Source organism: Pseudophryne corroboree, chromosome 6, assembly GCF_028390025.1.
Source record: "Pseudophryne corroboree isolate aPseCor3 chromosome 6, aPseCor3.hap2, whole genome shotgun sequence".
NCBI classification, from domain to species: domain Eukaryota; kingdom Metazoa; phylum Chordata; class Amphibia; order Anura; family Myobatrachidae; genus Pseudophryne; species Pseudophryne corroboree.
In genome coordinates this window covers 14,276,063-14,348,151 of record NC_086449.1, presented here as the reverse complement: position 1 = coordinate 14,348,151, position 72,089 = coordinate 14,276,063, and the positions used below count along the sequence as shown (strand labels likewise).

General features: G+C 43.0%; 1 protein-coding gene across 1 annotated transcript; it reads right to left on the bottom strand.

The window, feature by feature from the left end:
• Positions 1–26,768: 26,768 nt before the first annotated feature.
• On the bottom strand, positions 26,769–70,486 carry LOC134933996 (olfactory receptor 2A7-like). The gene is made up of 3 exons (XM_063929522.1): positions 70,384–70,486; positions 67,591–67,805; positions 26,769–27,707 (listed from the first exon to the last, which is right to left on the bottom strand). The coding sequence occupies exons 1-3, from the start codon at positions 70,484–70,486 to the stop codon at positions 26,769–26,771; spliced, it is 1,257 nt and encodes a 418-aa protein (XP_063785592.1).
• Positions 70,487–72,089: the final 1,603 nt, after the last annotated feature.

Here is a 72,089-nt window from a genome sequence, read left to right as displayed (position 1 = left end):
GTGAAGAACATCATGACAGGCAGGCGGATCCCCTACGGGAGTGGACCAATCGGCTAACCAATGCTCGTTGACAGGGCGGGAGGTGCCAGACTCGCGTCACGGTCATGTGGCGTGGGGAGGTGGTATCCCCATTACCTAGGCAACGGAGGAAATGCTGGAAGCGGCCCGTCAGAAGCATGGGGCCGAGCCGGATGGTGTCACAGCTGGGTGCCGCTGTATCCTTGCGGCCGGACGTGCGCGCCTTTTAACACCAGCTGGTGGGGATGATTAAGAAAGAGGGGACAGGTGAGCACGGTTTTGAACATTTTATTGGGTATAAATGTGGCAAGATTGGCTGACTGATGGTAACAGCTCCCCTGACGACGGCGCTAGCCGAAACGGCTGTTGGTAAATTCGGCTGGGTAGGATGTATATCCCCAGTATACACAGGACGTGGGAGATACCTGATACTAAAAATTTCATGTTTACAAATTGCTGAATTTGCACAGAAACCCTTTGTGATGTGTTATAAAATGGCATAAAAATGTTGAATTACATCTGGAGTGCTGGTCTCATCTACAACATAGCCCCAGCTGGAGACTCATGGTGTGGTTGTATCTATATATATATATATATATATATATATAATCATTCCATGGAGCGGCACTCGTGGTTATCACAGAAATAAACGGACCTTAGTTCTTCTCGCTTCAACGTTTCAATTTATTAAATTGTTATCAGGAAGTAATACAACAATACATACAACACATTTATATAGACATACCACTTAAGGAGAATGAGTACCTCACGTGGAAAAATCACCCCGAACACCGGTGTGTGAATAATTCTGACATCATCAACCTCAGACAGAAGTCGATCACTATGACCTCAGTATAGATGGTTGTCATAGTAACAGCCCAGGTGAATAAGTCAGCCAACACGTATAAATATAAGTGACTAACATTATAAAAAATCTAAAAAACCTTCACAAAACACCTTTTGTGCAGAATATATTTAAAAAAAAAAGGGAAAATGTTGAACGGACTTGAGAAGCAACACTGCCTTGCTATAAGCGCTGGGTAAAGAAAATAAATATATCTGTATCTGTATGAGAAACCCAGTATGCAGTGATTGTTATCTAAAGTCTGTTACTATTATTTTAATGAACACTTATCATTTGATATTGACAAAATGAGCCATGGGAGTCTTCATACTAAACCTATTATAACTCAATTTGGGTTATCACACCACTGCATATTGCTGTTGATCTGAAAGCAGCATCCCGCTGCATCAGATTAACCACTTTGCAAACATTTTACTAACATTTTTCAAAGAGATACTTTGTCAAAAATCAAAAGGGAAGTTAATTGAATCTTCTATAAGGAGGGTGTGAAAAGATGTTGCCGTTTCACAATTGTTCACTCGGTAACGAGATTACCACCATACTGATATAAAATACCATGTTTTACTATCGTAAACTAGAGTAAGTGATACACTCATTTAACCCCTTTGGAGATAGTACATTTAGCCGATGTATCCATCTAGCCTCCAAACGTAATAGTTTCAACGATCTATTACCACCACGTATATTAGGTAAAACGGTGTCTATCATGCGGTATCTCAGGCTCGATAATGTGTGTTTCTTTTCCGCAAAATGACGAGCTACTGGTTGTTCACCAGTGCCCGATATGATTGCTGCTCGAATAGCTGCCCTATGATTACCCATGCGTTCTTTGAACTTTGTTTCTGTCTTACCAATATAACTAAGCCCGCATGGGCAAACAATCTGGTAGATCACAAAACTAGAATTACAGGTGAAATGGTGCCAGATCTTAAAAGGTACACCCGTGTGCGGATGGTAAAACACATCACCTGTCAGTAGAAATTGACAGGTCACGCATGTGCATTTAAAGCAACCATTTTTGTTATGGCCAAAAATGCCTACCCGACCCATTGTGCATGTCATGTCGGTCTTGACCAGTATATCTTTTAAGCTTCTGCCTCGTTTATAACAAGGCATTAACTTATGTTCCTGCAGACCCAGGTTCAAATCAGTCTGGATAATTGGCCAATTCTTTTTAGCTGCTTTAATGATGTTCTCCGAAGAGGTATTATATGTGCTCACCCATGGAAGATTTTTTGAACGATGTCTTCTATCTGTTGTTTTATTTAATAAAGATAATCTATCCATGGACAGCACACGTTGTTTATCATTTAATAGGGATTTTTTGTTATAACCACGGAGAATAAACTTCTGTATTAACAAATCAATTTCACTTTCCGCGGTATTATAATTGCTATTGATTCTGTGAATACGGATCATCTGGGAATAAGGCAAGCTGTTAATCATTGCTCTAGGATGGCAACTCTGTGCTTTCAAAAATGTATTTCTGTCAGTTGGTTTTACATATAAACTCGTGTTTATACTGGCATCAATGATTGTGACTTTAACATCCAAAAAATTTATAGTGTTTTGAGACACTGTATGTGTAAATTTAATTGGACTGAGTGATGAATTATGTGTCTCAATTAATGATAATAAAATGGACACATCTCCTTGCCAGATCACAAATAAGTCATCTATAAATCTTGAGTATTGTATAATATGTCTACTTATATTACTTTCAGAAAAAAATAATGCATTTTCAATCATAAACATAACTATGTTGGCATATGCCGGTGCCATGGAACTACCCATGGCACAGCCTTTTACTTGCAAATAAAATTCATTATTGTATAAGAAAAAATTATTATTCAAAATTAAGTCTAACAATTGAATGATAACCGTTATTTTATCAGAAGAAAAATCACTTTTAGCACATACATTTTTTTATACAGCCTCATGCCCTAAGGAATGTGGAATCGAGGTGTATAAGTTTACCACATCTAAACACACCAACCAATAATCAGCATCAAATTTCCTCACACCCCCTAATTTTTTAAGAAAAGCTGTAGTCTCAAGTAAAAAGGAACTTTCCTTTTGAATCAAAGGTTGCAGAAGAGCATCTAATAGAGTTGCCACCGGTTGAAATAAAGAATCTTGTGCCGATACTATCGGACACCCAGGAGGAGGGTTTAACCCTTTATGAACTTTTGGGATGGTATAAAAAATCGGTATAACCGGATGGGCTGGAATCAGAAGCTCTTTTACTTCCTCAGTGATCAAACCACAATCTAAGGCAATGCATAATAAATCTAACAGCTGTTGTTTACAGAAATTTAAAGGGTTCTTATGTAATCTCTTATAAACCTCAATGTCACCAAGCTGACGTAATATTTCACAATTATAGTCCTGCCAATCTTGCAGGACCAAACCACCCCCCTAATCAGCCTGCCGAAATACCAAATTCCGATTTTGTGATAAAGATTTCAAAGCCTCCCTCTCAATAGGGGTTAAATTAGGGTGTTGTGCATTCTTGTTACATTTCAAATCGGTATTGGTCTCATGCTCTAATATACGCATATATGTTTTAATACTATGGTTGTAAGACACAGGATCAAATTTTGACTTCTGTTTGAATTGCCTCAATTGATGTGGAATAGTCCCGGTGCAGTTATCACTAGAGCCAAAGAATTCTTTCAATCGTAAGCTCCTTGCTAATTCGTATTTTTCAATGTTCCATTGCAATTCGTCAAGTCCTGTACTAGGGACAAAAGACAAGCCTTTTGAAAGTACTGAGATTTCACTTTTGCTCAAGCTGTGTGATGAAAGGTTGAATATTACGCATTCTTGTTCGTGGGGGGTCTGCCCCGATGTCTGGTACTGCCTTTTGAATTGTCCTCCACGTCCCGTTATATTCCTCCTGTTTTTCCTAAAGGGCCAGGAGTTACTGTTCTGGAGCGAATATCCAAATGGGTTTCAAACTTTCTGCGTTGTTGTCTTTGTCCATCTTCACTATTAGACCCCTCATTTTCCAATCACGAGTCATTGTCAATAATATTCAAACTTTCATCACACAGCTTGAGCAAAAGTGAAATCTCAGTACTTTCAAAAGGCTTGTCTTTTGTCCCTAGTACAGGACTTGACGAATTGCAATGGAACACTGAAAAATACGAATTAGCAAGGTGCTTACGATTGAAAGAATTCTTTGGCTCTAGTGATAACTGCACCGGGACTATTCCACAACAATTGAGGCAATTCAAACAGAAGTCAAAATTTGATCCTGTGTCTTACAACCATAGTATTAAAACATATATGCGTATATTAGAGCATGAGACCAATACCGATTTGAAATGTAACAAGAATGCACGCCACCCTTATTGAACCCCTATTGAGAGGGAGGCTTTGAAATCTTTATCACAAAATCGGAATATGGTATTTCGGCAGGCTGATAAGGGGGGTGGTTTGGTCCTGCAAGATTGGCAGGACTATAATTGCGAAATATTACATCAGCTTGGTGACATTGAGGTTTATAAGAGATTACATAAGAACCCTTTAAATTTCTGTAAACAACAGCTGTTAGATTTATTATGCATTGCCTTAGATTGTGGTTTGATCACTGAGGAAGTAAAAGAGCTTCTGATTCCAGCCCATCCGGTTATACCGATTTTTTATACCATCCCAAAAGTTCATAAAGGGTTAAACCCTCCTCCTGGGTGTCCGATAGCATCGGCACAAGATTCTTTATTTCAACCGGTGGCAACTCTATTAGATGCTCTTTTGCAACCTTTGATTCAAAAGGAAAGTTCCTTTTTACTTGATACTACAGCTTTTCTTAAAAAATTAGGGGGTGTGAGGAAATTTGATGCTGATTATTGGTTGGTGTGTTTAGATGTGGTAAACTTATACACCTCGATTCCACATTCCTTAAGGCTTGAGGCTGTGGAAAAATTTTTACGTGCTAAAAGCCATTTTTCTTCAGATAAAATAACGGTTATCATTCAATTGTTTGACTTAATTTTGAATAAGATTTTTTTCTTATACAATAATGAATTTTATTTGCAAGTAAAAGGCTGTGCCATGGGTAGTTCAATGGCACCGGCATATGCCAACATAGTTATGTTTATGATTGAAAATGCATTATTTTTTTCTGAAAGTAACATAAGTAGACATATTATACAATACTCAAGATTTATAGATGACTTATTTGTGATCTGGCAAGGAGATGTGTCCATTTTATTATCATTAATTGAGACACATAATTCATCACTCAGTCAAATTAAATTTACACATACAGTGTCTCAAAACACTATAAATTTTTTGGATGTTAAAGTCACAATCATTGATGCCAGTATAAACACGAGTTTATACGTAAAACCAACTGACAGAAATACATTTTTGAAAGCACAGAGTTGCCATCCTAGAGCAATGATTAACAGCTTGCCTTATTCCCAGATGATCCGTATTCACAGAATCAATAGCAATTATAATACCGCGGAAAGTGAAATTGATTCGTTAATACAGAAGTTTATTCTCCGTGGTTATAACAAAAAATCCCTATTAAATGATAAACAACGTGTGCTGACCATGGATAGATTATCTTTATTAAATAAAACAACAGATAGAAGACATCATTCAAAAAATCTTCCATGGGTGAGCACATATAATACCTCTTCGGAGAACATCATTAAAGCAGCTAAAAAGAATTGGCCAATTATCCAGACTGATTTGAACTTGGGTCTGCAGGAACATAAGTTAATGCCTTGTTATAAACAAGGCAGAAGCTTAAAATATATACTGGTCAAGACCGACATGACATGCACAATGGGTCGGGTAGGCATTTTTGGCCATAAGAAAACTGGTTGCTTTAAATGCATATGCGTGACCTGTCAATTTCTACTGACAGGTGATGTGTTTTACCATCCGCACACGGGTGTACCTTTTAAGATCCGGCACCATTTCACCTGTAATTCTAGTTTCGTGATCTACCAGATTGTTTGCCCATGCGGGCTTAGATATATTGGTAAGACAGAATCAAAGTTCAAAGAACGCATGGGTAATCATAGGGCAGCTATTCGAGCAGCAATCATATCGGGCACTGGTGAACAACCAGTAGCTCGTCATTTTGCAGAAAAGAAACACACATTATCGAGCCTGAGATACCGCATGATAGACACCGTTTTACCTAATATACATGGTGGTAATAGATCGTTGAAACTATTACGTTTGGAGGCTAGATGGATACATCGGCTAAATGTGCTATCTCCAAAGGGGTTAAATGAGTGTATTACTTACTCTAGTTTACGATAGTAAAACATGGTATTTTATATCATGATGGTGGTAATCTCGTTACCTAGTGAACATTTGTGAAACAGCAACATCTTTTCACACCCTCCTTATAGAAGATTCAATTAACTTCCCTTTTGATTTTTGACAAAGTATCTCTTTGAAAAATGTTAGTAAAATGTTTGCAAAGTAGATAATCTGATGCAGCGGGATGCTGCTTTCAGATCAACAGCAATATGCAGTGGTGTGATAACCCAAATTGAGTTATAATAGGTTTAGTATGAAGACTCCCATGGCTCATTTTGTCAATATCAAATGATAAGTGTTCATTAAAATAATAGTAACAGACATTAGATAACAATCACTGCATACATCACTACATACAGATACAGATATATTTATTTTCTTTACACAGCGCTTATAGCAAGGCAGTGTTGCTTCTCAAGTCCGTTCAACATTTTCCCTTTTTTAAAAAAAATATATTCTGCACAAAAGGTGTTTTGTGAAGGTTTTTTTAGGTTTTTTATAATGTTAGTCACTTATATTTATACGTGTTGGCTGACTTATTCACCTGGGTTGTTACTATGACAACCATCTATACTGAGGTCATAGTGATCGACTTCTGTCTGAGGTTGATGATGTCAGAATTATTCACACACCGGTGTTCGGGGTGATTTTCCCACGTGAGGTACTCATTCTCCTTAAGTGGTATGTCTATATAAATGTGTTGTATGTATTGTTGTATTACTTCCTGATGACAATTTAATAAATTGAACCGTTGAAGCGAGAAGGACTAAGGTCCATTTATTTCTGTGATAAGCACGAGTGCCGCACCACGGAATGATTATTGATTTATCTTTGTGAGGGCACCAGCGACAGTTATTTTCAAGGCTAATACGGAGTGCCGGACCGCAGCAGGTATATATATATATATATATATATATATATATATGAGCATTGGACCTCAGTAATACAATGTGTGCGAGTACTTGCTATCTCTTAAGGGACATAGTGCTGCAACGTTCAGTGCACTATTAGCGTATATGGTAATAAGATACGCCTTGCATCCACAGTACATGTTAACGCTGGTATTTAAATGTTTATTTGAAGAAATGGAAATTCACAATAATAACATACAGTAGTTATTGAGGTTGAAAAAAGACAATGTGTCCATCAGGTTCAACCTATCTTTGATTTACTGATATGATATGGATTTACTTCTACCGCCCCAGATACTACCATGCATTATTATTAAAGGTTATATTCTTGGATGCCATTTTCAGCTAAAAATTTGTCTAAACCTTTTTTTAACATATCAGTTGTGTCAGACATTACAACCTTCTCTGGCAGAGTGTGCCATATCTTTACTGCTCAAACTGTGAAGAAGCCCTTCCTCCTCAGGGTATGAAACTTCCTCTCCTCTAGCCTAAGGAGGTGACCGTGTGTCCTGTGCATAAACAAATCTCCTGATAGTTCAGGGTATTGACCCTTAATGTATTTGTAGATGTTAAGCATGTCTCTTAGACGCCTCTTTTCCAATGTAAACATATCTAACCTACAGATGGGTCCACATTTACCTTGACTGCGCCTAGGCACACCATAGTTTATTAACATAAACCTTTCATCTATTGCTCTCAGCTGCAATACAATACAGAGAACAATACATCAGGGGATTAAGTCATTACAGCAGGGGATTAAGTCAGATTGATCTGGCTTGGTTAATCCTATTAAAGGCCAAAATAAACATGGATCCATATGTTGAAAGCCTTTCCTCATAATACAATGACTCTAAGCCCTTAATCAATTTTGTAGCTCTTCTCTGAACCTTTTTTTTAGTTTCATGATATCTTTTTTAAAGTGTGGTGCCCAGAACATTACACTGTATTCCAGATGCAGCCATACCAATGATTTATACAGTTGCAGGATTATGCTGGCTTCAATTGTGTTTATTCTCCATTTTATGCAAGCTAATACCTTATTGGCCTTTGCTGCTGTTAAGTCCTTCTGTCAATGAGCACCCACAAATCCCTTTCCATTACTGATTTTCCTAGATTTACCCCCATTTAATGTATAGACTGCATGTTTGTTTTTGATCCAAAAATGCATAACTTTACATTTCTCCGTATTAAACCTCATACTCCACTTTGTTGCCCAAACCTCCAGTTTAGATAACTCACTTTGAAGGGAGTCAACATCCTGGTCTGATTTAATTATCTTACACAGTTTAGTGTCATCTGCAAAAATTGGCACTTTGCTCTCAAGTCTGATTCCTATGTCATTTATGAATAAGTTAAACCAAAGTGGACCTAGTACAGACCATTGAGGTACATCACTTAACTCTTTAGCCCAACTAGAAAATGTTTCATTGACCACCACTCGCTGTTCCCTATTTTCAACCCAATTTTTGACCCAAATACAAATATTGCTTCCTAGGTCAGGCTCTCTTCATTTATAAATCAATCTCGTGCAAGGCACTGTGTCAAAGACTTTAACAAAATCTAAAAAGATCACATCCACTGTGTTTTCCAGGTCAAAGTTTTCACTCACTTCTTCACAGAAGCTAATTAAGTTAGTTTGACATGAGCTATCCCTCACAAACCCATACTGGTTCTTAATAATGATCTTGTAGCACCCCATGTACTCCTGAATGTTATCCCTTAATATACTTTTCAATATTTCCCCCTTTATAGAAGTCAGACTTATGGGTCTATAATTCCCTGGATGAGTCTTACTTCCTTTTTTAAATAAAGGTACATCTGCTATTCGCCAGTCCCTTGGTACTGAGCCTCATGTGATTGAATCTTTGAAAATGAAGAATAAGGGCTGTCATGATCCTAGGCACGGCGATTCCCCAGATACGCCAATCTATGAATCCTTGACACGTGACACCGTTACTGGATACCTGAGCACGTGCATTAATTTCAACATGGTCACTGCCACCAGCAAAAGTACAAACGTTTAGGTATGACCCAAGGCAAATTTATGGCTTTTGCCTGCACCCAGAATTATTAATATTTTGGTAACGCCTCTTTCAGAGAGTTGGGTTGGATACACAACAGAAAACCAGAGCTAAAATTAGATTATTAAATGTAAGTAAAACACTTCAAAGCTTATGTTACAGAAAAGAAAGGTACAAGATATGATAAAAAGTAAAAGTCACATGAGTAAAGACAGTTTCAAGAAAAATAAAAATATGGAGATAAAACCCACCAATCCTAACACATGCAAAATGGAACGATGGGATTTAGTGAAGCCTCTTCAGATATTTGTGACAGTTCAGAGCCAGAAAGCTTCTTCTGACTTGCTTATTTGATAATGCACACTTTGTAGTCTGTGCTTCTTCTATTTAAAACTCAGGCTGCCCGTTCAGTCCATCTACACTGGAGAGTTTGTTTTAACCCTTGCAAAGCAAGACAAGGTATTGTCAGCTCATACTGGGATTCCCAGTCACTCGCTCAGGGGCGAATTACCTTATCTTTTTAAAAGCCTTTGAAGCTCTGGCCATGGTTCTTGTGTAAACAAATGTCCAGTTCTGAGTAGAGATGAGCGGGTTCGGTTTCTCTGAATCCGAACCCGCACGAACTTCATGTTTTTTTTCACGGGTCCGAGCGACTCGGATCTTCCCGCCTTGCTCGGTTAACCCGAGCGCGCCCGAACGTCATCATGACGCTGTCGGATTCTCGCGAGACTCGGATTCTATATAAGGAGCCGCGCGTCGCCGCCATTTTCACACGTGCATTGAGATTGATAGGGAGAGGACGTGGCTGGCGTCCTCTCCATTTAGATTAGAAGAGAGAGAGAGAGAGATTGACCTGATTTACTGGAGATTAGGAGTACTGTAGAACTGTAGAGAGTGCAGAGTTTACTAGTGACTGACCACAGTGACCACCAGACAGTGCAGTTTTATTTAATATATCCGTTCTCTGCCTGAAAAAAACGATACACAGTGACTCAGTCACATACCATATCTGTGTGCACTGCTCAGCCCAGTGTGCTGCATCATCTATGTATATATCTGACTGTGCTCAGCTCACACATCTTATAATTGTGGGGGAGACTGGGGAGCACTGCAGTGCCAGTTATAGGTTATAGCAGGAGCCAGGAGTACATATTATTATTAAAATTAAACAGTGCACACTTTTGCTGCAGGAGTGCCACTGCCAGTGTGACTGACCAGTGACCTGACCACACTGACCACCAGTATAGTTAGTAGTATAGTATACTATATTGTGATTGCCTGAAAAAGTTAAACACTCGTATCTGACTGTGCTCAGCTCACACATCTTATAATTGTGGGGGAGACTGGGGAGCACTGCAGTGCCAGTTATAGGTTATAGCAGGAGCCAGGAGTACATATTATTATTAAAATTAAACAGTGCACACTTTTGCTGCAGGAGTGCCACTGCCAGTGTGACTGACCAGTGACCTGACCACATTGACCACCAGTATAGTTAGTAGTATAGTATACTATATTGTGATTGCCTGAAAAAGTTAAACACTCGTCGTGTGACTTCACTTGTGTGGTGTTTTTTTTTTATTCTATAAAAAACTCATTCTGCTGACAGACAGTGTCCAGCAGGTCCGTCATTACATCATATATACCTGTCCGGCTGCAGTAGTGATATATATATATTTTTTATATCATTATTTATCATCCAGTCGCAGCAGACACAGTACGGTAGTTCACGGCTGTAGCTACCTCTGTGTCGGCACTCGGCAGTCCGTCCATAATTGTATACCACCTACCCGTGGTTTTTTTTTCTTTCTTCTTTATACATACATACTACTACTACATCTCTTTATCAACCAGTCTATATTAGCAGCAGACACAGTACAGTATGGTAGTCCACGGCTGTAGCTACCTCTGTGTCGGCACTCGGCAGTCCGTCCATAATTGTATACCACCTACCCGTGGTTTTTTTTTCTTTCTTCTTTATACATACATACTACTACTACTACATCTCTTTATCAACCAGTCTATATTAGCAGCAGACACAGTACAGTACGGTAGTCCACGGCTGTAGCTACCTCTGTGTCGGCACTGGGCAGTCCGTCCATAATTGTATACCACCTACCCGTGGTTTTTTTTTCTTTCTTCTTTATACATACATACTACTACTACATCTCTTTATCAACCAGTCTATATTAGCAGCAGACACAGTACAGTACGGTAGTCCACGGCTGTAGCTACCTCTGTGTCGGCACTGGGCAGTCCGTCCATAATTGTATACCACCTACCCGTGGTTTTTTTTTACTTTCTTCTTTATACATACATACTACTACTACTACATCTCTTTATCAACCAGTCTATATTAGCAGCAGACACAGTACAGTACGGTAGTCCATGGCTGTAGCTACCTCTGTGTCGGCACTGGGCAGTCCGTCCATAATTGTATACCACCTACCCGTGGTTTTTTTTTCTTTCTTCTTTATACATACATACTACTACTACATCTCTTTATCAACCAGTCTATATTAGCAGCAGACACAGTACAGTACGGTAGTCCATGGCTGTAGCTACCTCTGTGTCGGCACTCAGCAGTCCATCCATAATTGTATACTAGTATCCATCCATCTCCATTGTTTACCTGAGGTGCCTTTTAGTTGTGCCTATTAAAATATGGAGAACAAAAATGTTGAGGTTCCAAAATTAGGGAAAGATCAAGATCCACTTCCACCTCGTGCTGAAGCTGCTGCCACTAGTCATGGCCGAGACAATGAAATGCCAGCAACGTCGTCTGCCAAGGCCGATGCCCAATGTCATAGTACAGAGCATGTCAAATCCAAAACACCAAATATCAGTAAAAAAAAGGACTCCAAAACCTAAAATAAAATTGTCGGAGGAGAAGCGTAAACTTGCCAATATGCCATTTACCACAGGGAGTGGCAAGGAACGGCTGAGGCCCTGGCCTATGTTCATGGCTAGTGGTTCAGCTTCACATGAGGATGGAGGCACTCAGCCTCTCGCTAGAAAAATGAAAAGACTCAAGCTGGCAAAAGCAGTAGCACCGCAAAGAACTGTGCGTTCTTCGAAATCCCAAATCCACAAGGAGAGTCCAATTGTGTCGGTTGCGATGCCTGACCTTCCCAACACTGGACGTGAAGAGCATGCGCCTTCCACCATTTGCACGCCCCCTGCAAGTGCTGGAAGGAGCACCCGCAGTCCAGTTCCTGATAGTCAGATTGAAGATGTCAGTGTTGAAGTACACCAGGATGAGGAGGATATGGGTGTTGCTGGCGCTGGGGAGGAAATTGACCAGGAGGATTCTGATGGTGAGGTGGTTTGTTTAAGTCAGGCACCCGGGGAGACACCTGTTGTCCGTGGGAGGAATAGGGCCGTTGACATGCCTGGTGAAAATACCAAAAAAATCAGCTCTTCGGTGTGGAGGTATTTCACCAGAAATGCGGACAACAGGTGTCAAGCCGTGTGTTCCCTTTGTCAAGCTGTAATAAGTAGGGGTAAGGACGTTAACCACCTCGGAACATCCTCCCTTATACGTCGCCTGCAGCGCATTCATAATAAGTCAGTGACAAGTTCAAAAACTTGGGCCGACAGCGGAAGCAGTCCACTGACCAGTAAATCCCTTCCTCTTGTAACCAAGCTCACGCAAACCACCCCACCAACTCCCTCAGTGTCAATTTCCTCCTTCCCCAGGAATGCCAATAGTCCTGCAGGCCATGTCACTGGCAATTCTGACGAGTCCTCTCCTGCCTGGGATTCCTCCGATGCATCCTTGCGTGTAACGCCTACTGCTGCTGGCGCTGCTGTTGTTGCTGCTGGGAGTCGATGGTCATCCCAGAGGGGAAGTCGTAAGCCCACTTGTACTACTTCCAGTAAGCAATTGACTGTCCAACAGTCCTTTGCGAGGAAGATGAAATATCACAGCAGTCATCCTGTTGCAAAGCGGATAACTGAGTCCTTGACAACTATGTTGGTGTTAGACGTGCGTCCGGTATCCACCGTTAGTTCACAGGGAACTAGACAATTTATTGAGGCAGTGTGCCCCCATTACCAAATACCATCTAGGTTCCACTTCTGTAGGCAGGCGATACCGAGAATGTACACGGACGTCAGAAAAAGACTCACCAGTGTCCTAAAAAATGCAGTTGTACCCAATGTCCACTTAACCACGGACATGTGGACAAGTGGAGCAGGGCAGGGTCAGGACTATATGACTGTGACAGCCCACTGGGTAGATGTATGGACTCCCGCCGCAAGAACAGCAGCGGCGGCACCAGTAGCAGCATCTCGCAAACGCCAACTCTTTCCTAGGCAGGCTACGCTTTGTATCACCGCTTTCCAGAATACGCACACAGCTGAAAACCTCTTACGGCAACTGAGGAAGATCATCGCAGAATGGCTTACCCCAATTGGACTCTCCTGTGGATTTGTGGCATCGGACAACGCCAGCAATATTGTGTGTGCATTAAATATGGGCAAATTCCAGCACGTCCCATGTTTTGCACATACCTTGAATTTAGTGGTGCAGAATTTTTTAAAAAACGACAGGGGCGTGCAAGAGATGCTGTCGGTGGCCAGAAGAATTGCGGGACACTTTCGGCGTACAGGCACCACGTACAGAAGACTGGAGCACCACCAAAAACTACTGAACCTGCCCTGCCATCATCTGAAGCAAGAAGTGGTAACGAGGTGGAATTCAACCCTCTATATGCTTCAGAGGTTGGAGGAGCAGCAAAAGGCCATTCAAGCCTATACAATTGAGCACGATATAGGAGGTGGAATGCACCTGTCTCAAGTGCAGTGGAGAATGATTTCAACGTTGTGCAAGGTTCTGATGCCCTTTGAACTTGCCACACGTGAAGTCAGTTCAGACACTGCCAGCCTGAGTCAGGTCATTCCCCTCATCAGGCTTTTGCAGAAGAAGCTGGAGACATTGAAGGAGGAGCTAACACGGAGCGATTCCGCTAGGCATGTTGGACTTGTGGATGCAGCCCTTAATTCGCTTAACAAGGATTCACGGGTGGTCAATCTGTTGAAATCAGAGCACTACATTTTGGCCACCGTGCTCTATCCTAGATTTAAAACCTACCTTGGATCTCTCTTTCCGGCAGACACAAGTCTGCTGGGGTTGAAAGACCTGCTGGTGAGAAAATTGTCAAGTCAAGCGGAACGCGACCTGTCAACATCTCCTCCTTCACATTCTCCCGCAACTGGGGGTGCGAGGAAAAGGCTCAGAATTCCGAGCCCACCCGCTGGCGGTGATGCAGGGCAGTCTGGAGCGACTGCTGATGCTGACATCTGGTCCGGACTGAAGGACCTGACAACGATTACGGACATGTCGTCTACTGTCACTGCATATGATTCTCTCAACATTGAAAGAATGGTGGAGGATTATATGAGTGACCGCATCCAAGTAGGCACGTCACACAGTCCGTACTTATACTGGCAGGAAAAAGAGGCAATTTGGAGGCCCTTGCACAAACTGGCTTTATTCTACCTAAGTTGCCCTCCCACAAGTGTGTACTCCGAAAGAGTGTTTAGTGCCGCCGCTCACCTTGTCAGCAATCGGCGTACGAGGTTACATCCAGAAAATGTGGAGAAGATGATGTTCATTAAAATGAATTATAATCAATTCCTCCGCGGAGACACTGACCAGCAGCAATTGCCTCCACAAAGTACACAGGGAGCTGAGATGGTGGATTCCAGTGGGGACGAATTGATAATCTGTGAGGAGGGGGATGTACACGGTGATATATCGGAGGATGATGATGAGGTGGACATCTTGCCTCTGTAGAGCCAGTTTGTGCAAGGAGAGATTAATTGCTTCTTTTTTGGGGGGGGTCCAAACCAACCCGTCATATCAGTCACAGTCGTGTGGCAGACCCTGTCACTGAAATGATGGGTTGGTTAAAGTGTGCATGTCCTGTTTTGTTTATACAACATAAGGGTGGGTGGGAGGGCCCAAGGACAATTCCATCTTGCACCTCTTTTTTCTTTTATTTTTCTTTGCGTCATGTGCTGTTTGGGGAGGGTTTTTTGGAAGGGACATCCTGCGTGACACTGCAGTGCCACTCCTAAATGGGCCCGGTGTTTGTGTCGGCCACTAGGGTCGCTTATCTTACTCACACAGTCAGCTACCTCATTGCGCCTCTTTTTTTCTTTGCGTCATGTGCTGTTTGGGGAGGGTTTTTTGGAAGGGACATCCTGCGTGACACTGCAGTGCCACTCCTAAATGGGCCCGGTGTTTGTGTCGGCCACTACGGTCGCTAATCTTACTCACACAGCTACCTCATTGCGCCTCTTTTTTTCTTTGCGTCATGTGCTGTTTGGGGAGGGTTTTTTGGAAGGGACATCCTGCGTGACACTGCAGTGCCACTCCTAGATGGGCCCGGTGTTTGTGTCGGCCACTAGGGTCGCTTATCTTACTCACACAGTCAGCTACCTCATTGCGCCTCTTTTTTTCTTTGCGTCATGTGCTGTTTGGGGAGTGTTTTTTGGAAGGGCCATCCTGCGTGACACTGCAGTGCCACTCCTAGATGGGCCCGGTGTTTGTGTCGGCCACTAGGGTCGCTAATCTTACTCACACAGCTACCTCATTGCGCCTCTTTTTTTCTTTGCGTCATGTGCTGTTTGGGGAGGGTTTTTTGGAAGGGACATCCTGCGTGACACTGCAGTGCCACTCCAAAATGGGCCCGGTGTTTGTGTCGGCCACTAGGGTCGCTTATCTTACTCACACAGTCAGCTACCTCATTGCGCCTCTTTTTTTCTTTGCGTCATGTGCTGTTTGGGGAGTGTTTTTTGGAAGGGCCATCCTGCGTGACACTGCAGTGCCACTCCTAGATGGGCCCGGTGTTTGTGTCGGCCACTAGGGTCGCTAATCTTACTCACACAGCTACCTCATTGCGCCTCTTTTTTTCTTTGCGTCATGTGCTGTTTGGGGAGGGTTTTTTGGAAGGGACATCCTGCGTGACACTGCAGTGCCACTCCTAAATGGGCCCGGTGTTTGTGTCGGCCACTAGGGTCGCTTAGCTTAGTCATCCAGCGACCTCGGTGCAAATTTTAGGACTAAAAATAATATTGTGAGGTGTGAGGTATTCAGAATAGACTGAAAATGAGTGGAAATTATGGTTTTTGAGGTTAATAATAATATGGGATCAAAATGACCCCCAAATTCTATGATTTAAGCTGTTTTTTAGGGTTTTTTGAAAAAAACACCCGAATCCAAAACACACCCGAATCCGACAAAAAAAATTCGGTGAGGTTTTGCCAAAACGCGGTCGAACCCAAAACACGGCCGCGGAACCAAACCCAAAACCAAAACACAAAACCCGAAAAATTTCAGGCGCTCATCTCTAGTTCTGAGCAGACACAGACCAGGAATGGCTTAACGCCTTTCTGGCTATAGCTCTGATTCTGGGGTGATTAAACTAGTTCTCATGAGGAGGAATTTCACACCTGATTAGCCAGTGTGTCTCTGAGTTCTGTGGCTATAATGAAATGTCAGCGGATCAATCAAGCTTCAACCATTTGACATGCAAAGATGGTTTTCACACATTGATAAATTTATCAGAATATTGATATCACATAGATTGATTTTAGCAGGCCTATTTCTACTTGAAATAGTCTGGATCATGACAAGGGCCTTGCTATTTCTGAGCTTAGCTCCATTAGAACCCTTGGGTGTAGTCCATCAGGCCCCAGAGATTTATTCATCTAAATTCTACAATAGAACCTGGGGATTTAGGCATTTATAAAAACTTATAATATAATATCTATCTAATTAATGTTTTAAGCAGCAATATCAGTCCAGCTGTGTCCTTGTAAACACAAGAAATTAATGGAAATGGGAGTGTAGAAAAGACCTTCAGTCAACCATTGAGTTCATTTAAAAAAATAAAGAAAGATGACTAATTGAAAAATATAAATGAGTACTAGGTGTAATTGATGACTTAAAAGCCATGTGTATTTTTAAATGATACTTTTATTTTATGTACTGTGCCTTTAGACCAGAATAAAAGTAATTTTCATGCAAAATATATTACAATGTCAATAAAACATATTTGTTGTATACAGACACATGTACAACTGACTTTGGAAAGGGGGGTGATAGAGTCTGCACAGGATCTCTCAATCTAAATAATGGCTGATTTGAATAATATAGGCTAAACCTATAACTTAAACCAACATATGGCCATAAATAAATAAATAATTAATATCTGGCACTGGGTTGGCAGTGCTCCCAGAGGTAGTTCAGTAAACTAGTCAAAGGAAAATGTATGGTTCCTGTATAGTATAGGAGCCAAGAAAGAGAAGAAGAAAGACTACAAGTCTCTTCTGGGGCACACTTTTGTTGTGAAATATGTAATATTGTAATATTTAAAATATAACTTTTATTAGTAGTCCTCTAAAATAAGGAGCTATAAGGCAAAAAGCGAAAAGAAAATGATAAGGATACTTTTAATTATCAAAAGCTTAATCTATCAGATTTGAACATAATTGATTGAATCAGGTGATACAAATCAAACTGAATGGCTCCGTTTGGCGAAATTATATGTGTGTCTCTAATGTTAGAAGAAATATAATCAAAGTATAAACAATGTATAGTTTATCTTCTTCCAAAGGAATGAAATGTACTTATAATGAAAATAACAATAACAATATACCGGAAGAAAGGTTTTTTTTTCTATCTAACAAGCCGGGCTCCACCCTGATAATTGGTGAGAGATCAACTTCCACAAACTGAAGTAGATATAGTGATTAATAACAAAAATACTTTGGCTCCGGGTCCTGTGTTCTGAGTAAGGATATAAATACCTGCAGTACCAAGTATTCTCTGGTGGTCTCCCAACCAGGTCCTGACCTGGCCCACAGTGCTTGGCTTCCAAGATCAAACGAGGTTGGGCATACTCAGTGTGGTTTGACCGCAGGTGAATATATCCTGCTTAGTGATGCCCGGAACCAGGTATATAGTTCTGAAAGAGCCCAAATTATTGGTGAAATACTTGGGAACTCTTTAAACCCAGACAATAGTAGCACCTGGTCTTTCTTAATGTTCTCCAAGGGTATAACCTTCACCAGTCCCTCTGGTCTAAACTTCAAAGAAAATGACGGAAGTAGTCTTTTACAATGTTGTAGACTTTGGGTCGATGTATAAATGGCACCGGTGGTTGGTGGAGGTCAATGGAGAAATAGAGAATCAGCTGTGAGCTTACTTAGGGTTTAATTTAGGTGTTTATGGGTTCTCCAGATTCGGCCAGGAGTCTTGCGTAACTGCTGGTGTAATGCTGGTATATGGAAATCAAAAAAATAAAAAAAAATCAGAAAAAATATATATCAAATGGAAAAAATGTATGGAAAAATATATGGAAGAAATGTGTGACTAAATGGGTATACAAAAGAAAAAGAGAGAAAAAGCGAAGGAAAGAAAAAGAGAAAGAAAAAAGGAAGAGAAGAGAGAAAAGAAAAGAAAAAGAAAAAAGAAAAGAAGATGAAAAAGGAAAAGGAAAACAATACGTCAAAAAATAATATTAATAATGGTTCCACAGTACTGGTCTAAAAATAGTAGTTGTCCCAGTGGGAATTGATAATCAAAAAAATAAAAAAATAAAAAAAGCGGGAATGACCATATTAAGAATCATGTGTAGATTGTGTTGAAGTATACAAAAAATATGTATCCGAAAAATATATAATAGTGATAATTAAGGATAAGTTCTGGACCAGGGTGCGGCTTACTAATAAGCCTAAAGCATTTCCATTGTTGCCATATTTCATATGTATTTCGGGTTGATATAATATACCAGGAGTGAAAGAAATCACATCAGTATCTGAGAAAAAGCAACAAAAGAATCTATGCAGTTTGGCGGAAGTATTGTATCCGATGGGGAATCAGACAGAAAGATTATATCCTACTGTTAGGTGGAGGGGTGAAATACCCCCCTTGGTCAGTGGAAACCGCCGCTAGAGGTCCATGGTCTAGGGTGAGCCCAGCAGAGAGACGCCGGTGTCCGCGGTCCGCCGACCGGAAGTTCGGAAAAAGGAAGTAACAGCTGGAAGTGACAACGATGTACGTTTCACCCATGGACAAGCTCGTGAACAAGCTCCTCCAGCGAAACGTACGTCGTCGTCACTTCCGGCTGTCACTTCCGGTTCCGGTTTCCGAACTTCCGGTCGGCGGACCGAGGACACCGGCGTCTCTCTGCTGGGCTCACCCTTCACCATGGACCTCTAGCGGCGGTTTCCACTGACCAAGGGGGGTATTTCACCCCTCCACCTAACAGTAGGATATAATCTTTCTGTCTGATACCCCATCGGATACAATACTTCCGCCAAACTGCATAGATTCTTTTGTTGCTTTTTCTCAGATACTGATGTGATTTCTTTCACTCCTGGTATATTATATCAACCTGAAATACATATGAAATATGGCAACAATGGAAATGCTTTATGCTTATTAGTAAGCCACACCCTGCTCCAGAACTTATCCTTAATTATCATTATTAATATATATTTTTCGGATACATATTTTTTTGTATACTTCAACACAATCTACACATGGTTCTTAATAGGGTCATTCCCGCTTTTTATTTTTTTTATTTTTTGGATTATCAATTCCCACTGGAACATCTACTATTTTTAGGCCAGTACTGTGGGACCATTATTATTATTATTTTTTGACATATTGTTTTTCTTTTCCTTTTTCATCTTCTTTTCTTTTTCTTTTCTTTTCTCTCTTCTCTTCCTTTTTTCTTTCTCTTTTTCTTTCCTTCGCTTTTTCTCTTTTTATTTTGTATACCCATTTACTTACACATTTCTTCCATATATTTTTCCATACATTTTTTCCATTTGATATATATTTAAGATTTTTTTGATTTTTTTGATTTCCATATACCAGCATTACACCAGCAGTTACGCAAGACTCCTGGCCTAATCTGAAGAACCCATAAACACCTAAATTAAACCCTAAGTTAGCTCGCAGCTGATTCTCTATTTCTCCATTGACCTCCACCAACCACCGGTGCCATTCATACATTGACCCAAAGTCTACAACATTTTAAAAGACTACTTCCATCATTTTCTTTGAAGTTTAGACCAGAGGGACTGGTGAAGGTTATACACTTGGAGAACATTAAGAAAGACCAGGTGCTACTATTGTCTGGGTTTAAAGAGTTCCCAAGTATTTCACCAAGAATTTGGGCTCTTTCAGAACTATATACCTGGTTCCGGGCATCACTAAGCAGGATATATTCACCTGCGGTCAAACCACACTGAGTATGCCCAACCTCGTCTGATCTTGGAAGCCAAGCACTGTGGGCCAGGTCAGGACCTGGTTGGGAGACCACCAGAGAATACTTGATACTGCAGGTATTTATATCCTTTCTCAGAACACAGGACCCGGAGCCAAAGTATTTTTGTTATTAATCACTATATCTACTTCAGTTTGTGGAAGTTGATCTCACTAATTATCAGGGTGGAGCCCGGCTTGTTAGATAGAAAAATACCCCTTTCTTCCGGTATATTGTTATTGTTATTTTCATTATAAGTACATGTCATTCCTTCGGAAGAAGATAAACTATACATTGTTTATACTTTGATTGTATTTCTTCTAACATTAGAGAAACACATATAATTTTGCCAAACGGAGCCATTCAGTTTGATTTGTATCACCTGATTCAATCAATTATGTTCAAATCTGATAGATTAAGCTTTTGATAATTAAAAGTATCCTTATCATTTTCTTTTCGCTTTTTGCCTTATAGCTCCTTATTTTAGAGGAATACTATTAAAAGTTATATTTTAAATATAACAATATTACATATTTCACAACAAAAGTGTGCCCCAGAAGAGACTTGTAGTCTTTCTTCTTCTCTTTCTCGGCTCCTGTACTATACAGGAACCATACATTTTCCTTTGACATGTACAACTGAACCTATGTGTGGCATCCCATGTTTTAATTTAATAAAAAATGTCACGTGACAAAACCATAAAAAAAAGAGTATAATGTATATTCAAAATAGATCTCTGATTCATGGGATGTGATGATAGATCCTTTGCATTCTCATATAAAGTTTATTGATAATGTATAGAATATAAATGAGTGAAAAATCTTGACAGAGTAGTAAAGGTACTTGAATAAGGAAGCTTACTGGTCCAATGTGTAATGTGCAGGCAAGAATCAATGCTGTTAATGGCAGTGAGTGCTGTTTATCACCTGCCTACGTTGTTCCCGGACGCTGTAGCTTAAAGCCGGAGCCACTTACAATCAGACTGTGTGCCATAGCTAAGCAACCCCCGCTGCCCTGCTGGTTGGCAGCATCTCTCACCACTCAGAGCAGCTGGCTGATCCAGGTAAATGTCTCCAGTGTGCAGGCACTAAAGTCATCCACGGTCACAGGCAATCTGTCAAAAAGTCAACTGGTTGGTGAATGCTCTGAGATTGCACAGTCCTTTTAAGTATGATTAGATGGTAGTCCCTCTAACACGTTTCGCACCATTACGTGCTTTTTCTAAGAGTGATTTAGCTATAGCTCAAAAAGTTGTATATCCCTATCATCCCAATTTCTCTCATTGGTCAACAGAGGAACACAGGTGTGCTTCATCTGGATAACATTGAATGCCTGATTTCTATAACACTAAATGCCACTCACAGCAGTATACAATTCAACATCAATCACATACTGTACATACAAATATAGAAAGCAATAATTTGTTCCAAAGGCAAATACTAATTTTAAAAGCTTGTTATGGGGAGAGGTGCAGTAAATGATGTTTAACAAAATGACATATTAATATGCATTTCAATTTTGATTTATAAAAAACACAAGAAAAATTGTATACAAGGAGAATCAAACCCTGGTCTTTACTCTTCCTAGGCTGACCCTTAGACCACTATCCCACATGCACTTGATGTTTCTCAAGCATATTAACCACTTGGCTACCATGGTGGCACCAGATGCGACCACACCAAGCAGTATTTTACCTGACCTGGTCGCACAGAATGCGACCAGTCAGGTAAACAGTGTTAACAGTGGCAGGAAAGGGGAAACTTCCCTCCACTGCTGCTGTCAGAGGGACGGAAGGTCCCTCTGCCTCCCTGCACTCGTCCCTACTGATTGCCGTACTACCGATCACTGCTGTTCAGTCAACACTGTAGACACCCCTCCTCCAGCGGCTGCAGACAATAGCAGCCGTTGGGGAAGTGTAAATTATCCCCTCCAAGCCACCCCTGTGTACCTGGAGGCTGTCCCGGTTTTCAAAATGAAAGCCGCAATGGTTGCAATGTTTCCAATGTTCCGATTGTCACAATGCTACCAATCAATATTTTGATGTTTTAGCAATATTTAAAAAAATATATATATATATATTTTTTTTTTTACTAAAATCATTTTGGATAGTGTTAAATTTATGTTCTTCATCTAATTCACTCATAAAAAAACCCAGAAAATTTCTGAGTAGTTTTTGGATGAAAAAAACATCAGTTAACTGGTTAGACCAATGTGTTCACTTAGTGTGGAAGCAAGATATATAAAATAAAGGGTCTGTACAAAACATTAGTATTTATATTTCTAGTGATTTATAGCCACCCTTCACATAAATAAAGATCTATTTATTTATCCATTTCTACCAAGACCTACTCGGGGTTGGCAGATCATTACGCAAAGTAGATGTACTTTTTTTAATGCTGAATATGTCTCTATAAATATCTAAAGAAGTGAGACCCCCTAACTCACTATCAACTGTTTTACAAAATAAAAAAACACATTATTGTAATAAAAACTAAATGGTGCCAGTGATACTACATTTTCATTTCTGACTTTAAAATGTACTTTGTTAATGGTGGAGGAATCCGACCCTACAACTGGGTCTATACTAAGTTATTACTGGACCCTCACCTCTACCCCTACTCTGCATTCACCAATGTGAACTCTGTAATAAAATTCACTGATACACGATATTATTTTGTCCCATGATGGATTTTTCGACCATTCAAAAAAAATGGCACGGGCATTCAATAGGTTGAATATAAATTTGACCTAAATACGGACGAACAATTTTTTTGACTGGTCGAAAAAATAGCACTAATTGAATTCCCCCCTTAGAGAGTGCTTAAACATATAAAAATGTCCTTTTCTACAATTGAAGGTCTTAGTTGAACCCTTATATTGATGCTTTTGGAAACTTCTTTACAATGAGACCATATTATGATTGCTGTTTCCCAAGGGCTCCCTAACTTTAATATTTTATATTATCTCCACATTGTTTGTTATTACTAGGTCCAGTATATTCCTACTTCTATTTGTTTCCTCAATTATTTGGGAGAAGAATTGATCCTTTGGTATGTTTAAGAACCTATTACCCCTAGTTACAGTAGATCACATGACTAATATGTCCAACTTATTTCTGGATAATTAAAATCTCCCATAATTAACACATCCCCCATTGCTGGAGCCTTTTCTGCTTGCTGGAAAAGGCTGTGTTTGCTCAGATACACTAATATCCGGCGGTATATAGCATATCCCTACCAATAGTTTGTTTGAACATTTTCCAAGACTTGATATTTCCACCCATAGTGTCTCTAAGTTGTAAGTATGGTTTTAGGATTGGCTTAACATAAAGACATACCCCTCCTCCCCTTTTATTGCCATATATTTAATAGAAAGAGTGTAACCCTCCAAATTTACTGCCCAGTTGTGAGAATCATCTGACTATGTCTCACTGATACCTATGATGTCATATTGCTCATTCATTGCTATCATTGCTAATTCCCCCATTTTTTCTGATAGGGTTCTCTCATTTGCTAGCATACACTTAAGGTTGTTTACTCCCTTCTTGGTATTTTTATGTATTGTTGAAATATCTTTATCTAATTGTGCTTTCCTTGGTTTACTATTAGTATCTGTTTTCCCTCCTCCCCTCTCCACCCCCATTTTCCTTAATAAATGCCTTCTTACTGCTCTCACTGAACCTCTTATAATTTGTTGCTGTTACCTTCTCCCAGACACCTAGCTTAAAATCTCCTCCAACCTTCTAACCATCCTTCCCCCAAGCACTGCAACCCACTTCTCATTCAGGTGCAATCCATCAGGACAATCAATAACTATGACGCCTGGCCAAGAAGTCCATAATGTTCCAAGCAATCAAAAACCCTCCTTTATACACCAATCTCTTAGCCACACATTAACCTCCCTAATCTCATGCCAATTTTCACATTTTTATATATAAAAATTATTTTTTATATTCATTTTTCTCATTACACTTCACCGACTATGTTGTGCAGATCAATCACATAAAATTCAGATAACATTTTTTTAATTACAGGTTGTAATGTAACAAAATAGGTAAACACCCAAGGGGGTGCCAAGGCATTGTACTTTCTGTAGTATCTAATCTAAGAAGTTGCGGCATTGTGAGGAAGGATGACCCCAAGGCACCAAAGGCTGTTAAATAGAATAATCAACCCCAGATACTAAAATATTTTATACATCCTAAGCTATTATTTAAGCTAAAAATATGTTGCTGATTCTACAGTATGTGCATTTTATGGCATATTTGCACAGGCCAAAACCCGGTTCAGCTTAGTTCTCCAGATTGTGCCAAAGACCAGGTACTAAATAAATGTAATTCACTAATAATGAAATTAATGTAAAAATTCTGTGGATGTATTTCTGATTGAAAATGCTATCTACTGTAGCAGGTAATAAAAAGGTTCAAAAAGGAGCATCAAACTTAAGGGGTTATTCAGAGATGGTCGCCGATTTTGCTATCACAGCAGAACCAGCGACCATACTACTCACACATTGGGAGCCGCCCAGCACAGGTCAAGTTTGTTCAGTATGTGTGGTGCTTCCCCGCAATGCAATCGCAATTCAATTGAGATTATATCGAATAGAGGTTGACCCCTGCCTACGCAGCATGGCTGCTTAGACAGGGGTCCTGCCACCGTATTTCCTATCCTAGGAAACACATGCAACATCATCAGCCGGCCCATAAAGGGGCCATGACATGCATGCATTTTCTGCCCTCCTTCCCCCCAATGCCGTGCTGCCACCCCCGGACACCCATTGCCTTTCAATCACTATGAAATCACATCCTTCCATGAATCAATCACATAGTGAGGGGTCACACATGTAGAATACAGCTGCTGCACATGCGCAGACCCGTTGGACATGGCCTTGCATTCATTACAAAATAAAACTTAATCAAGCAACCATTATATACTATATGCATACCAGTTGCTGCAAAGGTCAGTTACTTTTAATAATATTTTTTGTGTGTCTTCCAATGGTGTCTTTTATCCAACATTGTACTCTATACATTTAAATGAATGTAAAGGACAAAAATAGTATAACAGATTTACACAAGTGGAATCACTATTCAAATAAACATAATCTGTGCACCTCAGAGAAGATCACTTGCAGCATACGGTATGACATAATCCTGTATACTCCCCGTGCCTTCCACGCAGGAACTCACAAAACCATTTAGTACAGGAGTTTACATATTCCTTATTATTACTGTACATACACAAATTTGAATTGATGTTACACATATCAATATAAAATGCATGAACTTGAAAAACACATCAATAAAGCATTAATCATCTTAACTGAAATCCTTGAAGTGCATCAATAGACCCAGGTGAAAATAGTGTCAACAGTGTGAATAACAGATGCACTGTCCAAGCAGGCTGCTAATTTGAAAATAAATAAATAATTATATATATATATATATATATATATATATATATACACTGTATATATAGTTGTTTGATGTAAAGATTGTCTGGCAAACTCTAAGTGCAGTTATGATAACTGATAATAATTTCATACCTCCCAACAAGACCTTCTCCAGGAGGAACACAATGATCTTCTGGACTTTTCTTTTAATTTATGATTGCCGGGACCTGTTTTGAACAGCTTAATGGAAAAGAAAGATGTTTCATAACAGGTGACGGCAATCCTAAATTAAGAGGAAAGTACAGAAGCAGAGCATTCTGTCCCTCCTGGAATGGGTCATGTTGGGAGGTATGTATTTATTAATTGGAAGGAAACACGTAGGATAGAAACCATCAAAAATGTTAGTGTTTTTGCTAATTTAATTTTGCAATTCACATAAATTAAAAATACATTTGCTAACTGTCAACTATTACCCTCTTCTCTTAAGCCTCACATAAATATATAGCTTCTGTAGAATTATTTTATGCAAGACCAATGTTAAATTGTTGTTGTTGTTATTATTATTATTACTATTTATGTGTTGCCACAAGGGGTCTACAGTGCACAAAAATAGAAACAGCATGAATAATACAAGGACAAAAGAGACTTACAGTATAGGATATTGCAGGACATGGATATAGTTTATAAATTTTAGCAGCAGGGAGGTAGAAACCAAGTTAGGTTCCATTGTAGGCAGTAGGGTCTAGATGATGGTATACAGTGAGTGAGTGAGGGAAAACCCATGAGGAAAGACATTAACTTTAAATTAATCTCATTAAGCTTAACTTTGGATGTGAAACTCGTGATACCTTATTGTTAAAAGGGAAACACAATAAGTTTTTACATAAAGTTACATGATAATTAAGATACAGTAATTCTAGCTGAGAACGTGCAAAAAAATTAAGCAATTTTTCAGAAATGTTTAATTTTTTTATAGCCCTTCTTCAGTTCAAGAATATAAATGAGGTCTTATGAGTTTTCTCATGGCAGCTGCTATCTCTTTGTTTCTTAGACTGTATATGATAGGATTAAACAGAGGAGTAACTGAGGAGTTTACTAAAGACAAGATCTTATTTAAATTGGCTGAATATCCTCTCGATGGAGCAACATAGAGGATGATTAAGGTTCCATAATAGATGCAGACAACAGCCAGGTGGGAACTGCATGTGTAGAAGACTTTCTTCCTTCCTATGACAGAGGAGATGTGAAGAATGGAATTAAAGATGCAGATATAGGTGACAATAATGAAGAGAATCTGCGAAAAACCCATCAGAATGGTCACAGCTGACACCTCAATTTGGATAATTAGCGTGTCAGAGCACGATAGTTCAAGGACAGGGCCAAGATCACAAAAGAAGTGATCAATGATATTTGAGTCACAAAATTCCAGATTTAGTACTACTATATGAGTAACTAATGCTTGGCCAAAGCCTATAATCCATGCACATATAACAAGGTAATGAGGAAGCCTGGCATTCATTATAGATGTGTAACGCAGTGGGTAACAAATGGCCAAGTATCGGTCATAGGACATCACCGTTAGGACACAACACTCTATTATTGCTGATGACCCAACAAAATATAACTGAGTGATGCATGAAAGAAATGACAAGGTCGTCTTGCCTAGTAAAATGACCCGTAGCATATTTGGAGTAACATTTGTGCTGATTATGATGTCACAGAGAGAGAGATGACTGAGAAATATGTACATTGGAGTTTGAAGATTTTGGCTGGTGGACACCAATGAAATAATCAGAAAATTCCCCGCTACTGTCATGGCATACACAATTGAAAGTAAAAAAAAGAAAGGGATTTGGAATTTGTAAAGATTTTGAAATCCGAGAAGTAAGAATTCTACTACCACTGTTCGGTTGTCCTTGAGTGTCTCCTAAAATGAAATAAAATTAAATCCCACTTGCTTAAAAAATACTTTACAGACCAAATGATGTTTGGGAATTTTGGAGTAAATGAAAGTGTACAGTCTACGATATGGCAAGGTTGTGTGTAGCAAGCTATTGTAAAGGATTTGACTACAGTATATATGAGGGACCACATTGTTTGAATGCCATGTCCATTATAGTTATTGATAAATCCAAATAGTTAAAATCCAGATATATTGTAATGGCAATATTTTAATTAAAAACAATTTTTGCAAAACTTCATTACTGATTTACACATCAAATCAATTTAACTAGAAAGATGGAAGCCAAATAGTCTCCTGAAAAATACTTCTAATAACAATATAATTATATTTTATTTTTATTAAACAAGGTGTACAGTAGGATTTATTGTGGGAGATTCTGGCCCTCAGTGACATGAGAACTTCATGTAGTTGCTGCAGATTTGTTGGTTGCACAGTCATGCAAATTAATCTTCTGTTCCACCCCATCATAAAGATGCTTTATTTGATTGATATCTCATGTTTGTGGAGGCCTAGGGAGTACAATGAAAGCATTATCACATTTGTGGGGCCAGTATTAGATGATGTGTGTTTTGTCACATATGAGACACAATGTCTCAAACTTTCTAAGACGGACTATTGGTCAGTTACACATAGAAACTAATCAGATCCTGTAGTAGCTATATTTTGTAGAATGTGCTAGATAAAGACTATGGGTGACACCCTACTTTTTTAAATGTAATTTTTAGTTAATAATTAAATTTTATTTAAAAATGTGACATTATATTGAACATTGTAATTAACACTAGACAGGAAAATGTTAAGATTAGAATTGTTAATTTAATATTCATTGTACTTTACCATTGCCCATGGTCATTGCGTCAGTCAATAGCTATATTTAAAAATACTTAAATCATACTGTGAAAGTGGATACAGAGATACATATTTGGGAATGTTCCATATTTCCCCAAGCAGAAGCCAACATCCTTGGAGCAAAGAGAGTGTCTAATATTTACTGTCAAAATTCAAGATTTAAGTACTGTTTTATAATACCCTTATGATTTAATCCAAGAAGGTTTCTCACTATCCTGTGGGAACTCAGCAATTAACACTCAGAAGAAAATATATCATTTATAACTATGACTGAGATAATGAACAGAAACACATATTTAATTGGTAAAGCCACAACCCTTGAGAATTAATTAGATTTATTTACTGTTCCATGTGTATGTGATACATAGATACATTCTTACAGCATTTACTGATCAGAATACTTTGTTTTCATAAACTGTAAATTAGTTAACAATGGAAAACAGAAATTGTGGGACCCGGGACTGACAAAATAGGCAGAACCCCCTTCTCAAAACCGCGGCGTGCCTGGTGATGCTTCCGCAGTCCGCGGCACAAGCAGCACTACTCTACCTCTACATTGCTTCAAGGGAAATGTGAACTTTGTTGATGGGAAATTAGATTTGATAAACTGAGGCACTAACAGGGGAAGTACAGTATTTATAGGGAATATGCTGTACCCCTGCCTCCATTCCCTCCCGAGGCACTCGCAAGGGTAGTACAGTATTATTATAAAGGGATATGCTTAGCAGCTGTACAAAGGGTATCAACAGCTCTCCCAGTGACCATAAGTGTTGTGTGAAAATCTTTACCTTTTTACCTTAAAGAAGGAGCCCTAAGGAGTGCGACAAGCTAAACAAGAAGACCTAGGGACCTTTTAGAATAAAGTCAGCCTATCCCTGCAAACCTTACATATTTAACATGCAGTAGGTAGAGCTTGACCTGTTGTCCCAACATTTACAGAACTGAGCAGGGCAGCATCAGCACCAGCCTTCTGACAGCATCAATCCGGGGAAGGCCCTCCCGAAGGTGCTGCCTGACAAAGATTGGCAGCTGTGAGGGGAGCATGTCCTGTTGTAAGTCTAATTATTTTACCAGGAAGTCCTTCAAAATTAAAGTTTTATGCATGGAAACACTTGAAATTCAGTAGCGAAGTGTGGGTATTCAGCTAATATATATATATATATATATATATATATATATATATAATAGCAATCAGCAGCACTCTTCTTCTCCCAAAAATATAATGATACAGCCAGTGCCCTCCAATAATAACAACAGTAAAGTTGTTACCAGATACAGCATACACCAGTCAGCGGCATTCAAGGCTCCCAGCGGGGAAATAACGGAGACATAGCACAAATAGAGACTCTATTTGGGCTACGTCTTCATTATTTCCCCGCTAAGAGCCTTGAGTGCAACCGACTGGTGTATGATATATAAATATATATATACAAAATGCAGTCTGAGCACCTTGAAAAAAACGCCTATGGGCGTTGAAACGTCGGTATTATGCTCACCATGATGCACTATTTGCACTTTAAATAAATAAGCTGCTTTTTTCAAAAATCCGTGGAGTGCCGCCTGGTCCCTGCCTGGGGGAATTATCTGGTTATTCTACACCAGTAAACTGCATTTTGTATACATTTATGGGATGGCACCCCGGTGGCTACTATAACAGTGAGTGCCTGCTATATCCTTCTTGCTAAATATATATATATACATATATATATATATATATATATATAGTGTAACGAACAAACAGATGGCACTCGAAGACTGAAGATGAAGAATCATAAATGATGTATTCCCAGATTGACGTTTCGGGGTGTAACCCCCTTTGTCAAGATCACACCAAAACAAACATAAAAACACATTGTGCTGCTCACCCACATAAATAGCTCCCAAAGTCGTGTAGGTCCGGCTCTCCACGGGCGTCAGCTGTCTGATACATTTCCGCATCCGCCTACTGCACTTCTGGTCAGTGCATTCTACCTGGTGCTGGAAGTCAGGCATGCGTTCTACTCATTTCCATGGTAAACAACCATGGATACTGTTCGCACAGAGCGGTTCTTATTACCACAGGCGTCGCTCCAGCCGTCATCTGCATTTAGTGGCTTGGTTCTATGTGATCACTGACACCACGGGGAGCCTCACCAAAATGTTGAAAACCATGTTAAAAATGTCATGTGCATACCACCAAGGGCGATATCAGCTACTTATACACATTTAAAGTACATTATCTTACTAATAATAAGTATATATATATATATATATATATATATTTTATACAGCAAATGCTATATAATAATCTGCATACTATATGGTATATTATGTAATAATCATTACTGAAAAAGACAGATCTAACCCAGGACTAATTAGAAGAATAAATAAAGCTAATTAATTATGAATGATTTTTTCGTTAAGGCCATACGGTGTTATGCACACCAGTGCCAGAGCAGGAATGTACTGGTGTATGAACAGAGAGGGATGCAAAACAAATGAACTCACAGACAGACTGGGGAATATGACATTACATACACAGAAGGTGATAGAGTAACAAAATAAACACAAAGTGAACAGGGAAGCCCAAAGGCTAAGAAACTGGGTGTCTCCCTAGTATTAGGAATGCTCAGATGGAAAGAAGCGAGATGTTGTGATTTAATACATAGAGAACCCAAAATGCTGTTGCTAAGGGCAACAGCAAAACCCTAAAGGGTTACCAACGGGTGTGGCAGTAAACTCCTTGGTCAGATATGGAATAATAGACACAAGGAGAGTCCCCACAATCCTAGGCCTCACTTGCAGTGCACCGGTTCAGCTTACTGCCACTAAACTGACACCTGGACACCTTGCACATTGAGAAAGGATTTTGGCAGGCAAGTCTGAGAATACAGCCGCAAACTTGCTAGGTTCACAGAGTAGCAAAAGAACCCCAGCAGGTTAAATGACTGACTCCAGTCTTATTGCTAGGTATGGATCGGCAGAGTGCAGTACCAGATCCCAAGGCCTATTTGCAGTAAGCAACAAGCAAATACAAAGTTACACAGTACTAGCTAACTTTCAGGAACTGACTAACCAACAAAGATTCAGCAGCATCTGCCTAACCTGAGAAGAGGGTTTATATAGCAGGTGCTGCCCACGCCCCACTCAGACCTCACAGACTGTGAGCACAAAACCCAGCACCGGATCCCCTGCCATGCACAGAGCCTGCAACCACTGCACAGCAAAAGACCCGAACCGGAGTATCAGCTGCGCTCAGGTTACTCCGCTAGCACTTGCCTCCCGGTTGCCATGACGACGTGGCAGCACAGGGTAGGAGACCCTAACAGTACCCCCCCTCTGACGAGGGGTAAAAGAACCCCTACCACCGGGTTTATCAGGGAACTGCGAGAAATAAGAGCGTATAAGTCTGGGGGCATGAAGATCACAACTGCGCACCCACGACCGCTCCTCCAGGCCATACCCCTTCCAGTGCACCAAAAATGACAGCCGACCCCGAACCATCTTGGAGTCAAGAATCCTTTCAACAACAAACTCCCTCTGGCCACGTATCAGAAGAGGGGAAGGTCTTCCACTGGAAGAAGGATTACTAATCGCCCGTTTTAAAAGGGAACAATGAAATGTTTTATTGATACCCAAAGAACGGGGCAGATCTAACTAAAATGCCACCGGATTGATAACCCTGGTGATCTTATAAGGGCCGATGAACCGGGGGCCTAATTTATGAGATGGCTCATCTCTCATCTTCAAATTCTTGGAAGAAAACCAGACGAAGTCTCCTAATTTGAAGCTGCAGGGTCTCTTCCGCTTATCAAAAACCCTTTTGGTCACTAATGACACAGACACAAGGGCTTTCTTCACTTTCCTCCAAATACCCCTAAGGACCGAAACCACAGAGGAACCACCAAGCATGGAGTCCAGGGGGTCAATAGAATTGGCCTTAGGATGATGCCCATACACACAAAGGAAGGGAGAGATCCCTGTAGCAGAGTGAGCCGCATTATTATAGGCAAACTCTGCTGACAGAAATCTGGAGATTGGAACAAAATGACCTCCAGAATTTGGCCACAAACTGGGATCCGTGGTCAGAGACCACATCAAGTGGCAACCCGTGGAGGCGCACAACATGCAGCATGAACAATTCAGACAGGCGTCTGGCCGATGGCAGCCCAACCAGTGGAACGAAGTGCGCCATCTTCGAAAACCTGTCAACGACAACCCAGATGGCTGTCATCCCCGAGGATTTGGGCAAGTCCACTACAAAATCCATTGAAATGTGGGTCCATGGCTTAGATGGAATAGAGAGTGGATGTAATGGGCCAACAGGAACCCCTCTAGGAGTTTTATTTCGGGCACATATGTCACATGCCCGAACCTACTGATCCACATCCCTAGCCACCGAGGGCCACCACACTGCCCTAGATAGCAACTCCCGAGTTCTGGCAATACCCGGGTGACCTGCCGACTTCTTGGCATGGAATTCCAGGAACACTCGCTGTCTTAACCTAGGAGGCACAAACAAAAGACCTACCGGAAGGTCTGGAGGAGCCTGCTCCTGTGCTCTAAGGACTAATGACAAGAGTTCCTGGGTAATGCCCACTTTAATACATGATGGGGACACAATGGGCAATGGCTCCTCGGTGGTCTCTGGATTGGAGCAAAACTCTGCGAGAGCGCATCAGCCTTGATGTTTTTTGACCCAGGGCGATATGTTATCAAAAAATTAAAGCGAGCAAAAAACAAAGCCCATCGTGCCTGCCTGGCATTGAGGCGCTTCGCTGACTCTAAATATGCCAAATTCTTATGGTCAGTGAGAATTTAGACCACAAACTTAGCCCCCTCAAGCCAGTGTCTCCACTCCTCGAGTGCATCCTTAATAGCCAACAATTCCCGGTTACCCACGTCATAATTCATCTCGGCTGGCGAAAATTTACGGGAAAAGTAAGCACAGGGATGAAGGCGATTATCAGACACCCCCATCTGAGAGAGCACTGCCCCAATACCCATCTCAGAGGCATCCACCTCCACCACAAAAGGACGCTCTGGATCTGGGTGTCGCAGTACCTTGGCCGAGACAAATGCCCTTTTGAGACGGGCAAAAGCCGCTTTGGCCTCACAAGACCAGTGAGCAACATCCGCCCCCTTCATAGTGAGTGCCACCAAGGGCGCCACTATAGACGAAAATCCAGCGATAAATCGTCTATAAAAGTACGCAAAGCCCAGAAAATGCTGAAGCGCCTTCAAACTAGTGGACTGCACACTATCCAGGAATGCCTGTACCTTGGAACCCTCCATTTGGAAACCTTCTGGGGAGATAATATATCCTAGAAATGCGATTTGCTGAACTTCAAATTCACACTTCTCAAGCTTCGCCCCAAGCCGGTGGTCTCTGAGTTTCTGGAGGACTAAGCGTACATGCTTCCGATGCTCCTCCAGGGAATGGGAGAAGATTAGGATGTCATCTAAGTATACAACTAAGAATCTATCCAAATATTCCCTGAGCACATCGTTCATGAAGTCCTGAAAGACTGCCGGGGGATTACAGAGCCCAAAAGGCATCACCAAATATTCATAATGCCCTGAGTGGGTATTAAAGGCAGTCTTCCATTCATCCCCCTCTCTTATTCGGATTAGATTGTACGCACCGCATAGGTCAATCTTACAAAAAATGGTGGCAGTACGAAGCTGGTCAAACAAGACCGAAATGAGAGGCAGTGGGTATGAGTTTTTAATCGTGATACGGTTCAATTCACTGAAGTCGATGCAGGGTCGCAACGAACCGTCCTTTTTACCCATGAAGAAGAACCCCGACCCAACTGGAGACTGTGAAGGTCGGATAAATCCCTTAGCCAAGTTCTCCTGTATGTACTCTGCCATAGCCTGAGTCTCAGGACGTGACAGGGAGTACAACCTGCTCTTTGGAAACTTAGCATTCGGCAACAAATCAATGGCACAGTCATAGGGGCGATGGGGAGGTAGTACCTCTGCAACTTTTTTGGAGAACACGTCCGAAAAATCTGCATAACATCCTGGCAATCCTGGCAAACTTAGCTGTGAAAGCCTGACTGGAAGGCTCAAGCAACTCCTGAAACAATCAGTACCCCAACTAAGAATCTCCCCAGAGACCCAGTCAAATTGAGGATTGTGGACCCTTAACTAGGGTAACCCCAACACCAATGGAGCAAAAGTACAGACAGTCACATAAAAGGACAATTTTTCAGAGTGTGTGGCTCCAATAAACAAAGAAATCTGGCTAGTGCAAGAGGTAATTTTACCCTGGGATAATGGTTCCCCGTTTAACCCACAGATCTCAATTTCTGATGCCAAGGGTACGAAGGGAACAATTGGCAGTCCATAAAAACCCCGTTGGCCCCACTGTCCACAAAGGCCTCAGTCTGGACAGTTTGACCGAGGACCTTCAAGGTCACTGGAATGACAAAAGTCTTCTTGGGAATTTCTGACTTCTGGCCTGACAGGATATTTCCCATCACCCTAAGGCCCTGAAGTTTTCCGGCTTTTCTGGGCATGATACTACCACATGACCTTTATTCCCACAGTATAAACACAAACCCTGCTATCTCCTCCGCGTCTTCTCACGCGAGGAGAGGCAGGTAGCCCCAATCTGCATAGGCTCCTCGGAAAATTCCTCAGAGTCTGAGGTTCCCTTGGAAAAGAAGGAAACCTTGGTCTCCCTTTCAAGCCTACGCTCTCTCAGCCGTCTATCCATACGGATGGATAACTGCATGAGCTGATCCAAGCTATCAGGCAAGGGATATTGTACCAGTTGGTCTTTTATCTGGTTAGAAAGACCTCTTTGGTACTGGTGTCTCAGGGCTGGGTCATTCCACTGGGTATCATGGGCCAACCTCCGAAACTCCGTACAATAAACCTCAACTGGCCGTCGCCCTTGCTTAAGGATCGAAATCTGAGCCTCGGCTGAGGCCATCTTGTCAGGGTCATCATACAACATGCCCAGTGCCGTAAAAAAAGCATCAACACTTTTAAGCGACGGACAGTCAGGCTGCAACCCATATGCCCAGACCTGTGGGTCTACTTGTAGCAAGGAAATCACTATGCCCACCCGCTGAATCTCCGACCCAGAAGACTGAGGCCTAAGCCGGAAATATAGCTTGCAGCTCTCCTTGAAACAAAAGAACTGCGAGCGATCTCCAGAAAAACGACCCGGGAGATTTACTTTCGGCTCCTTAACCCCTGAAGTTGCTACTGCTGCTGCTGCGGGAGCTCCGCCAGCGGCCTGCGAGGTGTGCATTTTAATGGACAAATCATTACATTGTCAAGTCAGGACCTGCACCTGATCGACCACCTGTTGCAAAGTATTTTGAGGGCTATGCTCCATATTCCCACAAAATTTCAACAGGAGTATTAGGCTGCTGAATATGTTATGCACACCAGTGCCAGCAGGAATGTACTGGTGTCTGAATGGAGAGGGATGTAAAACAAATGAACTCACAGACAGACTGGGGAATATGACATTACATACACAGATGGTGATAGAGTAACAAAATAAACACAAAGTGAACAGAGAAGCCCAAAGGCTAAGAAACTGGGTGTCTCCCTAGTATTAGGAATGCTCAGATGGAAAGAAGCGAGATGTTGTGATTTAATACGTAGAGAACCTGAAATGCTGTTGCTAAGGGCAACAGCAAAACCCTAAAGGGTTACCAACGGGTGTGGCAGTAAACTCCTTGGTCAGAGATGGAATAATAGATACAAGGAGAGTTCCCACAATCCTAGTCCTCACTTGCAGTGCACCGGTTCAGCTTACTGCCACTAAACTGACACCTGGACAAATTGCACAGTGAGAAAGGATTTTGTCAGGCAAGTGTGAGATTACAGCCGCAAACTTGCTAGGTTCACAGAGTAGCAAAAGAACCCCAGCAGGTTAAACGACTGACTCCAGTCTTACTGCTAGGTCTGGATCGGCAGAGTGAAGTACCAGATCCCAAGGCCTATTTGCAATAAGCAACAAGCAAATACAAAGTTACACAGTACTAGCTAACTTTCAGGAACTGACTAACCAACAAAGATTCAGCAGCATCTGCCTAACCTGAGAAGAGGGTTTATATTGCAGGTGCTGTCCACGCCCCACTCAGACCTCACAGACTGTGAGCACAAAACCCAGCACTGGATCCCCTGCCGTGCACAGAGCCTGCAACCACTGCACAGCAAAAGACCCGAACCGGAGTATCAGCTGCGCTCAGGTTACTCTGCTAGCACTTGCCTCCCGGTTGCCATGACGACGTGGCAGCACAGGGCAGGAGACCCTAACAGTACCCCCCCTCTGACGAGGGGTCAAAGAACCCATACCACCGGGTTTATCGGGGAACTGCGAGAAGAAAGAGCGTATCAGTCTGGGGGCATGAAGATCACAACTGCGCACCCACGACCGCTCCTCCGGGCCATACCCCTTCCAGTGCACCAAAAATGACAGCCGACCCCGAACCATCTTGGAGTCAAGAATCCTTACAACAACAAACTCCCTCTGGCCACGTATCAGAAGAGGGGAAGGTCTTCCACTGGAAGAAGGATTACTAATCGCCCGTTTTAAAAGGGAACAATGAAATGTTTTATTGATACCCAAAGAACGGGGCAGATCTAACTGAAATGCCACCGGATTGATAACCCTGGTGATCTTATAAGGGCCGATGAACCCGGGGGCCTAATTTATGAGATGGCTGTCTCAACTTCAAATTCTTGGTAGACAACCAGACGAAGTCTCCTAATTTGAAGCTGCAGGGTCTCTTCCGCTTATCAAAAACCCTTTTGGTCACTAATTACACAGACACAAGGGCTTTCTTCACTTTCCTCCAAATACCTATAAGGACCGAAACCACAGAGGAACCACCAGGTGTGGAGTCCAGGGGATCAAAAGAATTGGCCTTAGGATGATGCCCATACACACAAAGGAAGGGAGAGATCCCTGTAGCAGAGTGAGCCGCGTTGTTATAGGCAAACTCCGCCATGGACAGATGAGCAACCCAGTCAGTCTGACACTTGGAGACATAACACCTGAGGAACTGCTCCAAGGACTGGTTCACCCATTCAGTCTGCCCATTAGACTGCGGATGGTAGCCTGACGACAAGCTGACAGAAATCTGGAGATCGGAACAAAATGACCTCCAGAATTTGGCCACAAACTGGGATCCGTGGTCAGAGACCACATCAAGTGGCAACCCGTGGAGGCGCACAACATGCAGCATAAACAATTCAGACAGGCGTCTGGCCGATGGCAGCCCAACCAGTGGAACGAATTGCGCCATCTTCGAAAACCTGTCAACGACAACCCAGATGGCTGTCATCCCCGAGGATTTGGGCAAGTCCACCACAAAATCCAATGTAATGTGGGTCCATGGCTTAGATGGAATAGAGAGTGGATGTAATGGGCCAACAGGAACCCCTCTAGGAGTTTTATTTCGGGCACAGATGTCACATGCCCGAACCCACTGATCCACATCCCTAGCCACCGAGGGCCACCACACCGCCTTAGATAGCAACTCCCGAGTTCTGGCAATACCCGGGTGACCTGCCGACTTCTTGGCATGGAATTCTAGGAACACTCGCTGTCTTAACCTAGGAGGCACAAACAAAAGACCTACCGGAAGGTCCGGAGGAGCCTGCTCCTGTGCTCTAAGGACTAATGACAAGAGTTCCTGGGTAATGCCCACTTTAATACATGATGGGGACACAATGGGCAATGGCTCCTAGGTGGTCTCCTGGATTGGAGCAAAACTCCGCAAGAGCGCATCAGCCTTGATATTTTTTGACCCAGGGCGATATGTTATCAAAAAATTAAAGCGAGCAAAAAACAAAGCCCATCGTGCCTGCCTGGCATTGAGGCGCTTCGCTGACTCTAAATATGCCAAATTCTTATGGTCGGTGAGAATTGAGACCACAAACTTAGCCCCCTCAAGCCAGTGTCTCCACTCCTCGAGTGCATCCTTAATAGCCAACAATTCCCGGTTACCCATGTCATAATTCATCTCGGCAGGCGAAAATTTACGGGAAAAGTAAGCACAGGGATGAAGGCGATTATCAGACACCCCCATCTGAGAGAGCACTGTCCCAATACCCATCTCAGAGGCATCCACCTCCACCACAAAAGGACGCTCTGGATCTGGGTGTCACAGCACCTTGGCCGAGACAAATGCCCTTTTGAGACTGGCAAAAGCCGCTTTGGCCTCACAAGACCAGTGACCAACATCCGCCCCCTTCTTAGTGAGTGCCACCAAGGGCGCCACTATAGACGAAATTCCAGCGATAAATCGTCTATAAAAATGTGTGAAGCCCAGAAAACGCTGAAGCGCCTTCAAACTAGTGGGCTGCACCCAATCCAGGACTGCCTGTACCTTGGAACCCTCCATTTGGAAACCTTCTGGGGAGATAATATATCCTAGAAATGCAATTTGCTGAACTTCAAATTCACACTTCTCCAGCTTCGCCCCAAGCCGGTGGTCTCTGAGTTTCTGGAGGACTAAGCGTACATGCTTCCGATGTTCCTCCAGGGAATGGGAGAAGATTAGGAAGTCATCTAAGTATACAACTAAGAATCTATCCAAATATTCCCTGAGCACATCGTTCATGAAGTCCTGGAAGACTGCCGGGGTATTACAGAGCCCAAAAGGCATCACCAAATATTCATAATGCCCTGAGTCGGTATTAAAGGCAGTCTTCCATTCATCCCCCTCTCTTATTCGGATTAGATTGTACGCACCGCGTAGGTCAATCTTAGAAAAAATGGTGGCAGGACGAAGCTTGTCAAACAAGACCGAAATGAGAGGCAGTGGGTATGAGTTTTTAATCGTGATACGGTTCAATTCCCTGAAGTCGATGCAGGGTCGCAACGAACCGTCCTTTTTACCCACAAAGAAGAATCCCGACCCAACTGGAGACTGTGAAGGTCTGATAAATCCCTTAGCCAAGTTCTCATGAATGTACTCTGCCATAGCCTGAGTCTCAGGACGTGACAGGGAGTACAACCTGCTCTTGGGAAGCTTAGCATTTGGCAACAAATCAATGGCACAGTCATAGGGGCGATGGGGAGGTAGTACCTCTGCAACTTTTTTGGAGAACACGTCCGAAAAATCTGCATAACATCCTGGCAATCCTGGCAAACTTAGCTGCGAAAGCCTGACTGGAAGGCTCAAGTAACTCCTGAAACAATCAGTACCCCAACTAAGAATCTCCCCAGAGACCCAGTCAAATTGAGGATTGTGGACCCTTAACCAGGGTAACCCCAACACCAATGGAGCAAAAGTACAGACAGTCACATAAAAGGACAATTTTTCAGAGTGTGTGGCTCCAATAAACAAAGAAATCTGGCTAGTGCAAGAGGTAATTTTACCCTGGGATAATAGTTCCCCGTTTAACCCACAGATCTCAATTTCTGATGCCAAGGGTACTAAGGAAACAGAGTGTTCCAGGGCAAATTGGCGGTCCATAAAAACCCCGTCGGCCCCACTGTCCACAAAGGCCTCAGTCTTGACAGTTTGACCGAGGACCTTCAAGGTCACCGGAATGATAAAAGTCTTCTAGGGAAATTCTGACTTCTGGCCTGACTGGATATTTCCCATCACCCTAAGGCCCTGAAGTTTTCCGGCTTTTCTAGGCATGATACTACCACATGACCTTTATTCCCACAGTATAAACACAAACCCTGCTGTCTCCTCCGCGTCTTCTCACTTGAGGAGAGGCGGGTAGCCCCAATCTGCATAGGCTCCTCGGAAAATTCCTCAGAGTCTGAGGTTCCCTTGGGAAAGAAGGAAACCTCGGTCTCCCTTTCAAGCCTACGCTCTCTCAGCCGTCTATCCACACGGATGGATAACTGCATGAGCTGATCCAAGCTATCAGGCAAGGGATATTGTACCAGTTGGTCTTTTATCTGGTTAGAAAGACCTCTTTGGTACTGGTGTCTCAGGGCTGGGTCATTCCACTGGGTATCATGGGCCAACCTCCGAAACTCCGTACAATAAACCTTAACTGGCCGTCGCCCTTGCTTAAGGATCGAAATCTGAGCCTTGGCTGAGGCCATCTTGTCAGGGTCATCATACAACATGCCCAGTGCCGTAAAAAAAGCATCAACACTTTTAAGCGACGGACAGTCAGGCTGCAACCCATATGCCCAGACCTGTGGGTCTCCTTGTAGCAAGGAAATCACTATGCCCACCCGCTTAATCTCCGACCCAGAAGACTGAGGCCTAAGCCGGAAATATAGCTTGCAGCTCTCCTTGAAACAAAAGAACTGCGAGCGATCTCCAGAAAAACGATCCGGGAGATTTACTTTCGGCTCCTTAAACCCTGAAGTTGCTACTGCTGCTGCTGCGGGAGCTCCGCCAGCGGCCTGCGAGGTGTGCATTTTAATGGACAAATCATTACATTGTCGAGTCAGGACCTGCACCTGATCGACCACCTGTTGCAAAGTATTTTGAGGGGTATGCTCCATATTCCCACAAAATTTCAAAAGGAGTATTAGGCTGCTGAATATGTTATGCACACCAGTGCCAGCAGGAATGTACTAGTGTCTGAACGGAGAGGGATGCAAAACAAATGAACTCACAGACAGACTGGGGAATATGACATTACATACACAGAAGGTGATAGAGTAACAAAATAAACACAAAGTGAACAGAGAAGCCCAAAGGCTAAGAAACTGGGTGTCTCCCTAGTATTAGGAATGCTCAGATGGAAAGAAGCGAGATGTTGTGATTTAATACGTAGAGAACCCGAAATGCTGTTGCTAAGGGCAACAGCAAAACCCTAAAGGGTTACCAACGGGTGTGGCAGTAAACTCCTTGGTCAGAGATGGAATAATAGACACAAGGAGAGTCCCCACAATTCTAGTCCTCACTTGCAGTGCACCGGTTCAGCTTACTGCCACTAAACTGACACCTGGACACCTTGCACAGTGGGAAAGGATTTTGTCAGGCAAGTCTGAGAATACAGCCGCAAACTTGCTAGGTTCACAGAGTAGCAAAAGAACCCCAGCAGGTTAAACGACTGACTCCAGTCTTACTGCTAGGTCTGGATCGGCAGAGTGCAGTACCAGATCCCAAGGCCTATTTGCAGTAAGCAACAAGCAAATACAAAGTTACACAGTACTAACTAACTTTCAGGAACTGACTAACCAACAAAGATTCAGCAGCATCTGCCTAACCTGAGAAGAGGGTTTATATAGCAGGTGCTGTCCACGCCCCACTCAGACCTCACAGACTGTGAGCACAAAACCCAGCACCGGATCCCCTGCCATGCACAGAGCCTGCAACCACTGCACAGCAAAAGACCCGAACCGGAGTATCAGCTGCGCTCAGGTTACTCCGCTAGCACTTGCCTCCCGGTTGCCATGACGACGTGGCAGCACAGGGCAGGAGACCCTAACATACGGGTGTACTGTGTTCATTCTGAAGATCCAACTAGTTTCCAAGAGACTCAAGTATTAAATAAAGGACTTTCATATGTCCCCACAAATAAACATGATGAGTTTCAATGGCGAAAGGATTTACACAGTTTTTCAAGGATATTACACCTGAAATATTTTTTTCACAATAAACCGCAAGATCACTTTACATCACCACTTCAGGGGTTCATCAAATCTAACTCCACTTCGACATTTGATCCTCCTTCTTTGAATCCTTCTATTAAAACTTTTGTGAGACTTTTGGATTAATCTGTATCTAAGTACACTGGTGCGTCAGCTCCAGTGAATAAAAATCTAACTAAATGAGAGTATAAAGCATTGAAGGATTTGAAATCCTACCAGGATGTTGTCATTAGGCCCGCCAATAAGGGCGGGGCCATAGTTCTGATGAATATTACAGGTTACTGTAATGTGATTGAGCGCCAGTTATCAGAACCTGGGGTATATGTGAAACTGCGGGCAATCCCACATCGCATTGCACGATATTTTAGCACAGGCTAAACATGATGCAAAGACCTCACCAAAATTATTTTCAATCCTTTATAAACAACACCCGGTGGTACCTATATTATACACATTACCTAAACTACATAAAAATAAAGTGCAACCCCTGGGGAGGCCGATTATGTCGGCAAGAGACTCATTATATCAACCAGTGACATGCCTTCTGGATCATGTTTTACAACCTCTGCTCCAAATGAAAAGATCATTCCTTAAAGACACCACGAGCTGCTTGAATTTACTAGCTGGATTCAAGGAATTCCCAACAAATACTTTATTATGTTGAATCAACATATACAACCTTTATACGCCTATCTCGCATGATGAAGGGCTCCGTGCCATGGAAATTTTTTCTTAGTGAATACGCTTTGGACACGGTTTTTGATAAAGTTCTCTTCCTACAGCTCCTGTCTTTGACCCTACATTGGAACTTATTTCTCTATGACGGCAAGTTCTATAGATAAGAGCAAGGCTGTGCGTTGGGATCATCAGTCGCACCATCATACGCAAACATTTATATGTTTTTGCTAGAAGAAATTATGTTCTTTGCGGACCACAACATCTCTAAATACATCTTGCTTTTCACACGCTACATTGATGATGTGTTCATCTTATGGTCTGACGGTGTGACATTATTTGAAAATCTGATGAACTCTATCGATGCACAAAGGAGTCCAATCAAATTCACGTTTACTTATAGTCAGGATTCGGCACAATTTCTGGATGTGATGATCAAGTGTCCATAATGGAATACTTACCACAGAGATCTTATATAAACCTACAGACAGGAATACCATTCTGTCAGCTTCCAGTCACCATCTAAAGGCACTCAAGAAGGGACTGACATTTTCCCAGATGATAAGAGTGGCAAGAATCATGAGCGATGTGACCGCTGTCCCCAATCATCTTGTTGAACCTATTGTCAAATTCCTGGAAAGGGGATGTGATAAACAGGAGCTGCTTTTGTTTAAACAAAAGGTATTGGGAATGCAATGAGAACTCCTGTTGCAACCAAAGGTAAAAGACAAGCGAGATATTATGTCTTGGTCAAGCAAGTTTACAACTGCAAGCCGTGTCATCAGACATGCCACCCATGCATTATGGCCAATTATTAAATCAGACAAAGATTTACCATCATAGAAAGAACTCAGACCTGTGACTGCCTTTAGACATGGACGCAACCTTCAGGACTTTCTTGTGCATTCCAATATCACAGGGATGAATGTCCCTAAGGCACACAATGTATATACTAAGGCCCCTGGATGTTATAAATGTGCTCAGTGTGAAACTTGCAAATTTCTAATTAATACCAAAAGCTTTAAACACTCTTACAAGGACCACATATTCAACATCAGACATATATACTTTTCTATAGCCTCTATACTGCTTGTCAGGACACACATGGGTCACAGTTACACTGCTCTGTACTGATATATACAATAATATATATACTTTTTATAGCTTCTATACTGCTTGTCAGGACACATGGGTCACAGTTACACTGCTCTGTACTGATATATACAGTAATATATATACTTTTCTATAGCTTCGATTAGATGAGGGCTGAATAAGCACGAGACCATATAAGAGACCCATTTTTTGTGATTGTTTATGACAAAGCAGTTGCCAGGTAGTTTTTCCAAGGGACCTTGGACATTTTCTATAGGTTGTTTTCCTTGTCCACCAGGATTTGTGGGTGTCGTCTTCAGTGCATATAAAAGCTTGGGTCATGTGCTCCATACTTCCTCTTGCCATTTGGCTCTGTGCCTGTTTTTATTTATTTTCTTATGGCTGCTGTGATCCTTTCCGCGTTGTTTTATGCTTCCCCCCCTTTTTTTCCTCATCTCCCCCTCCCTCTCCTTTACATTCTCCCACTCTCCAGCACTGCTGCCCGGCATTTTCCCCTGCTTCAAGGCCGCTCACGCCTCGTGCTGGCGTGGGCGGCTCGCCCTCATGATGGTTCCGGCATGTGGCCTAGGCCATGTCTCGGCCTCTGTGTCCGGTGCGGCATTCAGCAGCCCACCTCCACCCCTCCTCAGCGTCTCCCCATCGGCTGCGCCTGGCGGAGGATGTTGCTCTCCGTGGCATCGGCTAGCCGGGGTGCCTGCATCGGGGGCTGTGTACACGGCAGGCTGTTTTGGTGCCTTGAGCTCCGGCCACTGGCACCTTGCCTCCGGCGGCCGGACTCCGTGTGCAGGGTCACCCCTTTCCCCCCCACTGCGGTTGGTGTGGTACTGGCACCACAGCAGGGGGACGGCTTGGCTCTCGATTCCCTGGGAGGGCAGACGGTCTGCTCCGGTGGGGGGGTTGTTTGGTGATGTTTGTGGCCCGGGCTTCCATGGGTACAGTCTGGGACCCCAGCATGCACATATGGATGGGTTTTTTTTGCTTTTTGTGTGGCTTCAGTCCTGTCCCTGCGGGTCGTATCACGGGGGTTCCTCCTGGAGCCCTGTGGTATGCATGGGTGCCCCTACCCCCTCCGTGGGTGCTCTTCTGGGTCCCCCGTCCACTGGGGGGGTGTTTTTGTGACACCCCTCTATTGGTGGATCTGATGCCCTTCCCTGCTGGGCATGATGGGAGTTGCTGGTGGTGTCTCCAGCCTCCCTGGCTGGCTCCCACCATTGGCCGATCCCTCCTCCCTCTTTTTCCTCCACGGTCCTTCCGGTTCCAGCCCCTCGCTGTTGCACGCCATCCCTCTCACACCTTTTCCCTGCGGCGCCTTATTGCGCGATGGTTCTGGTTCCCTGTTAGGTTTACTCTTTCCTTCCCAGCTACGAGTTTCCTGTTTCAGGCATCGGCAGGACCACGGAATTGTGGTCCACGAGTTGTAGGCCGGGTGAAGATTCTGTGTCTGCTAGAGATGTGCGGCGGGATCATTGTCGGCTGGAGTGGTTCCGGGTCTTCCAGGTAATGGTGAGCATGCTAATTTATTTGTTCCTTTTAGCTCTTTAGTTCTAGTTGTGTTTCTCGGGTATCTCAGGGCGCCCGCATAAATTTTCCTAGCTTACTGCGCGTTGTGCGGCTACGGTAACTGGGTACATCGGAGTGTCGGGGGCCACAGGCATGTCAGCTCCTTGATGGTTTTGGTGTCTGGTTCTTAGTGCATTGTCGGCGGTTGCGGATACGATTGAAAGGGGCAGGTGGCCTTGTTCTGCATTACGGGGGTCGTGCTACGTGGTCGGATAGGCTGGCTGCTGGGGACACGCAGTACAGCTTGGGGGTACATTGTCATGTTTTGGCCTCCACGGGGCGTTCACACACTTGGGTATGCACTCCGGTTGCGTGCGGAGCGCTTTTTGCTCCTTCGGGGACCTGGGTAGGTAGCACGGAAGGCCCTTCCGCTGTTACTGATAGGTTCCTGGGTGGGTGCCCATTTCTGTCACCTTTGTCTCACCCTCGTGGGGTTTTAGTTTTCCACTGCTTTTCCGTATGCTTCCAGTAGGGTGCGTTTTTTCTGTCTTTTGACTAGTCCCTGTGTTTGGGGTCATTGGGGTCGTGTTTCCTGCTGATTGGAGATGATTGGAGCTGGTTGTCGCATCCACTTTTCCCCTTCTTCCCTTTCCCCGGTATCTGTTTTTTTTTATTTCTGGGTTTTCCGTTGTGGGGCAGTTTTTTCCGCGTCGGTTGTTCTGTTCACCTGTTGGTTTAATTCTGTGCATTTTTTGCATGTTTGCTAGCAGCTGCTTCCGGTTATGGCTCGGGCCTTGCTTTCTTTCCCTGTGTGCCTCCGGGGGTGGTTTGTGCTTTCCATGATCGCTGTCCTTCCTCCCCCTCAACCCTCCGCCTGTTATGTCATCTCGTTCCCATCCATTGGTGGCACAACGTTTGTTTCCTGGCGTTGCTACCCAGGCATGTCACCTGGGGTGGCGAGGTGTGGTTGCACCTCCTTTGCTACATTACGTGCATTGGTGCCTGCGGCGGCTGTTGATGTTTCTTTCATGTTTGACTTGCATCTGGCAGATGGCCGCATTGTCCAGCTACTTGGACGGGCTAGTGGTGGCTCCTCAAATGCTCTAATGATGTCTCCGATTGCGGGGGTTCATTGGCTTTCTTGGGTGGTTTTGTTCACTCCAACATGGTGGTTTTCATTGGGTCACCTTAGGTGCTTTGAGGGCCTTGGTCTGCAGGGTTTTTCCCAGGATGGTGGGTCCAGGGCAGCCAGGGTGTCAGCCCTTGCAGGCTCTTCTTTTCACCGTACTACTGCAGCTGGCTGCTCTGAAAGGTCTTTTATGCTATTCATGGCCTTTATTATTATTATTATTATTATTATCCTTTATTTATATGGAGCCACAAGGGTTCCGCAGCGCCCAATTACAGAGTACATGAATAATCTAACAGGAAAACAGCAACTTACAGTTGATGACAGTATAGGACTAGTACAGGGTAAATAAACATAGATACATCAGCAGATGACACTGGAATAAGTATCAGGTGGCAGAAGACTGCTGGAGTTGATGCAGTTGAAGATTATTAAAGTAAGAAAGGATAAGCACATGAGGGAAGAGGCCCTGCTCATGAGAGCTTACATTCTAAAGGTGAGGGGTAGACAGATAGGGGTGACACAGATGGGGTACATGGAGAGCATAGAACAGAGGGTTAGGATGAGATTTGGCTGTGTCTGGTGAAGAAGTGGGTCTTGAAAGCCCATTTGAAGTTTTGTGGAGAGTCTGATGGGGAGAGGTAGAGGATTCCAGAGAAGTGGTGCAGCACGTGAAAAATATTGGAGGTAGTAGTGGGAGGAGGTGATCCGTAGGCTGGAAAGTCATCGTGCATTAGCAGAGCGAAGAGGACGTGTGGGAATGTAAAGGAAGATAAGATCAGAGATGTAGATGGGAGAGGAGTGGGTGAGGGCTTTGTAAGCGAGTGTGAGAAGCTTGAAATGGATTCTGAAAGGGAAGAGGAGCCAGTGAAGGTCTAGTAAGAGAGGAGAGGTAGACGTAGTGCGTTTGGTGAGGAAAATGAGTTGGGCAGCTGCATTGAGGATAGATTGGAGAGAGGTGTTTGTCAGGAATGCCAGTCAGGAGGAGATTACAGTAATCCAGTCTGGAGATGACCAGTGAGTGGATAAGAGTCTTAGTAGCATCCTGGGTCAGAAAGGGTCTGATCCTGGAAATATTTTTTAGATGAAAACGGGAGGTTTGTGAGAGGTGCTGAATGTGTGGTTTGAAGGAGAGGGAGGAGTCATGGATTACTCCAAGACAGCGCACTTGGGTGCTAGAGGAGATAGTAGTGCCATCAATAGATAATGAGATTGTATAGATCAGCATAGAGATGATATTGGAAACCAAAAGAACTAATGAGCTTACCAAGTGAGGACGTATAGAGAGAGAAGAGGAGAGGACCAAGGACAGAACCTTGGAGTACAAGGTTCTGTCAAGGAACCTTTATGGGTTAGGCGTTGGGGCATTCTATAGCTGCAGGTTTGGGCCCATCCGTGTGGTACGTGAGGTTGTGCTGTTCGGGCCAGCTTTTGCACTGGTTTTTTCATCGGGCGTTCCCGGTTAGTGGGTTGGTGGCCGGTGACTGGTCGTCTTGTACTCCGGTTTGCCTGTCAGTGGTGTTTTCTGGTGGGGGCTAAGATGGTAGTCAGTTCGGCAGCGCGGGCACTGTGTGTGGGACGATGCAGACAGGATTTGCATGGCCCCTGCATGAATGCCACGCCATGGATGCCATGTTGATTGGGGGCGTTTCATTTTTCTGTGCAGACTTGTGGGTTCTGCGAGGGCTTGGGATGGCCTATGCCATTAGTTTCTCCCTTTTAGAGCGCAGCCGCTTACAGATGGTGACACATTGCCGTTGGCGTGGGTGTGTGTCCGGTGCGGCTTTTGGGGGGTGGACGATTTTCTTTTGTGTACCCTCCTGGGTCCTCTTTGCTGGTTTTGCAGTTTCTGTGGCGTTATGGCTATGGTGGTTGCCGGGGGCTTGCAGTGGGGGGGGGTTCCCGGGTACCCATTTCCTGGTGGATTGGGGCATCTATGCCTGCTGTGGGGGCAGGTGCTTCAGTGATAGCGTTATGTGCTGGGCTGCTGGGGATATGCGTGGTATACAGCCTCTGTGCATTAGGATAGGGTTTTTGGGCTATTGATATCTGTTTCCTTGCAGCTTGGGGCTGTTGCACGGGCTGCAGTGGTGGGTTCTTCAGCGGCATTGCTTCGGGTGTTGGGCTGATGGGAGTTAGTGTTCTATGCAGACTCTGCATTTTTGGATATGGTTTTCGGGTGCTGGTACCCATTCCTTGCGGATTGGGGGCTGTTGCGCGTGCTGCAGCGGCACGTTCTTCATCGGCAGCACTTCAGGTGATGGGCCGCGGGGACGGTGCATGGTATGGCGTTTTAGGGCTGGGGTACCCATTCCTTGCGGATGGGGACATCTACGCCTGCTACGGCGGCAGGTTCTTCGGTGACAGCTGCTGGGGATATGCGTGGTATACAGCCTCTGTGTGTTTGGGTAGGGTTGATGGGCTGTTGATGCCCATTTCATTGTGGTTTGGGGCTGTTGCACATGCTGCAGTGGTGGGTTTTTCAGCGGTAGCGCTTTGGGTGCTGGGCTGATGGGAGTCTGTGTGCTATGCAGTCTTTGTATGTTTGGATAAGGTTTTCGGTAGTGATGAGCGGGTTCGGAACCTCGGAATCCGAACCCCCCCGAACTTCACCCATTTTACATGGGTCCGAGGCAGACTCAGATCCTCCCGCCTTGCTCGGTTAACCCGAGCGCACCCGAACGTCATCATCCGGCGGTCAGATTCTCGCGAGATTCATATTCTATATAAGCCGCGCGTTGCCGCCATTTTTCACTCGTGCATTGGAGATGATCGTGAAAGGACGTGGCTGGCGTCCTCTCAGTTTCTATGTTCAGGGGGCTGCAAATATCTGTGCTCAGTGTGCTGCAAATATCTGTGCTCAGTGTGCTGCAAATATCTGTGCTCAGTGTGCTGCAAATATCTACGTTATCTGCCTTCAAAACGCTTCATATCTGTGCTCAGTGTGCTGCAAATATCTGTGCTCACACTCAGTGGCGTAAGTTCGTCCTAGACGCCCGGAGGCAATATAAATACAGGTGCCCCCTTTTTTATAGAGGCAAAAAAAATTTATATATATATATATATATATATATATATATATATACACACATATATATATATACACCACACCAATATTGATCCTGCAGGCTATATATATATTTATATATATATATATATATACTGCCATTCTTTGCAAGCATAATGGCGTATGCATGAAGAAATTTCCAAAGGACAGCTCTTGCGGTGAGAGCTATTCTTTGCCATGATACAGTAGAACTTCCCGGTGTATGATCCGGAGTCCTATCTGTGCATGCGTGGGCTGATGCGCCCCACTGGGGGGTGCTGGGAGGGGTCCAATGGGAAATGTGATAGAAGCCCATCTAAAGATGGTGTTGCCCACCGCATCCAAGCCCTGGGGTCTAGGCTTGGTGGATAAGTAGTAAGCCGCCAAACCTCTGAAAACTGCATTTTTGGAGGTTTGGCTGCATTTTTAACCTTGTGCTAATGATACATCCCTGCAGACCAGTGCCAGTTTAGGGTCCACATGGGCCTGGAGCTGAAAGTGAGTCTATTATGTGACCGATACTGCGGGAGGGGAGGCAATCATTTTGCTGGCTGTCGGGATTCCTAGCGGTCAGGATACCGACACCAGAATACCGTCTCACAGGTCTTATTCCCATTCGTGGGTGTCCACAACACCAATAGAGTGGGATGGGAACCACCGAGACCACTGCGTTGCGAGCGCAACAAGCAAGGGCCTTCATTGCGCACGCCCCCTGCCAGAATTCTGACGGACGGGATGCTGCTGTCAGGATGCTGACAGACGGCATCCCGTCTGTCGGTAAAACATATGTATTCCCTGAGGGAGGACAATTAATTATGGGAGGAAGATGGGGAGGGATGGTCGCGGGCGGGCAGAAGGACTTGGCAAATGGGGGGGGGGGTAGATGGAGTAACAGAGGTCTGGAGGACGGGATGAGGCAGAATGGGGGTCATTGTATATATGACAAAAATGCAGATTCATTAAACGGGCATTGAAACGTTGCACTACTTCAATTGGTGTCAGTGTGCAAATCATTGGAGTGCCGCACCACCTCTATTTTGCTAAACTACTTTGCTGTGAGGGCACCCAATGTATTAGTCTATTATGTGGCTGTGCCAGACCCCTACCTCTATCCATATATACAAACATACATACAGTATACTGGCAGTGCACTTATACAGGGATCCAATAGATTAGGGAAAAGGGGAACTGGGAATCCTCTGCACCAGACTATTCTCAAATAGGTAATTTTACTTAATGTGATTCCCCAATTTGTATATCATACATTAATTCACAATACTTTGATAGGGGGTGCCGCCATAGACAAAAAAGTTGAAATGGAACAATAGAAAGGAAAGGATTGTCTCTTTGTTGGCGCACTTTAGAAAGAAAGGTAAATATATTTAAAATTTAACTTTTATTAACATACAGTTAAAATCGCCCAATGGTGTGAAAAATTATAAGACAACAATTCAGATAAATAAAAATGTGTTTAAATTGAGTACTCTTGTGTGTCTTTATTTATAAAATTGTTGTGTGTGTGATCATTTCCAATAACCACCTTGATATATGTGCTTGAATTAAATCCCTATTTAGAATTAACCAATCATATAGGATGTATTAAGATACAATAGATCTGTCACTTATCCCATGAATGATACAGTGTGATTGTATAATCAAACCCTCATATAATTAGAATGGGGTTGAATGTTTTATAGTCAGTAGGCGAACATAGAATATTCTTTTTTTATTTCTATGTCAAATGTCTTTAATCGATCTTGGAATGTTGACAGAAAATTCTGTCTTGAGATTGCTACTGATAACTCACATTTCTTGTAGTGTAGTTTTTGTAGTATTTTAGCTCACTTTCAAAACTGCTATTCTGTTGCCAATATCAAGATTGCAACTATAGTTGCATCTTATCATTAGGTAAAGATAAGTTGTGCACTGTATCTGTTTTTTATATATTGATTGTTAAAAGGGTAGTTGAATTGGAATTATCTATTGTACCTATATAGTACTGGGGGATATAAGCATATCCAAAATCAAAATTCTAGTTTGTGCTTCCCCTATGCACTCCACAAGATAAGGCTGTATGAAGTATTAATTTTATTTAGCAAAACACATTTAAATGAATGTGCCTGAAATACGGCTCTCTCTCTTAGATTTGGAACATGAGAGTCTCACTAAAAAGCGATGTCTCATGGACATTATAGCAGCAGACACTTATCTCATCTGTGTCTCTATTCCTTAGTTGTACTTTATGTACTGCTCATTAGGAGTAGCTTAATCAATAATGCATGACATGCGTATGCACTGATTTATCACATTATTATTACATCCGCGTTGGCACTGAATAAGTGAAACAATTATCTAGTGAAACTTCCAGCTGTTATATAGAAATTGTATATGATATTAAACTAACGTGTTGCTCTGGGATGAACTCATATTATTTAAAGGAGCATTAGACTGACATGTTACTGCGGGATGCACTCATATTTCACATATCAAAAGTGTAGTTCTGGCGTTTAAATTGTTTTATGGGGGTACAGTTCTAACTAATATGGGTAGTTCACTATATCAATTTAGGGTCATACAATCTCTTTGACCCAGCTAGAGGATACTCCTGATAAACATATGGTATCATTAATGAATTATTGTGAACTATTTCAATCCCGTTATTGCACCCCCTTCATGGGCTGACGTGCTCACGCAGCTCCTGAATCGCCTGATCCCGTTTTATTGTTTTAATACTCAGTCCTTACATATGATATATTAATTAAGATCAGCAAAATGTACTTAGGTTAATATACCTGAGATACGGCTCTCTCTCATGAATTTAACACGAAAGTCTCACTAAAGAACAATGTCTCATGAACACTATAACAGCGGATACTCGTCACATCTGTGTTTCTATTCCTTAATTATACTTTTTATAGTGCTCTTCAAAAATAGCTTGTTTAATAGTGCATGTCATACATTTATTTCATATCAACGTTAGCCCATAGTAAGTGAGACAGTTGGCTGATACTGCTTCAAGCCGTCATAAAGAGAATATGTGTTTTATGTTACTGCGGGATGCACTTATATTTTGTATATCAGAGGTGCAGTACCGGCGTTTATATTGTCATCTAGATATTATAGGGGTACACTTCTGGTAGGTATAAATAGTTCACTATATCACTTTACAATGTGTGAACTCTCCCCATTGCATTCAATTAAGTCATGCAGTCTCGACCAAGCCGGAGGATGCCGCTATTCATTTATAAGTTGCAATAAACTGTATCAATCCTGTTTTGCACCCTATCCACGAGCTGGCGTGCTCACGCCGTTCCTGGGTCGCCTACACCCGCTTTGCAGCCTTAATTCTCCGTCCTTTCTGTGTAATACATTCTATATCTTAGTACTATTAAGTTACATTATTTCTCACACACACATGCATATTTACAGATCGTTTTAACTTTTTAACTTTGACACATAGAGAACGAGCTGGCGTGCTACCGCCGCTCTGAAACGCCCACGTGCACGTTTCACACTCGCTTCCTCAGGGCAAATGGATTGAAATAGTTCACAATAATTCATTAATGATACCATATGTTTATCAGGAGTATCCTCTAGCTGGGTCAAAGAGATTGTATGACCCTAAATTGATATAGTGAACTACCCATATTAGTTAGAACTGTACCCCCATAAAACAATTTAAACGCCAGAACTATACTTTTGATATGTGAAATATGAGTGCATCCCGCAGTAACATGTCAGTCTAATGCTCCTTTAAATAATATGAGTTCATCCCAGAGCAACACGTTAGTTTAATATCATATACAATTTCTATATAACAGCTGGAAGTTTCACTAGATAATTGTTTCACTTATTCAGTGCCAACGCGGATGTAATAATAATGTGATAAATCAGTGCATACGCATGTCATGCATTATTGATTAAGCTACTCCTGATGAGCAGTACATAAAGTACAACTAAGGAATAGAGACACAGATGAGATAAGTGTCTGCTGCTATAATGTCCATGAGACATCGCTTTTTAGTGAGACTCTCATGTTCCAAATCTAAGAGAGAGAGCCGTATTTCAGGCACATTCATTTAAATGTGTTTTGCTAAATAAAATTAATACTTCATACAGCCTTATCTTGTGGAGTGCATAGGGGAAGCACAAACTAGAATTTTGATTTTGGATATGCTTATATCCCCCAGTACTATATAGGTACAATAGATAATTCCAATTCAACTACCCTTTAAACAATCAATATATAAAAAACAGATACAGTGCACAACTTATCTTTACCTAATGATAAGATGCAACTATAGTTGCAATCTTGATATTGGCAACAGAATAGCAGTTTTGAAAGTGAGCTAAAATACTACAAAAACTACACTACAAGAAATGTGAGTTATCAGTAGCAATCTCAAAACAGAATTTTCTGTCAACATTCCAAGATCGATTAAAGACATTTGACATAGAAATAAAAAAAGAATATTCTATGTTCGCCTACTGACTATAAAACATTCAACCCCATTCTAATTATATGAGGGTTTGATTATACAATCACACTGTATCATTCATGGGATAAGTGACAGATCTATTGTATCTTAATACATCCTATATGATTGGTTAATTCTAAATAGGGATTTAATTCAAGCACATATATCAAGGTGGTTATTGGAAATGATCACACACACAACAATTTTATAAATAAAGACACACAAGAGTACTCAATTTAAACAAATTTTTATTTATCTGAATTGTTTGTCTTATAATTTTTCACACCATTGGGCGATTTTAACTGTATGTTAATAAAAGTTACATTTTAAATATATTTACCTTTCTTTCTAAAGTGCGCCAACAAAGAGACAATCCTTTCCTTTCTATTGTTCCACTTATACAGGGAGAAAGGGAGCATAGATGGATACCTTGTGTAGTGAAAGAAGGCTCTACTCTCCTCCCCAATTACCGGAGGCAGAGCGCAATTAGGAAGTGGAATCCAAGGCAAGCGTGGTACCAGCTCTTAAACACCGCCTCGCACGTGTGTCCATCCATCCCGTCCCCCCCTTCCCCACAGCAGCGGGGCAACGGTAGCAGCAGCTCCTCTCCTACCTCCCACAGCAGGCGCGCACCAGCGTACTCTCCTGGGGTTTGCGCTGTGGTGGCGGCTTACAGGAATGAGTCAGTTCAGTGACGTAACTAGAAATTTTTCCCCCCCAAGCCAAAAAATTATTCGCCCCCCCCCCCTCCATAATTGCCAGTATAGAGTGTGTGGCTTCGTTGGGATGGGCGTGGCTTACCATAAAGGGGCGCGACATTGCAGGAAAAGACTGCGTTATACCCCAGTTTTCCAACCTGCACGCCCAGGCGGGAAAGAAAAATAATCCTGATTCATGCCCCTTACATTATTTGTAATTTTTCCTCCTTATAGTAATGCCCAGTATACATTATGCCACATACTGCAGTGGCCCTTAGACATTATGCCACACACAATAATGCACATGACACAATATGCACACACCATAATGCCCCCGACACATTATGCCACACACCGTAATGCCCCCGACACATTATGACAGGAATCGCAATGCCCGTTATACATTATGCTACACACTGCAATGCCCCTGATACATTATACCACACACCGTAATGCCTGTGACACATTATGACAGGAATCACAATGCCCGTTATACATTATGCTACACACTGCAATGCCCTTGATACATTATAGCACATACAATGTCTTTGACACAGTATAACACACACCACAATGAGCCTGAGACATTATACCACGTATCACAATGCCCGCGATATAGTATTCCATACACCGTAATGCCCGACACATTATGACACACACCGCAATGTCCGTGATACATTATGCCACACACCGTAATGCCCATTATACATTAAGTTCTACAGTAAGGCTTCTAATTACTTTTAAATTACCTGCTCGTTGCCAGGGGTTTCATGCTCTTGGTTCCATGCACGGTGCCAGGGGTTTTCATGCTCAGGGTGTCATGCTCGTTGCCAGGGGTTTCATGCACTGGGTGTCATGTTCGTTGCCAGCGGTTTCATGCTCTTGGTTCCATGCACGGTGCAAGGGGTTTTCATGCTCAGGGTGTCATGCTCGTTGCCAGGGGTTTCATGCACTGGGTGTCATGCTCGTTGCCAGCGGTTCCATGCACGGTGCCAGGGGTTTTCATGCTCAGGGTGTCATGCTCGTTGCCAGGGGGTTCATGCACTGGGTGTCATGCTCGTTGCTAGGGGATAGTGCTTGTTGCTAGGGCCGTGCTCCCAGTGCCACATATGCCCCCAGTGCCGGATATTCCCCCACAGTGTCAGGTATATGCCTCCAGTGCCAGGTACATGCCCCCAGTGCCAAATATACCCCCCCAGTGCCACATATGCCCCCTCAGTGCCTGCTCCCCCCAGTGCCAAATATTCCACCACAGTGCCACATATGCCCCCTCAGTGCCTACTCCCCCACAGTGCCAAATATTCCACCACAGTGCCACATATGCCCCCTCAGTGCCTACTCCCCCACAGTGCCAGCTATATGACCCCAGTGCCAGATATTCCTCCACAGTGCCAGGCATATGCCCCCAGTGCCAGATATTCCCCCACAGGGCCAGGTATATGCCCCCAGTGCCAGATATTCCCCCACAGTGCCAGGTGTATGCCCCCAGTGCCAGATATTCCCCCACAGGGCCAGGTATATGCCCCCAGTGCCAGATCTTCCCCCCACAGTGCCAGGTATATGCCCCCAGTGCCAGATATTCCCCCACAGGGCCAGGTATATGCGCCCAGTGCCAGGTATATGCCCCCAGTGCCAGATATTCCCCCACAGGGCCAGGTATATGCCCCCAGTGCCAGATCTTCCCCCACAGTGCCAGGTATATGCCCCCAGTGCCAAATATACCCCCCTCCCCAGTGCCACATATGCCCCCCGCCCCAGTGCCAGGTCTTCCCCCACAGTGCCAGGTATATGCCCCCCAGTGCCAAATATACCCCCCTCCCCAGTGCCACATATGCCCCCCGCCCCAGTGCCAGGTCTTCCCCCACAGTGCCAGGTATATGCCCCCCAGTGCCAGGTATATGCCCCCCAGTGCCAGGTCTTCCCCCACAGTGCCAGGTATATGCCCCCCAGTGCCAGGTATATGCCCCCCAGTGCCAGGTCTTCCCCCACAGTGCCAGGTATATGCCCCCCAGTGCCAGGTCTTCCCCCCCAGTGCCAGGTATATGCCCCCCCAGTGCCAGGTATATGCCCCCCAGTGCCAGGTATATGCCCCCCAGTGCCAGGTCTTCCCCCCCAGTGCCAGGTCTTCCCCCACAGTGCCATGTATATGCCCCCCAGTGCCAGGTATATGCCCCCCAGTGCCAGGTATATGCCCCCCAGTGCCAGGTATATGCCCCCCCAGTGCCAGGTCTTCCCCCCCAGTGCCAGGTATATGCCCCCCAGTGCCAGGTCTCCCCCCCCCCAGTGCCAGGTCTCCCCCCCCCAGTGCCAGGTATATGCCCCCAGTGCCTGCTCCCCCCCTTGTGTTGGAGGGACACGGAGCGCATAGAGCGTCTCTCCTGTGTCCCTCCCTGGCTCTCTCCCCCGGCCGGTCTAATACAGGAAGTGCCGGTTCGTGAGCCAATCAGAGCTCACGAAGGCACTTCCTTAGACCGGCCTGGGGAGAGAGCCAGGGAGGGACACAGGAGAGACGCGCGATGCGCTCCGTGTCCCTCCAACACAGCAGGGAGGGAGACCGCAGATTGACATGCGGACGCTCGTCCGCATGTCAATCTGTGTAATGTCAGTGGCGCCACTGCGAGGCGCCCTCTTCAGGATAGGAGCCCGGCGGCAGCCGACTCCGCTGCCTCCCGGACTTCCGCCCCTGCTCACACTGCTTTATTGTGGGGACTGGGGACCACCAGTATTATATAGGAGGAGTACAGTGCAGAGTTTTGCTGACCAGTGACCAGTGCCTAACAGTATTATACGTTCTCTACCTGAAAAATACTCCATATCTGTGCTCAGTGTGATGCAAATATCTGTGCTCACACTGCTTTATTGTGGGGACTGGGGACCACCAGTTTTATATAGTAGGAGTACAGTGCAGATTTTGCTGACCAGTGACCAGTGACCACCAGTATTATACGTTCTCTGCCTGAAAAATGCTCCATATCTGTGCTGTATTGTAGTATATATAGTAGGAGTACAGTGCATCATTTTGCTGACCACCAGTATATAATATATAGAAGTACGGTACAGTAGGCCACTGCTCTACCTACCTCTGTGTCGTCAAGTATACTATCCATCCATAACTGTGGTGCATTTCAGTTTTGTTCAGTTTACTGACCAACAGTATATAATATATAGCAGTACAGTAAAGAAGGCCACTGCTCTACCCACCTCTGTGTCGTCAAGTATACTATTATCCATCAATACCTGTGGTGCATTTCAGTTTTGCACAGTTTGCTGACCACCAGTATATAATATATATATATATCAGTATGGTACAGTAGGTCACTGCTCTACCTACCTCTGTGTTGTCAAGTATACTATCCATCCATACCTGTGGTGCATTTCAGTTTTGCCCAGTTTGCTGACCACCAGTATATAATATATAGCAGTACGGTACAGAAGGCCTCTGCTCTATCTACCTCTGTGTCTTCAAGTATACTATCCATCCATACCTGTGGTGCATATCAGTTTTGCACAGTTTGCTAACCACCAGTATATAAGATATGGCAGTACGGTACAGTAGGCCACTGCTCTACCTACCTCTCTGTCGTTAGGTATACTATCCATCCATACCTGTGGTGCATTTAAGTTGTGTGCAGTATGTATATACTGTAGTAGTAGGACAGTGCATTGCCACTCCTAGATGGGCCAGGTGTTTGTGTCGGCCACTTGGGTCGCTTAGCTTAGTCACACAGCTACCTCATTGCACCTCTTTTTTTTCTTTGCAACATGTGCTGTTTGGGGACTATTTTTTTGAAGTGCCATCCTGTATGACACTGCAGTGCCATTCCTAGATGGGCCAGGTGTTTGTATCGGCCACTTGGGTCGCTTAGCTTAGTCACACAGCTACCTCATTGCACCTCTTTTTTTCTTTGCATCATTTGCTGTTTGGTGACTATTTTTTTGAAGTGTCATCCTGTCTGACACTGCAGTGCCACTCCTAGATGGGACAGGTGTATGTGTCGGCCACTTGGGTCACTTAGCTTAGCCATCCAGCAACCTCGGTGCAAATTTTAGGACTAAAAATAATATTGTGAAGTGTGAGGTGTTCAGAATAGATTAGAAATGAGTGGAAATGAGGTTAATAATACTATGGGATCAAAATTACCCCCAAATTCTATGATTTAATGTGTTTTTGAGGGTTTTTTGTAAAAAAAAAAATACGAAACACACCCGAATCCGACAAAAAACTTTCAGGGAGGTTTTGCCAAAACGCGTCCGAATCCAAAACACGGCCACAGAACCGAATCCAAAACTAAAACATAAAATCCGATAAATTTCCGGTGCACATCACTAGTTTTCAGGCTCTGGTACCCATTCCTTGAGGATTGGGGGCTGTTGCGCATGCTGAAGCGGCACATTCTTCAGCGGTAGCACTTCGGGTGCTGGGCCACGGGGACGGTGCTTTGTATGGTGTTTTAGGGCTGGGGTACCCATTCCTTGCAGATGGAGGCATCTACGCAAGCTGCAGGTGGCGGGCTCTTCGGTGGCAGCGTTTTCGGGTCCTGGGCCACTGGGGATTTGCTTTGTTTTGTGTTTTACACCTTGGTTGACGTTCATTGCTGATTAAAGTGGCTGCGCATGCTGTGGTGGCAGGTTTGGCAGCGGAAGCGATTCCAGTGCTGGGCGTCTGCGTTGTGTCCGACTGGTGTACATGGGATACGTTTTCGGGCTGTGGTACCCATTCCTTTGTGAATGGGGGCAGTTACGCATGCTGTGGCGGTTTCTTTAGAAGAAGTGATTTAGGTGCGGGACCGATGAGTGTGTGCATAGTATTGCGGTTTGGCGCAAACTGGCTTTATTTTACCTAAGTTGCCCCCCCTCCAGTGTGTACTCCGAAAGAGTGTTTAGTGCTGCCGGCCACCTTGTCAGCGATCAGCATACAAGGTTACTTCCAGAAAATGTGGAGAAGATGAGGTTCATCAAAATTAATGATAATCAATTCCTCCGTGGAGATAAACACCAACATCAATTGCCTCCAGAAAGTACACAGGGACCTGAGACGGTGGATTCCAGTGGGGACGAATTAATACTCTGTGAGGAGGGGGATGTACACAGTGAAAGGGGTGAGGAATCGGATGATGAGGAGGAGGTGGACATCTTGCCTCTGTAGAGCCAGTTTGTGCAAGGATAGATTGATTGCATCTTTTTTGGTGGGGGCCCAAACCAACCAGTCATTTCAGCCACAGTCGTGTGGCAGACCCTGTCACTGAAATGATGGGTTTGTTAAAGTGTGCATGTCCTGTTTATACAACATAAGGGTGGGTGGGAGAGCCCATGGACAATTCCATCTTGCACCTCTTTTTTTATTTATCTCTGCATCATGTGATGTTTGGGGCTAATTTTTTTAAGTGCCATCCTGTCTAACACTGCAGTGCCACTCCTAGATGGGCCAGGTGTTTGTGCCGGCCACTTGGGTCGCTTAGCTTAGTCACCCAGCAACCGCGGTGCAAATTTAAGACTAAAAATAATATTGGGAGGTGTTCAGAATAGACTGGAAATGAGTGGGAATTTTGGTTATTGAGGTTTATAATACTATGGGATCATAATGACCCACAAATTCTATGATTTAAACTGTTTTTGAGGGGTTTTTGAAAAAAAAACACCCGAATCCAAAACACACCCGAATCCGACAAAAAAATTTCAGGGAGGTTTTGCCAAAACGTGTTCGAATCCAAAACACGGCCGCGGAACAGATTCCAAAACCAAAACACAAATCCCCAAAAATGTCCAGTGCACATCTCTAATATATATATACACACACACACACACACACACACACACACACACTCATGGCACTCGTGGCATCGCAATGAAATGACAAGGCTGTGTCTGGTATGTCAACGTTTCAATGTTATTTAAAAAAAAATTGTTCCTGATGAAAATGTTTTGAAATAATATTGATACGTTGACTTACCAGACACAGCTTTGTTATTTCTTTGTGATGCCATGAGTGCCAACCAACAGCGTATTTGTATATGGGGACCTTGCTAACTTTCCCATGGAGGGCACCGGCTTTTACTTTTCACTATGCTGATTAAGGAAAGGAGTGCCGCTGACTATATTTGTGTGTGTGTGTGTGTGTGTGTGTGTGTGTGTGTGTGTGTGTGTGTGTGTGTGTGTGTGTATATATATATATATATATATATATATAGATCAAAAAATGAGGCGGCACTCAGAGATTTGTTGAAAAGCAAACAGGTGTGTATTCAAATCATCACATCACATTAACGTTTCGGGGAACAAAACCCCTTCATCAGGATAAACAAACAGTGGAGAAAGTGAAATATATAGACAGACTCACCCAAGGAGACTTCCCACCAGGGCCATAACTACTTGTGTGACAAGTGGGCTTGGCACACAGCGCAGTTGCCCTGAGGGCACAACGGCCAGCGGCATGTAATGAGTCAAATTGAGTCATTACATGCCGCCTCTGTGTGCGCCGTGCGCCGCGCTGGAGGGAGAAGAGACCAGCGCCGGGCAGCGTTCAAGGAGGAGGAGGGAGGAGGAGCAGGGAGCCGCAGCAGACGGTGTCCCCCTGAGAGAGAGAGAGAGAGAGAGAGAGAGAGAGGGATATACTTACCTTCTCCCCGCTGACAGGCTCCTAGTGCTGGCAGCTCCCTCAGTGCAGGCAGTGAGATGAGAAGGAGGAGGAGGGAGGGGGAGCAGGGAGCCGTAGCAGCGCTATTTGATTGGTAGTAAGTGCCGCTGCAGCATCCCCCTTCTCCTTCTGTATTGGCTGCCTGGCGCTGCTATGGATGCTGGGATGCGGTTCCTTCATCCCAGCATCCACAGCAGCGCCAGGCAACCAATACGGGAGAAGGTAAGTATATCCCTCTCTCTCTCTCTCTCTCAGGGGGACACTGTCTGCCGCAATGTGTAAAAAGGGGTCCTGGCTGCCGCAATGTGTAAAAAGAGGGACTGGCTGCCGTAATGTGTAAAAAGGGGGACTGGCTGCCGCAATGTGTAAAAAGGGGGACTGGCTGCCGCAATGTGTAAAAAGGGGGCCTGGCTGCCGCAATGTGTAAAAAGGGGGACTGTCTGCTGTAATGTGTAAAAAGGGGGACGCTGTCTGCTGTAATGTATAAAAGGGGCCCAGTCTTACATGGGGGGGCGCCACTGTCGTTTCTTGCACACAACGCTAAAATGCCTAGTTACGGCACTGCTTCTCACTGCATATCACCGCAGTCCCAGCATACCTGGCTCCCCTCCCTCACTTCCCGGTATGTCACTTCCTGCGGAAGTGACAAAACGGGTCCCTGGCTGGTAAGCACGGTGATGCTGTAAACACAACAGAGAATCATCAATGGGACCAATAATCAGCACTCCGTGACAGAAATTTCCAAGACATTATGGCCCTCATTCCGAGTTGTTCGCTCGCAAGCTGCTTTTAGCAGCTTTGCACACGCTAAGCCGCCGCCTACTGGGAGTGAATCTTAGCTTATCAAAATTGCGAACGAAAGATTAGCAGAATTGCGAATAGACACTTCTTAGCAGTTTCTGAGTAGCTCCACACTTACTCGGCATCTGCGATCAGTTCAGTGCTTGTCGTTCCTGGTTTGACGTCACAAACACACCCAGCGTTCGCCCAGACACTCCCCCGTTTCTCCAGCCACTCTCGCGTTTTTCCCAGAAACTGTAGCGTTTTTTCCCACACACCCATAAAACGGCCTGTTTCCGCCCAGAAACACCCACTTCCTGTTAATCACATTACGATCACCAGAACGAAGAAAAAACCTCGTAATGCCGTGAGTAAAATACCTAACTGCATACCAAATTTACTTGGCGCAGTCGCACTGCGGACATTGCGCATGCGCATTAGCGACTAATCGCTCCGTTGCGAAAGAAAAATAACGAACGAACAACTCGGAATGACCACCTATGTCTTATTTTATATTATAATTCATCAGAAAAGCTTATTTAGAGTAAGACCCACTCTGGGGATAGAAAGTGCATTTAGTGCTTTTGGAAGCCACCTGGCTTAACATTAAAGGTGCATAAAGTAAACATCAGGTGAAATGTATAAAGTGGCTTTGTGTAAAGTGTATTCAAAGCGCTGATTCATATCCACATGAAAATTCCTCCTTAGTGCATTACCAAATTACATAAAAAGCACTTAGTGAAATAAAGTTAAAAAGAGAGAACATATAAACATTACACAGATGTACTGACAAGGCATAAAAACAATAAAACTGCACCTCTTTTTGTAAACAACAGCAGTACATTTAGTAACAGCACCACTTAGTGTGAAAACTTGTTCAATATAACTTAGCAGTCATTACTTTCAGATTGATAAACATACATTTTCGCCGTTTAAAGGAAGTGGCTAAGGCCCAGTGTCTCATTCAGCCCTTTTGGTCGTAGAGTATCCAATCTATAGATACACCTAGATTCTAATTGGAGTAAAGTTTTGGTTCTGTTACCCCCCCCCCCCTGTATGGATTCAGGCATATGATCTATAATGCAATATTTTAAAGTGCCCATATTATGTTTCCATAACGCAAAATGCCATGCCACTGGTTGTTCACTGTTACCCATTTCTATGGCCGCACGAATGGCCTGCCGGTGCTGTGCCATATGGACTTTAAACTGGCACTCCGTCTTGCCCACATAATATTGCCCACATGGGCAGATGATCACATAGACCACAAACTTGGAGTGACAGGATAAAGGCCAATTAATTGTTTATTTTTTAGCCGAGTGAGGGTGCAGAATAACATCACTAGCTGACATATATGTGCATGTAGTGCACCCTATACACTTGAAACAGCCATTGCCTCGACTTAAAAAGTGTTTGGGGGCTTGATTATTAAATTTACTCAGGTCTGTTTTTACGACCTGGTCTTTAATGTTTCTTCCCCGTCTGTAGCTAGGCATAATGGCTGTATCCTTCAGCATTTTTAACTCAGGGTCAGAGGTAATTACGGGCCACAGGGATTTTGCCTTTTTGCTGGTGTACCTACTTTTAGTGTCGTAAGTATTCACCCATGCTATTTTCTCCTGTGTCTTTCTACTAGACTCTTTGAGTATCAAATCTGTTCTCTCTTGTGTCATGGCTTTAATTCTGGCTGTTTTTAGTAGGGCCGCTGGATACCCTCTGGCCAGGAATTTATTCTCCATAATATCCAATTGTTTTTTCAGATTGGATGCCTCACTTGTGATTCTACATACTCTCAGAAACTGGGAGTATGGTAGACCTTTAATCGAGGGAGTGGGGTGGAAACTGTCATGCCGCAGGATCATATTCCGATCCGTGGGCTTGACATACAGATCCGTCATGATTTTGCCATCTTTTAATGAAATCGTCATATCTAGGAAATTCACATGTGTATAACTACAATTCATTGTTAATTTAATTGGGCTATTAGATGCATTTTGTGCGGCAATGCCATCATGCAACGCTTTTTCACTCCCCTGCCAAAATATTAAAAGATCATCTATATAACGATGGTATAAAAAGATATTACTAGATATACTCTGATTTTCATAAAACAATCCACACTTCACCTCCCACATATACAAATTAGCAAAGGCTGGGGCCACCGCCGTTCCCATGGCGCAACCAGTCATTTGGAACCAGAACTTATCATTGAACAAGAAATAGTTATGTACCAAAGTAAATTCCAGAAGTTGTATAAAAAATCTATATTTGGACCTGTATACCATGCATTACCCGTGATGAGATGTCTAACAGCTTGTAACCCTTCACCATGCGGATTGCAGGTATACAGACTGGTTACGTCAATAGTGGCCATTAATACTTCATTGGGTACCAACTAAATGTTAAGAAATTTTCTCAAAAGAGTATTGGAATCTTTTAGATGAGAAAACGTATGTTGTACACAGGGTTGCAAATAAGCATCCAGAAAAATCGCTAAAGGCTCACACAGAGACCCTTGGGCAGAAATAATGGGTCTCCCCAGTTGTCTCTGTGCATCCTTGTGTACTTTTGGCTGGGTATAAAATACCGGGACAATGGGGAACTCATTAAAAAGTTTCAGGAAAATGTCTGATTAATATGTCCCCGCTCAAGTGCACGCTGTAATAGCGCTTTAAGCTCTTTCTTATAGCTCTCTGTGGGATCACCATCCAGTTGCAGTATGTGGTGGTATCATTCAAAAAGCGATTACATTTACTTATATAGTCCGTGGTATTCTGCACAACTGTGGAACCCCCCTTATCAGCCCCACGTATAATGATATATTAACGTGCAATCAATGCTTTAAGGGGCGTATGTTCATTTGGTGTGAGATTATTATATACCACCGGTGTTTTTCTCCTTAGTTGAATCTTCCAACAATCTATTAAACGTTTTTAGGGAGGCATTGTTTGACAATGGATCAAATTTGAAACTTGGTCCCAATTTTTTGACCCTCTCTGGGTGGGTGTTCATTGCTTGTTTACTGGTGGCTTTCCCAAAGTGTTCCTTTCATTTAGTCTGTCTATACATTTCACTTTCTGCACTGTTTGTTCATCCTGATGAAGGGGATTTGTTCCCCGAAACGTTGATGTGATGTGATGATTTGAATACACACCTGTTTGCTTTTCAACAAATCTCTGAGTGTGGCCTCATTTGTTGATCTACATATGGGGGTTGCCAAACCCAGATGGAGGGCACTGGAGTAAGCAAGCCCTAGGGGGGCATCCAGAGTGCTGGCGTTATGCTGTATGGATATATATATATATATGAAACAAAGAAAGAAACAAAAGAACGTCTATGGGCCCTCATTCCGATTTGTTTGCTCGCTAGCTGGTTTTAGCAGCTTTGCACACACTAAGCCGCCGCCCTCTGGGAGTGAATCTTAGCTTAGCAGAATTGCGAACGAAAGATTAGCAGAATTGCAAATAGAAATTTCTTTGCAGTTTCCGAGTAGCTCGAGGCTTACTCTGCCACTGCGATCAGTTCAGTCTGTTTAGTTCCTGGTTTAACGTCACAAACACACCCAGCGTTCGGCCAGCCACTCCCCCGTTTCTCCAGACACTCCCACGTTTTTCCCTGACACGCCTGCGTTTTTTCGCACACTCCCAGAAAACGGTCAATTTCCGCCCAAAAACACCCACTTCCTGCCAATCACACTACGGTCAGCAGAACAATGAAAAAACATTGTTAGGCCGTGAGTAAAATACCAAACTTTTGTGCAAATTTACTTGGCGCAGGTGCACTGCGAACATTGCGCATGCGCAGTTTGTGACTAATCGCTTCATAGCGGAAAAATAATAATAAGCGAACAACTCGGAATGAGGGCCATGGTGTAGTATTCTTAAATAACTTCTGTCACATGCAAGAATAATATTGCGTACTGGATAACGGCTTGACATAAGGCTTGTCGGTCCCCCATTCTTTAGTCCAGGTCTCTACTGGGATCAGATCAGATGAATAAATAATTTGTACAGAAACTGACCTGCTGATTCACCACTACTTATCAAAGCTAAGCTATAATATTTTTTATTATTCACTTTTGTGTATTTATTAAATAAACTTGTTTTTTGGTATAAACTATTAAATGAAGCTTTGATATACCTTCTAAGGGCTGTACAGTCACCAGTTCCTCGATGAAGACCTGGAAACAGTACCTGTACTGATACGCACAAATTATTTATTCATCTGATCCCAGTAGAGACCTGGACTAAAGAATGGGGGACTGACAATCCTTATGTCAAGCCATAATCCGGTACGCAATATTATTCTTTTGTTTCTTCCTTTGTTTTCAGATTTCTTTTTGGGCTACGCATACCTAGTGGCACTTTTTGAAGAACTGAGCAGCCACCCGATAGAGCAGGGAAAGTGTGATTTACTGGCCATTTGCTTAAACACCAGATTTGGAAGAATCTTTTATTTCTTGAACTAATTATTTGACTGATCTAATTGTGGTTGTGAGACCATAGTAAAGCAGTAAGGTACATTCTTGAACTGGACGAGCGCACTGATCCACTCCTAAACAATATATATATATATATATATATATATATATATATATATCTACAGGTTCTGCCCAGAAAGTACTGAGACTAGATCTTGGAAAAAAATTTTATTGAACTTTCAGATACATAGGGTTAATAATCTTCAAAGTATGACCCTTGAGCATCAATATACCTTTGCCAGCATGTCTGCCAAGCTTGGTGCGCCTCCCGGAAGGCATTAACTGGAACATCCTTGCATGCCCTTGTCTACAGTCTGAAAATGGAGTCCTTTCAGGCTGTGTTTGATCCTGGGGAACAAAAAGAAGTCAGCTGGGACCAGATCTGGACTGTAGGGTGGATGAGGCAGCATTATCACATTGTGCTTGGCCAAAAACTACCTCACTTGCAGCAATGTGTGACTTAGCGCATGGTTGTGATGGAGGTCCCAAGTAGTGGCAATCTCCTTTCTCAACTGATTGAGCACTCCTGTGTAAAATGCACCATTGACACTTTGGCCGGTAGGTAGAAATTCCTTGTGGACCTCACCCTTGGAGTTGAAAAAGACAATGAGCATGGATTTGGTCTTTGATTTGCTAATTTTGCTTTTTTGGGGGTGAGGTAATGATGGGGTGTGCCACTCTGCACTTTGCCTTTTGGTCTCCGGATCATACTCAAAGATCTAAGTTTCATCACCTATTATCACTCTGTAAAAAAAAAAAATTGGCTCAGTTTGCACATACTCCAAAAGTTTGCCACACATTTGTCTTTTTTATCATTAGTGAAAACCTTATGAACCAATCGGGCACACACCTCTCGCATCGCTAATTCATTTGTCAAGATCTCTTATACAGTAGTTTTTGAAAGTCCCAACCTTTCTGATATTATTCTAACACTCAAACGATAGTCAGTGTTCAAAACGTCTGGCACTTTGTCCACATTTTGCTCATTTTGGTATGTTGAAGGCAGTCCAGAGCGTAGTTCTTCCTTAACGTCCTTACTGTCCTCCTCAAAGAATGGCAAGCATACTGGTACCCGATTTCCTGAGTTTAGCACAAAACTTGATTGCATATCATTGATTGATTGTACACTCCATCTCGAACTTCGACCTAGGTAAAAAAGGAAAGTTTGTTTACAGCTCAATCAATACACTGTAAAGGTTCACAGGCATTTGCCACTGCCATAAATGTGTAGCTGAGACACCCCTACACCCAACCTGCCCAACAGCTCTGCCATGCACCTGTTCTCCATTGCATGAAAAAATCAGTCTCATTACTTTCTGGACAGACCCTGTACAGTATATGACAGTGTTATTTTGAGGGACAGTTATAATTTGTTTATAATTGTTTATGAAATATGTACAGCAAAATTGTGCAGCACGGATGGTGTAATGGTTAGCATTACTGCCTCACAGCACTGAGGTCATGGGTTAAATCCCACGATGGCCCTAACTGTTTGGAGTTTGTATATTCTTCCCATGCTTGTGTGGTTTTCTTCTGGGCACTCCGGTTTCCTCTCAAAATCCAAAAATATACTGGTAGGTTAATTAGCTCCCAACAAAATTAACGCTAGTATGAATGTCTGTGTGTGTACATGTGGTAGGTAATATAGATTGCAAGCTCCACTGGGGCCGGGACTGATGTGCATGGGCAAATATTTTCTCTGTAAACTGCTGCTGGATATGTGTTCACTATATAAATCACTGGTAATAGATAAATTAAAAAAAGAAAAATTATTGTTTGGTTCTAATAGGCCCTACACACTGGCCAATTTTTTGAAAGATATGAACGATCTCGTTCATAAATGAACGAGAACTCGTTCATATGTTTCAGTGTGGAGGCTCCAGCGATGAACGATGCGCGTCCCCTCGCTCGTTCATCGCTGGTCCCCCGTCGGCTGTACATGCAGGCCAATATGGACGATCTCGTCCATATTTGCCTGCACTTCAATGCAGCTGGGTGACGGGGGGGAGTGAAGAAACTTCCCTCCCCCCGTCACTGCCCCCCCGCCGCCGGGTCGCTCGTCGGCCGTTTCCGCCGTCGGGCAGCTCGGCGGCGGATCGGCATACAGTATCTGTAGGGCCCTTTAGATTCATGAGAGGAGAATATAATATTTGCATATTATCTTAGACGCTGATAAACTTAAGTTCAATACTTGCTGCTAATTAAAGGAAGTAAATATAAATAGCTACAGTATATATATTTTAGAAGTGGTCATATGGAGAGCTGGAAACCAAATATTTCTTAGTCAGAATTACAAAGAATGAAAAGGAGTTTAAGTGATGAAAAGGTGTGTGAAGAGTACACTTAGTTTCTATGGTAAACTTTTTTTTAGAAAAGGGATATCTGGAGCGAATTATTGAAGAATTTATGAGAGAAAACAGCAAAAAACATGTTTTCTCTTCTTTTTGTTTTGATCTCCTGCACTACCTTCACCAAATGGGTGTAGTATGGTATACCGGCGGTCGGGCTCCCGGTGACCAGCATACCGGCGCCGGGAGCCGACTGACTGCATACCGACAGTGTGGTGAGCGCAAATGAGCCCCTTGCAGGCTCGCTGCGCTCACCACGCTGCGGGCATGGTGGCACGCTATTTTATTCTCCCTCCAGGGGGGTCGTGGACCCCCACGAGGGAGAATAAGTGTTGGTATGCCGGCTGTTGGGATTCCGGCGCTGGTATACTGTGCGCCGGGATCCCGACAGCCGGCATACTGAAGACCACCCCACCAAATAACCTTTCATAGAACCAGTGGTGTTATTTTACTCTAAACTTCATCTGCGCTCACAAATTCTGTATTTATTCCTCAGACACAGTTTTACTTGTCTCTGCTTTTCTCTTCAAATTTACTTATTCTGGTTTTATAGTACTTGTGATGCTCCTTTCCTTTCATCTTTAAATTTCAATATTCTTTAAAGGGTGTGAATTCATCCTATATCTCTTTGTACAAATGGCTTCCATATTTACTTATGCAGATCTATTTTACTCCGTCATGGAAATTAACTTTTTAATATTTCTTACAAGTAATAATCTGAAATTGTTAGGTAACTCATTTACAGTTCTGAAGTTATTGTCCATGTTTATTAGTATAGCTTTAGAAGTTTTTGTACTTCTTACTAATTTGCAATATTGATGTGGAGTAAATAAATTTTCGTGTTTATGCCATAATTTCTTTAATCAGCCAAAATCTCTGCTTCTAAGTAAGAATTTCCCAACTCTGGGAACTCATCCATAACTTCAAAGTACCTTATACTTTAGTAGCATTAGTTGATATGGGCACAACATAGGAAAGTTTTTGTTCTAGCCTGCACATAAATCAGACCATAATGGGGGTAATTCCAAGTTGATCGCAGCAGGAATTCTGTTAGCAATTGGGCAAAACCATGTGCACTGAAGAGGAGGCAGATATAACATGTGCAGAGAGAGTTAGATTTGGGTGTGGTGTGTTCAATCTGCAATCTAATTTGCAGTGTAAAAATAAAGCAGCCAGTATTTACCCTGCACAGAAACAAAATAACCCACCCAAATCTAATTCTCTCTGCAAATGTTATATCTGCCTCCCCTGCAGTGCACATGATTTTGCCCAATTGCTATCAAAAATCCTGCTGCGATCAACTTGGAATTACCCCCATTATACGATGTTTCCTTCCTTTTTTTTCTTTTGCTTGTTTATAAAAATGTCCAAATCACCTTGCAATCTCTTCACCACCTTGGCAACCAATATGTTCTGGCCACCTAAGCACATAATGTAAGTCTTGTCCCCATCTGAACTTACAGATGTGTCCTCAAACATCTAGACTCAATACGCGACATACAATGTGCCTAGTGTCAGTGAGCTGCCAGGTCCTGTGCAACATTAGCATTGGGCATCTTTTCTTACCAATAATACATCTAAGTTTCAACAAGGATGCACCAGGAGACAGTGCTGATTAATTTGATATGCAACACTTGTATATCTATGTGAAACTGAGTCTGTATATGAAGCACAATAAAACTTGGTATGGAAAAAAGTCACGTCCAGTGCATTGTAGCACTGTGTATACAGATTCAGAGACTCAGTATCACACAAATATTCAAGTGTTGCATATTGCATTAATCACGACAGTCCATTGCACAATCCACTGCATAGCAACTAAGACACATGTTTGCAACATAAAAAGATGCAAAAAAGGTGCCCAATTCTACTGCAATCTCTCAGAACCTGGCACACGAAAATGGGCAGTTTGGCGTGACTTCAGCAATGATGTATGAGGACACATCTGTATTGCGTGTTTTTCAAAGTTTATAGAACCATAATTGCTGTAATTAAAAAGCTTTTAATGTTGTCAGCCTTGCCAAAGGCATCATCTGCTGTGTAATTTTCTTTGTGGTCTTCTTTAGATGGACCAAAATCACAAGTGGAGCAACTATCTTGACCGAAATCTAAATTGAGTTTTGTTGAAAAAATATGTCTGTATAAAGACTGTGTGACAAAGTAATAAGTATCAAGTTTCTCTGGGTTAAATTCTTCAATATATAGCTGATACATATTATTTATGCTCAGTAAAAGTGATAAATACATCCTGTTGGGGTTTTTGTTGCGAGAATAATAAGACGAGTTTACTGGAAATTTTTGAGTATGGCTATTCATGTTTTTATATTGTCATTTAGTGCATGAGGTCTACTTGAATGTTTCCTCTTTTGTCAGATGATGACGCTGCCCTACCTACCTTTAGTTTGTTCTGGATAATATCTTTTTTTTTTTTTACAAAATTTGTACGATCCTCACCTGACACTTTTACATAGATTCTCAATAGGGGATCCGGACTATAGGTTTACAGACTTTAAGTCAACAGTCCTCAGGTTAACCCCATATCATTGAAAGATGCAAGGTCGACATGGACAAAAGGTCGACGTGGGTAAGATGTTGACATATGAAAAGTCGACACCGGAAAATGTTGACAGGTTCAAAAGGTCCACAGGTTAATATGTTTGACATGACAGTGGTCAACACGCATATGGTTGACACATTTTTTGCTGTGTTTTTTTAATATTTTTGGACTTATTTCTTCCTTGACTGTCCATGTCCCAAATCATAACCTTTAGTAACCTTGCGCTGAGTGAATGGTAATTCCAGATGAAAAAACTACCCAAACAAACCCCAAAAATACAAAAAAACAATATGTTGACCATTTTGCACGTGTTGACCTTTTTAAGGTGTTGACCTTTCATATTTTGACCTTTGTCCATGTCAACCTTTTGTCTGTCTACCATATCATGGGGCAAACACAGGATTTACTGGGGATGGGGGGTTTCAGTAGGGGGTATATATATATATATATATATGTATATATATATATATTATGTGTGTGTGTGTATAAAAAATGTATATCTATTTTGTATGTGTGTATCACACA

Excerpts from the sequence above, each read along its gene's own strand:
- LOC134933996 (XM_063929522.1), bottom strand. The coding sequence starts at position 70,486 with ATGTTTGAGGACACATCTGTAAGTTCAGATGGGGACAAGACTTACATT. Across the intron at positions 67,806-70,383 it reads GGTGGTGAAGAGATTGCAAG|GTCGAAGTTCGAGATGGAGT; the intron begins GTGATTTGGACA and ends TTTTTTACCTAG. Across the intron at positions 27,708-67,590 it reads ACACTGACTATCGTTTGAGT|GAGACACTCAAGGACAACCG; the intron begins GTTAGAATAATA and ends ATTTCATTTTAG.